The 68,543-nt window shown below is 31.5% G+C and overlaps 1 protein-coding gene across 2 annotated transcripts; it reads left to right on the top strand.

Annotated features, from left to right (window-relative positions):
• The first annotated feature begins 6,385 nt into the window (after positions 1-6,385).
• LOC148279318 (UDP-glycosyltransferase UGT5-like) lies at positions 6,386-54,560 on the top strand. Of its 2 annotated transcripts, none has more exons than XM_088230147.1 (4): positions 6,386-7,405; positions 29,088-29,310; positions 53,540-53,756; positions 54,094-54,560. In XM_088230147.1, exons 1-4 carry the CDS (start codon positions 6,572-6,574, stop codon positions 54,410-54,412), a joined length of 1,593 nt encoding a protein of 530 aa, XP_088086273.1. In that variant the 5' UTR covers positions 6,386-6,571; the 3' UTR covers positions 54,413-54,560. The 2 variants fall into 2 exon arrangements, with proteins under 2 accessions (XP_088086273.1, XP_088086274.1); XM_088230148.1 differs by lacking the exon at positions 6,386-7,405 and adding an exon at positions 18,198-19,195.
• Positions 54,561-68,543: the final 13,983 nt, after the last annotated feature.

The following is a 68,543-nucleotide window of genomic DNA, read 5'->3' on the forward strand; positions in this document are numbered from 1 at the left end:
CATGAGTAAATTAGTTTATTTTTAGCGCTTATTGGTTTGTTGTTATTTATTTATTTATTAATTATCACGGCACGTAGTGCCTTTTACTATACAAAAAATACATATTGTGAAGAAATAAACACTTCAATATATAAAAGAGGAAAAAGCAAAAAAAAAGCATAAAAAGTTTACATGTACATATTTTATTACAATGGCTTCATTCAATGAACAAGAAACATATTTTGTAAAAAAATAAAAAGTCATAATAAGGAATAAAAAAAAAAATAAAAAAACATTACATGGAATATAAAAATTAAAATGTACGAAAAATGTTTTTTTTAAAAGTTATTTAAAAAAATAAAATGTTTCAACAGAAAGAAAGGTTTCAGCTCTTTTACTTCACAAAAGACAACAGATGGAAGAGTTGAGGAAATGTGGATGTTCAAACATGGGCAGAATGGTGAATGTTACACAGTGTGTAAAGTGGCCACTTCAACCAGCCAGTGATAGGTCATAAGCCCTGTAAATGCCTAGACTTCCATATTCCTTCTCAAAAACGTTTTCCCTTTCTGTTGAAATAGATTTAAATAAGTCAAATTACTTACGAGTTTAACTCTATGATTCATATTTCACACTTATTATAGATTATCTAGACAGAGTGTAATCTAAGCTTCAACATCAACCCCCTTTTTGCACCCATTGATGCATAGGGCACTGAAGTAATGCACAAACGCAGCTTAGCTCGATCATTTGATACATTAAGATAAAGGGATCAGTTTTACGCCTCAGGTTTAGTCCAGGACAATGAAATATCTCAGTGTAAAATGTAAAACCACCTTTAAAAACAAATATTTCATGCCGATCATCCCAGGAATCGAACCCGGAGCCCTAAGCGTAGGTGAATACGCTAACCATTGTACTACGAGGCGGGTTTTTTTTTCACTCGATTTCCATTTTCAGGATTTTTACCTGAAAGCAGCCATTGAGTCGAAAACACTCGTCTAGGATTCTGATTCTATTTTTCACAAGGAACTGTATTTTTTATCCGCCTTGACACATAACAAAACCAAGAAAATTTCCTACTTAAGAATAAAAAATATTCATACCCCTTGATGTCTTAAAATGACATACTATAAGGCCCGTTAATGTGTAGATACCATTTAAATAATGATTTTATTTGTATTTGATAACGTCTTTGTCTCACAAGAACAAATAATAATGCTCACTGTTTTTGCAACTAAACTTTAAATTCGCGTAATTAACTTTATAGAGAAAGGAAATTTTTCATGTAATTATTCGTCATTCGTAAATTTTTATTTACTATTGCAAAAGTAATTAAAATGAAAATGAAAAACAATTTTGGCAACAACCATTGCAGAATTTGTATTATTAATTAAATTTATGCACAAAATATAATTACGAAGTAATATTTTTTAATAATCTAAAGTTGAAATAATTAAGGGGACCATTAATATATCTCGAAGAGGCCTAAAATATAAATTACAATCTATTCAAATACGAAAAGTTATGTAAATTTTCTCGACCAAGAATGATTGATATAAAAAATAAAAATATTATGATTCATATACATTTTTCGAAGTAATTTAGATAACGTTTTTAAATTTTATAGTTTGATCAAAAATGTTTTTTAGATAAAGTGTTTTTTTAAAAAACATTTTTGAGTGTGTCAGTTGTATGAGGTACGAACGAACTCACAAAACGAAAGCACGACATGCTAAAGGGTACAGCCGCATTTAATGTTAACGATTATTAGTGAAAAGCGTATCTACGTAAATACGTATCTACCTAAAAAGCGTATCTACCTAAACAGTTTACTAAAATAACATGATAAAAATGTCGGCCTCGTGGTGTAGTGGTCAGCGCGTTTGCTTACCATACAAGAGGTCTCGGGTTCGAGTAGTTGACCCGATATAGTTGAGAAGAAATGTTTATTTCAAAAAAGGGTTTTTACACTAGAATATTTCATAGTCCCTGGACTGGCACCTGAACCGTAAGACTGATCATTTTACCTTCATGTAACAAAAATGATCGAGATTGCTGCGATTGGTGTACCAATGCAGTGCCCTATGCACCATTAGGTGCGCAAAGGGAATGATGAAGATGAAAATAGCATAATATTATAATAAACAGGTACATAATATTATATTTAATTCTTAATTTATTTAAACACTTTATATACATACATACAGTTAACTGACAAAATAAAATTAATACATATATTATAAGGGCTGGTATATTACAGGGGCAAATCATCCAAATAAGCGATTATGCACAGCTTACAATTATATTTGACTTTCTATAATAATGTTTTATATAGTTACTTTAAAACATTATTATGGAAATACGCCCAGCGCCCAGCCCGTTCTTAGTGAATGATGAAACTAGCCGATTGCCTCAGCTTATTCTCCATACAAAAAAGTAAACTATATTTAACATTTTTAACCTGGTCGTGTTTTTTTAGTACTAAAACAAACTTGCAGATTACAAATATTATTAGAAGATTCTTTATTTGGAAACTAGTATTTCGAACATTGTTTCCGAAAGACTATCTTTCTTTGATAGGATACTGTCGACATATGTATCACATAGAACATGTGGCGTTCGAAGTGGCCGTTTATGGCATTATTTATTTTAAAAGGAATCAGCCAGTGCTCGGTGTTGACATTTTAAACATAATGGAAATATTTTGTGGTCTTTTTTAATAAACTTTAGTACAAGTGTTGCATTAAAACAGTGTAGAATAAAACTGCGTATATCGGGAAGTAAATATAAATCGTTGTATGAGTGGATTTCCACAGAACCATAGAAAAAAATACCATTTATAATTGTATTACTTATGTATTATGTAATTATATGTAGGGACAAATATATGAACGTTTTTTGTAGATTACCTATAAAATAAATCACTACTCGCCACTTTCACCGTAAGGCAATTTCTTCTTACCTACCCAAACCTTTTTATTTGAGAAAATAAATGGTAAATATGAACATATTGAAGGTCTAAGAGGATCGTTTATTTTTTTTTGTTTTTATAAAACAACATAATATATTTAATATTTTCAAAACAATATAAGTGTCACGTAAAATGTATGTTACTCGTATAGTGTAAACGTACAACATACATTGTACGTTTGTACAGTAGGTAAGTATGGTAAGATAATATTTTTTCAAGGTTCGATGTAATGTCGCTTAAATGATGTTTAAATAAGTAGGTATTATCTAGCAGTTATATTAGCAAAGAACTCTAACCATAATTTTAAAAACTTACAAAAACTCGTTTCGGAAAAAAAATTCTTGATAATGATGTTTTAATGACACCGTAATAAACATATTAAGTATTTGAGTAGGTACCAAGTAACCAAAAAAACCGCAAGATGAGATATAATGATTATTGTTTATCTAATTCTCAGTAGCTTATTTGATAGAACCATAAGCAAAATATATACGACAAAATTGAAATCGCAGTAGAACATAACAAAATATAATATATTATAATAGAAATGAAAAAAAATAAAAAATTTCTATAAAATTATTTACCGATTTACTTCGTGATTCTGAAAATTAGAAACTGGTATTATTGACGGGTATATTATGTGTAAAAACGTTTTATTATAGTTTTATGGTAAAATAAATATACGTTTTTTTTACACGCGTCACGTCGCATCGTCGCGTCGCGCGTGGTATTATTTTTGGAAATTATGTACTTATGTGCAACAGAAAGCATCAATACTTTTGTGATTTACATTTTTTTTGCACCACAACAGGCCAGGAGGCCCAATTACAGTGGTGAACTACAGCACAAAACACCCAGGTTTAAGAAAAATCACATTAAATTTATGTGTTCTCACCGGGAATCGAGCCCGGAACCTTCAGTTTGTGAGTTAAGCGTCTTGACCACTACACCACGGAGGCCGCTTATTGCTTTTTTTTCTAATTGTCACGCTATTATCCAGGTATTTATATTTTTAAAACCGTACTCCCACAAGTGCACCCCTATTAGAAAAAACCACTTCGTTTTTGTACCGCTAGGCGTAATTTGACATTTAAAATAAATAATTTAAAATTTGGGTTTTAATTATTGAGAGCTTCGACAATCACTTACTAACTAAAACTTCCCAACGAAAAGTTCCACCATTTTTTTTAAATGTTTATCTGAACGGTTATTACATGTTTTCATGACACAACCAGGCATTTTGGTTTTGATTCTAAACGTCAAGCTCATGTCACACCCGGCTGGCGGTCAAAGAACGACTGAATACGGGTTGGGCATCACTGAGCGTTTGGGCATTAGTTAAGTGTCATCATTTTTAAAGGGTCACTATGTGTATTAACAGGCCTATGCCTGCATGCATTTAATTGAATTGCGTAGATAGTGAATATCTTATTGTTGCAACTTTCCCTCCATCTTGTGAATTCTAGTGTGTGATTCTAGGAACGACAGTAAATGATATTTACAATGCACCGGTGTGTGAAATAAATAACGAACATTGTGATGAGAGATAATGCTTTTCGGATCGCTCTAGTTTAACAGAAAGTTGTTGATATCGTGGAAATGAGTGATATGTGAAAGTGGTAAAACACATTAAAAAACAATAAAGCCTGTATGTCCTACAAAAGGGATAATTATAATGATAATAAACTACGAAAAAAAAAACCAATTAACGTTTTTAAATGGAAAAAGTAAAACTTGATTTATTTTGTGACGTTACATGATGTTTGTTTTCTGTAGGGCGCCGATGCGCGATGGAGCGGGGACACGCGGTAATTACAGTTTCTCATTTCTAGTGACCGACCGAAACAAGATTTTCAGCCGAAATCAAAACCGAAAGCAAATTTCGGCTTCTGTTCAAGTTTTAGCAGAAACCGGAACAAAAACGCATTTAAACATCCTAAAAGTCACTTTAAAACTCCCAAAATTAGGCGTTTTTATTGTTGAAACTTACTAGTTCATTAAAATAAGCGTTTAAAAAAGTACACAATGAAATAAAAAACATAAATTTAATGAGTAAATTTGTTTCTTTGTAGCATTTTTTGGTTCTCTGTTATGTTATACAAATAACGTTTATGTAACAGTTCCTCAATGTACACTATAGGAACTTAAACTACTATATAAAAGAATTACAAAAATATAAATTTGGAAAAAGGGTTTCAGCTGAAACTAAGTTTTGAGAAATTTTTGGCCAAAAACGCTGCCGAAACTAGTTTTATTGGCCGAAACTGCCTGGAACCGAAACTTTGGTAGGTCAATAATCATTTCTCTCTTCCTAAAGAAATCAAAAGATGGAATAAAAAATAAGCATGGGTGACTTAACAACTCATCACCGAAATAATGTAAATTGAAATATTTTCGGCACCAAAAATATTCTAAATGAGATGATAATCTCAAGTTAGTGAAACAACCGTTATTATGGATCTTGCAAAAGAAATGTGAGAGGTTATGACTCAGCTACAGGAATTGCACGATATTATCAACAACAAGCAACGATGTTATTTTGCTAGATCAGTTTAACGGCGAGTGTCCTATGGGAGTCGCATATTTAATCGATGCACCCACTAATTATTATATCTGTTGATGCACGTGGAGTGTTGGACACAGAGAATCAGAAAAAAAAATTGAAGATTTCGAAATGTAGTGTTGGCGGACGTACGAATGTATCCATACTCCTGGAACTTGACATAGGAGAAAAACTTACATCCATGTGCGAGAAAAGAATTCCGCAGTTCTTTGGACATATTTATAGGGAGAACTCTGATGGTTTGGAGAAAACTATTCTCCTAGGAAGTGTTGAAGGGACAAGATCGCGTGGACGTCAATCGACAAAATGAAAAGGCCTAGTCGCTGAATTATCAGAATCTTCACTGACGAATGCCTGCAGAAGAGCACAAGACCGCCCAGATTGAGGGAGACTATCCGCAGACGAGCCATACCTGGAGTCAGGCGTAATTACCATCCTCAGACATGAGGCACGGATTGAAGAGAGAGGGATGCACCTATAATCGGATTACAATCGTATGCTTTTACGCCTTGGACCTACCATTATTACGGTAAGCCAAATTTCTCTTCGTGTATGCCAAATACATTATATTATTTAGTTTATTGTGTGTCATACATGCGTAAATTGCATTTCTCAATATTTTAACATTTATATGATAATTGTATTGAGATTGTATGTTATTTAAGTAATTTTCTGAATATGCATTGTATTATGTAAAACATGATATTATTGTAGTTTTGTTTCCTGATGAGACGATAATATTATACTTTTAAACTTCAAATGATTTCATATTAAAGTTATCAAAATGATGCATTTATTTGTGCTTTGTATGTCATTATTAACAACATAATATGTACCTATAATATGAAGACATCTTGGCACATGAGATCAGTACGCGCTTAGATATTGGAGACGTATAACTGCTCCCGCCAGGTTTCACAATGTGCTCATTTTAATTTAGAAAATTTACGAGGGGGTTTAATACAAACGGTTACTAAATGCAACAAAGAAACGAGATTTATCTAAATAATAATAAGTTAAATTAAAAGTTTTGTATTGTCTAGAAGTGAGTTAAAATGATCAAGTTAATTTTATTTTTCGGTTGTGTGACGTTGAGTGTAGATGCCGTTAAAATATTGGGTCTCTTTCCTCACCCTGGGAAGAGTCATCACGACGTTTTCCAGCCACTTTTAGAGGAGCTTATAGGTCGGGGGCACGAGCTGACTATTATATCTCATTTCGCCCCCTCGAACGAAATTAAGGGATGGAAACAGATAACCATGGGTGGTTTTTCAAGTCTCCACAGGGAATCAATAAATCTACAAATGTTTGTCGGAACGAATTTTATAATGGATAAGATTTCACACGCTTTTGAAAGTACGGTGATCATGAATATAGCGAAAACCATGTGTGAGGTTTTGACGACCATACCAGAACTGCAGGATATGATCAATAATAAGGAACATTTTGATGTAGTTTTACTGGAGCACTTTAACAGCGAATGTTCCATGGGAGTTGCACACTTCATTGATGCGCCTATTATTGGAATACAATCGCACGCTTCCATGCCTTGGACTTATGCTTACTATGGTCAACCAGATTTTCCATCGTACATACCGTGCATATTTTCTAAATTCGGACCACGAATGACATTCTTGGAGCGTTTTGAAAATTTTTTGATGGAAAATTTTTACAGATTGTTTTTCAAGTACAGTGTGTTCATTCACGAGAGAGAAACGGTTCAGCGGAATCTTAACAGGACTCTACCACCGTTAGGAGAAATTGCTCAGAGGACTAGTGCGCTATTATCCAACACCCACTTTACCCTCCACGGAGTGAAGCCACTATTACCAGGATATCAAGAAGTCAGCGGGATGCATATTAAGAAGAATCTTCTTCAACTCGAATTGGTATTTATGAAGTTATTTTTAAATAATGCGATTCATCAGATGGGTACATGTCGATCAAATATTGTCTATTCATTTAATTTATTTATAATTAATATTTTTTTACTTTTTTATCTTTTTTTTTCCTATATTTTTTTTCCGTTTATTTGATTTGTTGTGTTCATTTTATTTGTCTAATTTATTTTATTATTTTTTAAAAATTATATTTACTTTATTTATCTTTTTTTAAATATTTATTTTATTCATTTGGTGTATTTTATTTATTCTAGTTATTTTATTTGTTTTATTTATTTTATTAATTTAACTTATTTTATTTATGATAATCTATCTAGGAAACCAACAGGTCTACATACATATTTAAAGTGAACAACAGTTATCTTTTCATATATAATTCTTCTGTACTCAACCGGTTTTAGAGAAATGTAGATCTTTGCGCTGCGCGTGTTTGTAGATATTAAAATCTTAAATCCAATATTAATCCAATTAGAGTCCTCAGCCTGACGTTTTTTCATTTAAACATATTTCCGTATTTTCTCCCTGGATTATGGCACTATAGCATTGATTTTTGCACGATTTTGATTTGAGCACGTCGAAGACTCTTAGCCGAGGAGATAAAACTAAAAACCAATTCTTGTTACGAATATGTAAATAGCTCAAAAAAGGCGAAAATTAATATAGTGTGTTCTTATTTCTTTATTAATTCGGTTATATACTCGTATATAATTCTTCTGTTCGCGTGTATGTCACGGAAATCCTTAACGACTGGACCGATTCGGACGAATTTTTTTTTGTGTTCGAGTACGGTCCCTGGATGGTTTAGATCAGAGGTTCTCAAACTTTTTTGTGTCGTAGACCCCTTGCCATATTTTTCGGTTTTTGGTAGACCCCCTACTTACCTGATATTGATTTTTCATAAATTTCTAACTGTAGTGATGTTTAGTGTTAAAAACTTAAAGTTAAAACAAATGTTAAGTTTTATACATTTATTAATTGAATTTAAATTAGAACTATACAAAATAAAATTTTGTATCTGTTATATAAAATAAACGTAACATAAAATAAACTAAGCAATAAGTAAATGTTTTTAGTGTGAAGGATGAACCTGATGCTTTAATAATAAATTATCAACATTTGGTGTCAATTTTGTCAGGTTTAATCTTAAATCTCCTCGGCCAATGATGTCCAGTCTATTTCTTTTTTTCGTTAGGAAATTGGTAACAGCGCTGAACCCCCTTTCCACTAGGTATGACGATGGAAAGGAAATTAAATTTTTTCTCGCTATATTCCATAATACAGGATAAGTAGCGGGTATGTTTTTTGCAGCCAGAAGTACAGAAGTACTATCAGTGTATGTTGAGATCCACTATCGTTGACCCCCATTTTTATTTCATGGACCCCAATTTTTTTTTTCGTTTACGTAGACCCCTTGCAGGTTGTCATAGACCCCTGGGGGTCGATATAGACCACTTTGGGAATCACTGGTTTAGATTCACAATTGGACCTGATTCTTGGCGCTTAGATCGCAGTGTCAATGTCACATAGTTAGTTTATCGAAAATTCAAATTTTTCGAGATTTTGCGTTGGCTGAACCAGCTAATAGCAGGCAAGCGAACGTCAGGTCCGCTAGTATTAAATTACTGTCCAAAAGGCCATTTTTCAAAATTATTTTTGTAGTAAAATAATAAATGTGAAATATATATTTTTAAATAAACCGTTTTTAATTAGCATAGTGTTGTAAAATAATAAATTAGGCAATGTTCATTCACATCATACTAAAATTCAGGTTTAAAGTTAAGACACTAGTTATGAACTATTTACAAATAAGATTTATATTTATTCAATATTATTATTATTAGAGCACACATATAACTACGCTTGTTATTTATTATACTTCAAGATTCAAAACTAAATAATAAATATGCCACTAATACATATTGATAATATAATGTCAAAAATGATCATATTACGTTATTTAACCTCTCCTACACTATTTTTCGAAAATAAATTTCGATCGACACGGTATAAAATGTACAAATAAAACTTTTTTGCCCCCCGTAAATAAAAACATGCATACATGTAAACTTTGACGAAGAAGCTTGATTGCTTTAAAACCGGTAGGTGGAAAAAAAAGAGTGGTTAAAAACAATGTTGTTTTATTTATTTTCTTTTAATAAATAGCCACAAAGTTAGTGCTTCAAGTATAAACTTTATATTATATTTTAAAAAAAACATGCATATTTTTTTTAACCTTTGTCTAAAATTTATCCGACGTAAAAAAATATTAATACCGTTAACATCGTATTTTTACAACTAACAAACAACAAACTATCACGCCGTTTCTCCGTAAGGGTAGGCAGATTGGATATATCGCCACATCACTCTATCTTTGCATAAATATCTCGCTTTCTTTACATTTATACACACTCCTATGCACTCGCGCCGATTATTCCGACTTATAACATGTCCATCTTCAAACATTTGTTGGATTCGGTCATGCCATATATTTCTCGGTTTTCCTCTATTTCTGCATCCACTAATATTCGCATTGTAAATATTTCTAGCCGTTCTTTCGCTGTCCATTCGCTCTACATGTCCGAACCATCGCAGAGCTCCTTTTTTGATTTTGTCGATAATGCTTATCTCAGCCTTACATAATGTACGGATCTCAACATTTGTGCATGAGAGATTGTATTTCAACAGTATTCAGCCTACTTTCATTCCTTTTTTTCCAAGTCCATACTTCGCCCCCATACATCAGGGCCGAGACCAGGACTCTATTGTGAACCGCTTATTTTGCCAATTGCAATGCAGTAACCTATGCACCACTGGGTGCCGATAGGAAAGTGATGATTATTAATTCAGTATTTATAATAATAGCTGTATTAAAAGAAAAAAATTGTATCGTCAGGCTAAGAAATCGAAGAAAAAAATGCATTTTAATCTCCACTTGAAGACACGACGATATCAAAATTAGTATGAAAAATGCAGCCTATTAAAATTTCATTAAAGTATATCGAAATTGTTAATTACTAAAGTCATATTAATTAATTAAACAATAATAATTGTATTAAACCTTGGTCCGTACCATAAAATACATTTTTTCTTAAAACAGCGCCATCTTTCGGAATTAGGCGGCAATATTTTTGTTTGCGAGTCTGGAGATCATGAATGGTTTGAATGTTGACTAAGTTGTATAGAATTATAGGGTACGATCACTCGAATCGTTGGTAATAATTTTTTCGATAGATAAACGTTAAAAAACACAATCACTTTGGGAATCATTATGTACCTAATACTCTTATAAAATATTTGTAGTAATTTTGAATTTTATATTTATTCTTTGTGGGTATGCAGTTGGCACACGATAAAAATTACAAGTATTTAAATGTAAAACGGAAAAAAAACTAATTATTCAAGGAAACTAAAATTAGAATTTGCTAAAAAAATAATATGTATTACGTGTTTTAGCCGTTAATATATAAATTGTGTCGATTTTTTCCCAAATTTTGAAATAAGCACCAAAAGTTTAATAAAATGGAAAAGATTACACGTCATTCGAAAGAAAATTTTCTGTCGGAGATATTGTGTTTGCTTTTATGTGACATGTTTTAATTGATTTTATTACAAACCTTCAAAATAGAATGTCAAGAAGACGAAAATAAGCAATTTTTGACACCTCTTTCTTTTCGTGTTCAATCGAGGGAATAAAGTTGCTTAAGCTGCTCCCGACATTTGCGCAGTGTACGGTGAAGGTATATTTATTTATTCATTCAAAATTACACTCATTCCCACATACATTTGTTAAGGCTGTTTAGGCTGTGCCCATGTTAAGCCGTAATAATTAACAAAAAAATAAATAGTAAAATTAATTAAATAAAAATAACAGGTGATGCAATAGAATAACAACAAAAATAAAAAACAAACTATAAATAATAAAATTCCAAAGACGACGTATATAAATAATCGGATATGAATGTATTTCAATATAAATTACTTATACAAATTTAGTTACATACATAATCAAATATACAAAAAAATAGTATCATTGAAATCAATAGGAAATAATACAAAAAACATAATTGAAATTATAATTGAGACATAGTTTCTATAAACTCATTCTATACGTATCTATAGTAAAAATTGAGAGTAATAAATAATATGCCAATTAAAAGTGAGTACTAAATTAAATAATACAAAAACATATAATGAAAATGCATAAAAATATCAAGACAAACAAAAAACAAATAAAAGTATGGAAGAAAAACAGATTAGTAAATTTTTGTTAATCTCAAACTTTAAAAAATTGACAACCTCGTACATGATCTGAATTATTTGTTGAAAAATAACGAAGGAGAATACATCATTGACAATTTTTTTTGTATTTTTTTGTTTTGTCTTTTTGTTTTCTTAATTTGGAAACGGACACATATAATGTCATACATACACAAATAATAACAAAGGTATACATAGTTAAATGGCAGAATTATTGTCACCAGCAATTTCTTACCGTCTAACCAAAACTAAATAAAAAATATGAACAATAATAAAAATTTTCAAAAGTTTAGAAAACACAAACAGTAAATATTATACAAGATTATGGTGTCTTTTACTTACATTATTTATATTTAATACATTTAAAATTATTCTATTGCATCTTCCAAATATTTATTTATAGCATTTCTTAATTCTATAATTTTTAGTATAGAAACATTTATTTATTATAAACACTTTTAACACTCCTGCAATTTTTTTAATACAGTTTATTTCCTTATTTTTATGGGAAACTTATAATATATACTGATACAATTAAACATTATTTAACTCAATAATCACCTTACCTATATGAAACAGATAATAAATTACGCTGCATTTGGCATAAAAATGCAGTACCATATGCACCACTGAGTGCGAAAATAGCAATGATGATGATGATAAAACTAATTTTTATCGGCTACAAATTTAAAAACGTAATTAACTTTTCAAATTTCCAACGTCTTCGATGAAACAAAACAGGGATAAATTTCATATACAATTGATGAAGTCATCGTGATTTTATTATCAGTACTAGTGAGAACTGAAAACTATTATTGTGTTTAAAAGTTTACGAAGAATAATTTACATACAACTCACTAAGCGTTCATTAGTAAAGCAAACCATTGGAATGTAAATATATTACGTACATGTAAATTTTGCGTTGCACGTGTGAAACATAATTACATTTGTGTTTTAACTTAAAGATTCACACATCATCAGTACATGCTTATTATTGTTACCATCGCACCATTTTTACGCTGAAGGCCACACTCACTGTTGATGGAAATTGGAATTGACATAAATGAAAATAAATTACTCATGAGTTGACGACGTCGTCCGTGAAAAAGTGGTTAATAGAAATTTATAAACGTAAATACTCATATTTTATTTACCTTACTTTCGTTTTTTTTGTTTGATACCCATATAAAAAAATGCCTATCACTCAAGTCTCATGTATAATCCTTTACGTTATTTTTGTATTATTATTACTGTTTTTAAAAAATATAAAAAGCCACATGGGAATTTAAATAAATAATTCTGAAAATATGTACAATTCAATTATTGTTTGTAGGTATAAGTATTCAACCGATTACCAACTTTTCATGTCTACCGGTTTCGAGACGTATTCGTCTAAATATGTAAAGTGTATAAAATATGTCTATAAAATTTAGTTTAATTTATATATAAATAATTAAAATACGTAGAGTGTCACTTCACAAAGTGAAAATATTTTTGGTATTTAAATAAAGTTTATTGCAGATTAAAGCTGATATGCTTTACGACGCATTCTCTCAGGAAAATGTGAGGTAAAAATATTTACACACAAATGGCGAGAGTCGAGATCTTAAACTTTCTAGTCTATCTCGGTTAATTAAGAACCGATTCATACATGTTATACACCAATTTGTAGTTGAAATAGTCAGAAATCATATCGTTAGAGTTTTTTTTAATATTTTGTTTCAACACTTATGCCAGAATATGTTTTCATGCTTTAAAGTGAAATATGGGGTTGAAAGTTCCGCTGTTACGGGGCTGGTTGTTCTCCGGGTAAACCAGCTCTGGTTGATGTTTATTTGTGTCTAAGCTTGAGTGTGTTCAATCATTTTCTTGTTGTAGGATGCTTAACTACAATAGCAAAACAGAAAGAGGAGAAAACAGATCATTTAAAATGTAATTTTGCAATGCCCAAGATCCTTGGCTATGTTACAATCCAGGAAAAACAATGTCAACATACTTGAAATCGTTAAAGGAGCAGCTTGGCACGTAGAGAAAATCCCTACAACTGTGGATCTGATAAGTATTTAGTGATGCATTACGTTATTATGCCGTTGTTTTTGAAAGATTTTAGTAGGAAATTAGTTAAAAACTATCGAGTTTAGTTAATTAATCTTAATGACAATAATCACAGCTAGTACAAAATTGTAAAACTGTGATTGTTACCAATGATAAAAATAAATACCATCTTTAAAATCGTATTTTGTTTGATAATTATTTAGTTTAAGTTTGGCAATGCTGATTATTTTTATTAATTACCTTTTTTCTGAAGTTTTCATGTTGTCGATTTTTTATATCAAGTGTGATTGCAAAAAATACCTTTATTTGATTTAATATTAGATATTTTTAGATAATTATAGATTTTAAAAAAGCTTTTGGTACGGTACACATTGAGACCATGTTAAAAAATTAGATGATATAGTAGTAAAATCTCAAAAATTCAAACTATTAAAATCATACTTAAAAAATCGGAAGTAGTATACCTTTGTAAATGAAAAAAAAAGTAAAACACAAACAGATTTTGGAGTCCCACAAGGATCTATTTTGGGTCCACTATTATATATTAATTTTAAAGGAAAAATTATTATGTATGCCGACGACATTGGACTATTCTATAAAAATCAAACAAACGTATTAACAAACATTGACATAAACGAAGACCTTACTATGCTGACTAAATGGACAAACACAAACTTACTTACACCTAATGAAAAAATGCAATATTATCCATTTTTAATCTAGAAAAAAATGACACAAAGTAGATGCTTACATAAATAATGAACGACTAACTGAAATTGAACATGTTAAATACTTAGGACTAACAATAGACAGACAATTGACATGGACAATTCATATCAACAATTTAATTAGCAAAGTGGTGACTTTATCGAGTCTTTTTTTTTAAATCAAAAACTTTGTTCCAATAAAGGAAAAAAGAATGTATGAAGCCTTAAAATCTAAAATATGTTAAATGCAACTACTATGGGGAACAGGAAATCAAAATGACATAAACAGACTACAAAGACAGCAAAATAAAATATTAAAGTTAGTATATGACCTTTCCTATCTAACAGCAACTAAATAACTTGTTAAACAAACTAAATAATTAAATATAACTGAACTCTTTAAAATTAGCCACTGATGTAATTGTAGACGAATAATTAAAACTTGAAAAAAACTGTAGTAAACATGAACACAATACGAGAATATCATATACAATCTTTTAAAACAAGAAAAGGACAATCGAAACTAATAAACCATGGACTGAAATTATACAATAAACTACCAGACAAAACTAAACAAAAGACTCAGACAACCTTTACAAAAGATGTTAAAAATATTATTATTAACAGTAGAATGTGAATTTAAATAGTAAAAATATTTTGTTAAATGTATGTAACCCGTAGGGGTTTATCAATGAAATTTAAATGTAAAAAAAAAAAACTTTCCTCATTTTAATGTATTGTGGTAAAAAATGTAGGCGCAACAACTTACCCCAACTACGGGACCACCAGGCCGACTGCGAGGTCAATTGTCGCTCGAGAATACAGAACCTTGGCCATCGCATCATCTTCATTGTCAAATATATAATTCTTTTCGTTCATGCAATAATGTATAAACATATGCAAATAGCTAAGTGGGTTATGTTCTATCAATCAAAATTGTGCCTTGGGCTATGTGTCACCGTATAAAGATTAATGTTATGCACGTTCGACGTACCTCCGTACTTTCATTGTAAATTGATGAGACGCGATTATGAGCTGTAAACATTGTTATTAGTAATAAAACCGTTTTACAAACATACAACAAACATTACTTATGCGAATAATTGTTTACGAGAAATAGTATTTTATTAAAAGGTACGAAGTTCTCTGATTTTTCCTGGAAATAAATTATGGGAAATAAATTGCCTCAGAAGAAATATACCTGTAATTTAAACTGCTTATTTTTATAATAGTCACATTTCGTTATGTGGGTCGCAAAGATCTTTTTTTTTTGCCTTGAGAAAATTATGTAAATACATTTTTTTATTAATAAAAAAAATCGTACAAAAAACAAGTTTCTGATGAATTGAAGTTAATGGAATACATTTATAACATTCAATATAACTATAAGTATAGAAAAAAATATTTCAGTGACATGTGAACAGTGTAAATTTTTATTTGAACAGTGTACCTACAGTCCTTCTTTGAACAGATTTCCCAGCTTCTCTAGTGAAAAGGACTCTTTAATATCTTTTTTTGTATATAGTATAATAATAATTGCTTTTATAAAAAAATGGTACACAAAAATGATATGTCTTAGATGTAACTATTGTAAATTTGTATTTTAATATTATGCAGTAAAATTTGATGAATTAAATCATTTATATAAGTAAATAAACAAAAACATTTTATTTTGGATTTTTTAAAATCTAAGAGTTTTGTTCAAAAAATAAAGATATTTTTGACTTTAAAAAAATCGCGTGTTTAAATTGGATGAACATTTCCTAAATTTAATGTTTATTTACATAGAAATAATACATTTAACTACTGAAAAGTTATAAAAAATAACAAAGAAAATAAAAAAACATTAAAATATATTTATGATAGTTCAGATATTGTAATTAAAAAAATGGAAAAATAATGAATTAGTTATTAGATTCTTAATTTTGTAAAAGGATTATGCAAAACAGTCTATAAAGTAATTATTTTTAAAACAAAGGAAAAAAATCTCAATAGAATATTTTATTTAATACAATATTTTGTTATGATCGTAGAACAATAACGCGTAATATTTTCTTCAACTTTACATGAGAGCGGTTTAATTTTTTTGACACATCACAAATTGATCAGTACAAAAGTATGTCCTTTGATAGTTGGGTTAGGTACATATATATAATTTTTTCTAACCTGAAATATAAAGCCTTTATTAAACCTTTTCATCAGATCAAATATAAGAAAAAGTCAATGTCGTATTTTTCGCACATCCGCCGTTGTTGATAGTAGATCACGACAATTTGCAAATTTTATTTTCTGAAATAGAGACAGTCAACTAGAAAATGACCTTTACCAATAATGGATATAGTTATTATCTGTGTATGTTAAAATATCTGCTTGAGGTAAGCATTTATTTCTGTTGACGTTTTCACAAATGCTTTTAATATGCATGAATATTTTAAATAATGCTAATGCTTCGGCAAACACTAAACAATTTAACGATTTGATTACAAATTTCCTGCCAACTAATGTTTTTGAGTATTTGAGAACACCTAAATATGTGTGTTTCGTAAATTGTGGCGAACAGATGTAAAATGAATAAAAACGATCTTTTACATAAAAATAATAAACTAGAGGTTAAATTCAATACTTAATTACTGAATGTGGTGATAAAAAAAAACTATTTCTATTTGTTGGAAAAAGGGTAATCAAATTTGATAAACGTTTTTTTGGGTACTTTTGATATGACTGCACGATCAAAAAATTTATTTATTAATTCACAAATATTTGATTTGCTTACATTTATTGAGACACTAGTCCCAACTCTATGAGACTACAGTCCTGTGTTGAGTTGGGGGAATAATACTCAACAATAATAATAAAGTACCTACAACAATATTATTTTTATGGTACAATAATTTTTCAATTTATGCAGCGTTATTTTACAATTTTTTTTATTTTCGTGTCCAGGTTGTCCATAGGCGAAAAAACTTATTTCTTATCAAAGGATCAAATGTTCAAAAAACCTTTATTAAGAGTGTTGTAATTTAGTTTATGGATTACCTTCTTTCAGCACAAGATGCCAAGGCTATCAGATAACAGAGAATTACCTCGGGCGGCTTTTTTCGTTCGGCAACGAGCAATTTTTACGTGTATGTGGGCACCGCCAAGGAGACTTAAGTTCTCAGAAGCGACGTGCGGTATGCAGCGTGCAAGATGAATTATTTTGCGTAAACAAAATATTTCTAACCCGGGCATCTGATGCATTTATTAAAATCTGATTGCTAATTATTGTTTTTGATACTATTTACCACTATAAGTTTGCTTTATACAATTAAATACCTGTATGCCTGCACAAATTTTTATTTGATTTATAAATGAATATTCCCTGCTATGAGTGCTTTCAAAACTGTTTAAATTTGTTCTGGGCGTATAAATAAATTGTTTGTGCCTTAATAAATATAATATCAGTAGGTACCTAGTCATTAACATCAATTGAATTATTGCTAGGCTCCTGTTGAATTGTCAGATTGTCAAGTGTTGTTGCCACTGAATCATGCTGCTCGTATTGCTACAGTATAAGTAATGAATCCACGCATATAATATAGGCCACCTAGGACTATCCACCAGTAGGAACTGGGAGCATCGCATGCAAAGTAGTTGACCAGCGCCAGCGGTCAGTGCCGATTAATTCGTTCCTCGCGTCTCGTTCCTCGGTCCGACCGGCGAACGGCAACGCGGCGGTGAACGATAACAACAACTCGCGAATCGAACGACTGATAGTTGATAGTGTCATAACTCGCCTCGAGAGAAAATGTACTGCGGGTGAGTGACAAATCTCGGTCTCGCGACATTTGCTAAGGTTTTATCGTCCGGAAAAGTATCGCAGCGCGTTGTTACCGGCCGCGGCCGCGTGAAAGTTTTCGAAGTACGCGAGTTATTTCTGTTATTTGAAATGAAGTGGTTTATTGTGCTGAGTTCTTTGTTATTCGGAGTAGATAGTTTAAATATATTAGGCCTCTTTCCGCACCCGGGAAGAAGCCACCACGACGTTTTCAACCCCCTCCTCGTTGAGCTAGCGGAGAGGGGACATCAGTTAACAATCATCTCGCATTTCGATCCACCGAACGAGATTGACGGATGGAAACAAATAAACATGGGAGTTTTCTCAAATCTCCACCGAGAAACTTTGGATTTTAAGGTGTTCGATACGGACAGCTTCGTGTCGGGGCGATTTCCCCATTTGATAGAATCATTCGTGATTATTGATTTAGCGAAGAAAATGTGCGATGTATTGACTAATCTACCAGAAGTGCACAATATTATAAATAACAATGTGAAATTCGATATTATTCTGTTGGAACAATTTAACAGCGAGTGCGCCATGGGCGTCGCGCACTTCATAGACGCGCCAGTAATCGGGTTACAATCTCATCCCCTGACTCCGTGGACGTATTCGTACTACGCGCAGCCGGATTTTTCTTCATACATGCCGTGTATTGTGCTTTCTTTCGGACCTCACATGAGCTTTTTTGAGCGCGTTGAAAATGTGTTTTTCGGATATGTATATAGGGCTCTGTTTAAATACGGCGTGTTTGTGCACGAGAAGAAAATAGTAGAAAAAAATCTTAATCGGACTATTCCTCCATTGAACGAGATCGCCCAAAAGACGAGTGCCCTGCTGTCCAACACCCACTTCACCCTTCACGGAGTCAAGCCGCTGGTTCCGGCGATCGTGGAGGTTAACGGAATGCACGTGAAAAAAACATTGAAGCCCCTGGAACCGGTAATAAAAAAATCAAAATCAATTCGTCAAAAATTAACGAGAATTTCGTTAGCAAAAATAAATTGAATTAACCCCATGTACGCAGTTAAACCATTAAATTATTCAATACAAGTAGCAAAAGTATTTTTTAACTATTCTAACAAAAATACATATAAGAATCATATTTTTAAAACATATATTATTTTATAAATTTTACCACAAATACGCATAGTTTCAGCACAGGTGTCTTTCCAAGTATTGAAAAAAAAAAACTTAAAATAACGTAGCCGAATGGGATAATATATAACGACACACATTATCTCAGCTTAATGAAAATTTTCTATCACACCTTATAAAATATAGGTGCGATAAAAAGGTATTTGGGGTATTCGACATTTTCTTAATGTACTAATATCGTTACCATATTATACTAGTACATTTTAAACATTTGTTTCGATTATTTTGTTTTACAAATAAGAGTATCTCATTTAAGAACTATTTCTCGATGTATTTTCCATAATCATTTAAAATTATATTTAATTAAGATGAGTTTGTGATTTCTAATCATACAAACTCTACTAAAACTTTAACGATGTGTATAATACGTCTTATCTCTTGTCCTCTATAAATTATATTTGACATGTGTTTTGTTTTTATTGGCGTATCTTAAAGGTATTCTAATAATATTTTGTTTGCAGACATCCTCGTTTTATATGAAGTAATAACTTCGTTAAATGTATTTGACCTTGTTAAATCTCCGTAAAATGGACGATTTACACACAAATTCGAACTACACGCTTATTTGGAAGACCACTTTTACATCAGAAACTTGTAAAAGAGTCAGCGGTACAAAACTCACGAGATTACAGGTGTACGCAATTTTATAAGGTCCGCGGGAGATTCTCGTTTAATTTCTTCAAGCCAATTATTGCGCTGAATGGTTACGAATGCGAATATTTTGACCTTTTTAGGACGCCGCAGTTTTCTGCAACTGGTGAATTCGGGTTATAGCACCTGCGAAATCGTCACGCACAATATCGTCCAAGATTTGTTTTATCTTCGTGGCTTTTAAAACATGAAAAGTCACCTAACAGCCCAATCCTTTAATATTGTCTTCATCTCACGGGCTTTAATCGTGTGTTAAATATTTGAATTGCTTAATATTTTCTTTATCATCTGACCTTAAAAAGAACTTATTACGTATCAACACAAGTTTCATACAAATTCGAAGTAGAACTCCAATAAAGTTAAGGTTCTTGCTAAATATTGAATTTTATAACTAAATTTAGTCGTAGAGAGTAAATTTACATACACATTTTCGCCATGAAATGTATATGTCTTTAACCAATTAATTCAAATATAATATTATGAATTTTAATAGGTACAATAAACTATAGAGAAAAAGATAATAAACATTAAAGACACCAAAAAAGAAAGACATAACATTACAGTGGGCATATTCGATATTATACAATTGAGCGATTGCAATACTCTAATAATTCGATTGTGGAATTAGTCTATAATGATTATTGAATATTTAAATGACGAGTTTTTATTATCGTTGAGTAAACACACATCAATAATCAAAGGCGATTTATGAGTTTATATAAAATAAAAATTAAATGTTAAAAAAAAATCGTAGTCAATTATTATAATCAAGTTATGGAAATGCCATTTTGCAAATAATTATTATAAATAATTATAATTATTTTTTTACGACGTGTACTTATTTCTAGGACAATACTTGCACGATAACTAGATAATGTGACATGTGACAGGGAAATGGAAGTAAAACACAGCAATTCTATGAAATTATACTCTCGTATTAAGAACAATTGACAGTCACAATAATAATAATAAAAAAGGATGAATAATAATGACTTGTTATCAGTAACGCATTTTTCTCGATGTTGTTTGAGGTTTTATATTGTTTTTGAAAATACGTATTGTGGTGAAGTACATAAGCAGGAATAACTATTGCGACGTGCACAAATGAACGATTGAAGAAAAATACTGATTACTTTGATAATACTTGTCTATGGAGGCAACATTAGCCGTTCGCAATGGAGTCCTAGTGGTGGTCTTTATGTAAGGATGCGCAATATAAAACGGGAAAAATGTATGTGAAAGTAGGCTAAATGCTGTCGAAATGCGTGAGGTGCGCAAATGTCAAGATCCGTACATTATGTAAGGCTGAGACAAGCATTATCGACAAAATCAAGAAAGGAGTTTTGCGTTGGTTCGGTCATGTAGAGCGAAAGAACGGCTAAATAATATTTACGACGCTAAGGTTGATGGATACAAAAAACGAGGAAGACCGAAAAAGACTCAGAATGATTTAATTCAACAATAATTAAAGATGGACATGATCGCATGAGAAGATGAATAAATGTATTAATTTAAATGGGGAAATCGTGGTCTGTTTGCCAAAGCAGAGTAGAGTGGATTTCTATTCTCTCTGCCTACTCCTACGGGGAAAAGTCGTAGTGGTTTGTTTGTTTTTTTTACTTAAATAAAAAACGACGTCCATGTTTGATCGTGTATACAATAAAATAATATAAAAGAGGATTTATAGGAGTATCCTTAAGTACCTAGGCATCAGGAGTGTACGGTGAGGTTTTCGATTAGAGAAGCTGTCACTTGGTACTAGATACATACATAGTTAAATGTTGTGCCTGCTACTAACATAGAAATTCAAATGTAGTGTTTTAAAATACAAATAAATTTCATGCGATTATTTAGCATAAAATAATTATATTTCGTCGTTTAAAATTATATGTGGATTGTGGTCTCACTGCTATGCAGATGACACGCAGATTTATTTTTATTGCAAACCAGGCGAGAGAAGTGTGCTGTCAATTTAATTAATGGATGCATCAAGAAAATAGGAAACGGGATGGCTGAAAACAGACTAACATTAAATCCATCAAAAACTGAATAACTGTGGGTGGCTTCAGGCAGACGACAGAATTTGATCAAGGATACGGCTCTACCTAATGTAGGGAGTACCGCTTTACCCACCGTTAAACTACTGGGAGTTTTACTCAATTCTGACCTTTCTCTTGACGCTCAAATTAGTAGAACGATAAGTTCATGCTTCTACCAGCTGAGACAAATTAAATGCATAGGCAAAAATTTGCCGGTTGATGCCACCCGTCAATTAATAAATGCGTTTGTAGTGTCTAGAGTCGATTATTGTAATGGTATCTATGCAGGTCTACCAATGAACAAAATGACTCACCTACAATCTGTATTAAATGCCGCAGCGAAACTTATTTTCGGAATCTCTAAGTTCAGTGATATCACTCCACTACTTTGGGAACTACACTGGCTACGTTTTCCACAGAGGGTCGAATACAAACTCTGTTGGCTTATGTATAAGTCACTGCACAACTCTGCTCCGGAATATCTAAGGGAACTATGCATTCCAGGTGAACTAGCTGACAGGTGTCTCACGCTTAGATCAGCTACGTCTACGGTGAGAGGAAAAGTTATTATACCTCTACGCAAACAGCGCACTAAATTTAGTGAACGCGTATTTGGCGTGGAATGGCATGGAATGCTCTCCCAGCAGAGGTGCGAGGCTGTGAAAGTGAAGTGATGCTTCGGAAAAAACTTAAAACCCACTTGTTCTCTAAATCATTTGAATAAATCCGTAGCATGTGACAACAAAACAATTTGTTTTAATTAAATTACAAATTTAAAAGCTTCAATTGAATGAATTTAACAATAGAATCACTATGTAAAGCGCCCTTGAGGTATTTTATTACGAAAATGGCGCTGTATAAGTTATCAATAAAAATAATCCATATAATGCCATCGTGTCAACCGATTTAAGTGCTAAATTTGTCATAAAACCTGGATGTGTTTATTAGAATTGGTTCCACAGATACTCAAAATCTGTATTCGTGCATGCGCGGACTTGTGAAATTCTGTATTGGGGGACCGCTTTAAAGGAACTAAAACACTAACCTAGTTCCATATTCCAGAATCACCCAGAGTGCAGTGTATTCTATACTTATACTAGTCCGCGCATAACTGCGCAGTTGGAAGGTTGTGTGTGGAGTTGTCCAAATTTTTTAGAAGATTTTAATCAATTAATTAAGTTTATTTATTTAGTATAGGTAGTTTATTACACATTATTTGAGACATAAGTCCCAACTCCTTGTGACTGAAAGTCCTGTGTTTAGTTCGGACGAGCAATTAGTTGACACATGAGTATATCATCACAAATATTATATAAATGATCAGGAACATAACAATAATATAATAAAAAAACAAATATATGGCACATTAATATTATTGAACATCGAACCCACCTCAGATCACTATGATTAAAATAACAAACCAACAACAAAATATTTATTATAGTTATTTAAAAGATTATTTAAATTTAAAAAATAGATACTGATTGATTAGAGGTAAAACTTTTAGGGAAGCATTGGTTTCATCCAATATATGAGCGGACCATGCATTGTAGGCATGTAGATAAACGTTTAGTAATAAATAACACAATAAGGTTTGAACTAAATGCACGTTGATAAATCAAAATCAATTGACCTATGTTTATTATTCATAATTGGAAAATTCATTTTAAAATGCTTCACACCTTTTAAAAATTAAAACAAGTAAAAACTACAAAAAAACCTAATATTATACCGCACACATCTTTATTTTAAAATGCACAAGTTTAACTAAGTATTTATTCTGTCATGATTAATTTAAATAAAATAATAATAACATTTATTCATCAAATTATACCAATTTAATATTCAAATGAGCATCTTTCAATAATAGCTTTTAATAAATGTATGATGTTTTTGTGTACTTTGACATGGTTTTTTTCTAAAATGAGTATTATTATATTAACATAATTACATCGTACGTTTGATAATCCATAAATTTAAAGTTTATTAAAAGTAATAAAAATATATTCATAAGTACATAATTATTATGACGTACATTGTTTGGAAGATTTACATACTTTATAGCTTTTAAAACGTCCTGTTTTGGTAAATATCACGACTTCAACATTCCTTCAGAACTTGCCATAATATGCGTCTACATTGATACAAAATCACAAAGTTAAAATTTAAATGCTGACCCATTCTTCAGAATAAAATCCAACCACAATTGACATTATTGAAACCTGCCTATGTTTATTTATACTATTCAGTTCTGACTGGAGAATTCGTAATCCATGAAATATTTTATTTCTTAAAATATTAGAAGATAGTGTTTGAAATAATTATGGATTAAAGTTAGTAGGTTTTCACTGCGTTCCAGATACTTGTGATGCTTTTTCTGGGTTATTGTTCCGTGCATTGATTATTTTTCTTGCCGACGTTTCGGACAGAGTAAGAGTCTTATTTTGCCGATGTAGTTTTAATGACGTACATAGTGTAGTGGAATTTGTTATCATTCAATTGTATTAGGAATTTGAGCCATACCGCAGTTGCAAGTTTGTGTTACATCAGTTATGTTCAATGCCAAATACCCTGATGTTTTAAGGCGCATCCTATAACTTTTATTTATATTATCAGGGTGATCCGTACCTTATAAAAATAGCCAAAGAAATTTACCAGCATCCTTAGAAAATTAATAAAAGTGATGAGTTGCGCCATAAGGCATAATTGTATCCGGCATTTAATACAAATAAACCAATGCAACCTACTGACAGCGGTACGGTATCTCAAAATACTCCAACACACTACGACATTAACCCCTAAAAAGTCGTGCTACAAAATTCTTTCACACGCGGTGATGTTAAAATGTGTTACCACAAGCAAAATACAGAATATTCTGAAGTTTAGATATTTGAAAAAAAACGTAGATACATACTGTTAATTAATTCCTTTTCCATAATTTATAAAAATTGTAATATAATTTAGGCCTGTTATGGCAAAATAATTTAAACATCTGAAATACGCCAGTCGTGTAACTAGCGTGCACTCTCGCTTACTGCCAAAAACCGACTGATTGTAGGAATTCCTAATTTGTGTTTGTCTCTTTCACACAAACATCGGCCACAGAAAGCGTAAATTCTTTTCAGGTGCTCTTTTTAATACATGAAAAAAAATGTGGTATTGGCATCACTACTTTCATTCGTGAAATTGTTCTTTGGATAGTAAAGATAAATATTTTTTTGTATTAAAAACAATTTCCACTTTCCAAATCCGATGCGAAAATGTCAATTTGAAGATTAGAAAAAAAAAATTCAGCATTTAAAATCTTGTATCCTATGTGAACTCGTGTTACATCATAGCCACATTAAAGTTAAAACTGCATCAGCCCAGATTATGGACACAAGAAAAAAATCACTACACGGTACGCGAACCCAGAAAAAATATCATTGGTTATATGAATTTAAACTATAACATTTTTTTCGTTCATAAAAATTTATTTATCCAATAAAATCCATAATGCGAAAAAATGCGATATTCTTATTGATGTGAATTTTGGTTGGTAAAGACGTATTTTGCTTTTAACAAAGCACATTAAATTAAATTGCATTGTTTATTAATGGCCGCTAAATCAATGATATTTAATCATCGAGACATGAACAAATAAAAAAAAATACAAGGCCTAGTGACTAAATATTTATATATTATAATAGAAAAATATTTGAAACGCATATTTACATTTAAATAACACCTATAGTTAAATATAGTACTTACATATAAATAAATTAAAGTACAGGTCTTTACTTTATTATAATTAAACTAAATTATAAATATTTTTATTAAGGCACATGTTTTCATATTGGTTAGTTGAAAAAAGACTCGCATGGTAGTAACCCGACCCCACCAATGCAATAAACAGGAATAACGTACATATTTTTATGTGCCTACAATATTAAAAAAAAAATTATTACTATTAAGTTCTTAAAAGTTGTACGTCGTAAGTGTCTTCATATTTTCGGATTTTAATCTTTAACTATTTCTTTTATCCCCTTTGTAGCCGCATTTTGTTATATTCTACCCAATATTTATAAGATTTAGCCAAACATTACTTTAAAACATTATTTTTAAATGAGATGGTAAAACAAATGGGTCATTAAGATGTATTTAAATCATTCGAATTTACATTAACGTATCTTACCAGTAAAATTTATTCATTAAAAAAAAAATGGATTTGACTCACGGATAGTATCAAATATATATTTTTAACAGTGACAAGATTTTTTTTATCAACATAGGTAGTGAGCGTAATTTTAAAAACAAGCTTGCAGATGTTTTGATAAAAGAATATACGTATGGTGCAAAAATCTAAAGAAATAGAGAGCTTCAAATATGAGAAAAATGTTGCAGTTTTAGCGGTAAGTATTGTAACAACACAAACCAAACGGCAGATCATTAAACTCTGCCAATTATAAAAATGGCTTGTGAAATGAAGATGGAACAATTAACAAAATACGGATGTCTAAATAAAGGCAGAATGGTGAATGTTGCAGTATAGTGATTACTGAAACAACCCAATGACAGATCACCGAGCACTGTAACCCAGACTTTCATATGCTTTGGGTCCCGAGAACTGTCTTGAGATGGTCATCCCACCAAAACAGTAGACTTTGATTATAAAATAATTTTTGCATTTCAGTCTGCACAGCTGTTTAGCATGTGAGCTGTATTAATAATATAATTTTGTTTTCTTTTTTTTCTTCTTCTTTTCTTTTTCGTCTCTTTTCTCTTGCTATTATTTACTTATATATATATCTGTGTGGATTTATGTATGAATATGTATATTTTTTAGACACCATAAGTAATAATATAAAATCATGTAAATGAATGCCTCGACACGGGTTGTGCCCAGTGAGGTATTATTCACAAAAAAAAAGTGTTATATAAAACGTAAAATAAAAAAATAAATATAACTTCTGAAAGAGGTTCCCCATAGCTGTTGAAATAGTATGTCAATATTTGTAAATTCTTAGATTTTTTTCCTTTTTCTTTAAAGAAAAGTAAACATTTGCGTTCTTATGACTGATTTATCCATACATTTTGAATTTGGGGGCATTTTTAAGGAGTTGTAAATAACTCACTACTAGAAAATGAGAATTCAATTGTGGTAGAGCGGGGTGCGAACCTTAAACCTTTTGATCTGTGAGCCCACGACTCTATCCACGCAACCGTATTCTGATTAAATCCGGTTTCTTTCTACAAAGATTTAGATATACTCAAAATATAATTTCTCATGTCAGCTTGATTGCCATAGTTATTCTCTTCCCCAAATGTTTTTTAAAAAAACTTTTGAAAAATTATCAAACTGGACCAAAAACTTATTAAAAAAAAAATTGTATCATATTATCATCGCTACGATTTTTTAAGATTTGTTATTTTGAAGTTACAACGCCCTTGACGTTACGACTTCAAGTCGGTGAGTTATTTTGAAATTTAAAAAGAGAACTCCATACTCTTAAAAACACACCAAACATGGATAATTAGAAACCAAAATCACATAGTAAATTAGTTATTTTAAGAACTTGTTCACCTAAACAAGTTTCAAAGTAATTCATTTTTGCCAGGACATATTTTTACTAATGAAATAATAACACTTATTTAAAAATAAGTTATAAATTTATAATACTTCATACATTTTGATATACTTATGCACATCGATAGGGACGAGGTTGTCAATTTTAAAAAAAAATCGAGATTAGCATTTAGCAAAAATTTACAAATCTGCTTTCCTTCCATATTTTTACTTTTATTTGCTTTTTATATATCTGGATATTTTTTTTTTTTTTCATAATATATTTTTGTATTACTTAATTTAGTAGCAGGCATATGATTTATTGCTCCTATTTCTTATATTTATTACTATAGTATTGACTGAGTTTCTAGAAAACATATCTCAATTATCATTTCAATTATGTTTATATATATATATATATTATTTTTCTGTTGATTTCAATAATACTCTTTTTTTGTTTTTTTTTAATACTACTATATTTTATTATTATTTTGTTGGTTTTAATGATACAATCAATTTATATATTTGATTATGTGAATGATTCTTAATTTGTAAAATTTATATTTTAAAAAATATTTTTGATTTATCTTTATTGCATTGTATTCTTTGGAGTTTTATTATTTATTACTTATACCTTTTTTTCTAGATTGTTGGTCTATTGCATCACATGTTTATATAATTTAATCTAATTAATTTTACCACGTAATTTTATTGTTATTTATTGTGGCTTGACACGGGCATAGCCTAAGAAGCCTTAATAAGTTCATTAATAATTAAACTTGTGAAATTTCGAATAAATAAATAAATACGAAAGAATGAATAAATAAATAAATACTTAACCAATTAGCGCTTTCACCCTCTATTGGGCATCTTCATACTGATAAATATTATGCAGTGTAAGGATTTTTTTTTTTCTTCACATTTTCAAGAAACTTAACAGTACATTAAAAGCTTTAATTTTTACAGGCTGTATTTTAAATAAACAATTGGGAATAGCACTGAATTTCCTCAATGGTATTTTTTAAAAGTATTTTAAACATTTACTTTGTGGTGAAAGATTTCAATAAATATGACTGAATATTTGTACATAATCACTGACTGACTTTTCTTTCTTTACCGGTTTTGAGACATACCCATCTTTTCACCAGGATACTAATTACATTAACATGAAAATCCCACTATGTACCTTTAACGTGCACTTAAGTATAGGCTTCTAGTAGCGTGTGTCATAACATCACGTCGGAGTTGTATTTTTGTGCAATTAGAAACTACCACGGTGAACGCGTGTAGTGGGATTTGTAAGTTAATGTAATTAGTGTCCCGACGAAGAGACGGGAACACCTCGAAACCTGTAGAAACATAAAAGTTGATAAGTGATTATACGGAAGTATTGACAAATTTTTTTCATTTTGTAATTATATATTTTTTTTGTTTCTAACAGGAGCTGGAGACCTTTATGAATTCTTCGAAAAATGGTGTTATCATCTTCAGTATGGGATCCATGTTGAAAACGTCCACATTGCCGGATGATAAAAGAGATGCGTTCGTGGACACGTTTTCGAAAATTGATTATGACGTCATTTGGAAATGGGAAGGAGAGCCAATCCCTAATTTGCCGAAAAATGTACTTTTGAAGAAATGGCTTCCACAATTTGAACTAATTAGTAAGTAGCATGAATATTTTGGTAATAAAAAAATTATTGGTTTTTGAAAATATTTTATTTTTTTACGTAAAATAATTGTTTCGATTTCGTTAAAACGGAAAAAACTGCATGAAATAAAGTAATACAAACCAAAAACTATAATCTATTTAAGCAGTTATTTTAATTTAACTTAGCTGAATCTTGACTAAAATTAACTCAAATTTAACTTAAACTTATCAAACTCAACGCAAACGAAATCAAACTTAATTCAAATTTAACTTAAACTCATGTCAAATATAACCCAACCTTAACTCAAACTCAACCCAAACATCTCAAACATAACCTTAACTTCAACCAAACTTACTACTATTATTTTATTATTCCTTTTCACACATGGTAGTGCATAGGACACTACATTGATATTCCAACCGCAGCGTATCTTGATCATTTAGTTACACGATGGTAGTAAGACTTAACCCATACTTAAAGCAAGCATTAATAAATTTAATTTAATAAACTAAAACTTAAGTTAAACACAACTTAGTCTAAGAGGAATTATTATTTATCGAGTCAAAAACACTCATCTTGGGTTCTGGTTGCATTACACACCCAGAACTGAATTTTTAATTTCACCCAGGTAATGGTAATTGTTCCTGAAATATTTACAGTATCAATATCAATACTTATTTTCAAATCATTGAAATCGATGTCATAATAAAACTGTATGTGGATCAAACTACCCATATCCAATAATTAATTTAGGTTAAAGATAAGAAGGAATGATTTAAAAATTATATAAGTTTACTGTTATTCGTAATAATCATTGAGATAAGCAATTGACAGACATAAACATTTCGAATTATGTAAAGTTATTCTGAATAAGTTAAATATTAGACTACTTTTTTAATTTGTATCCTCCGTCAGGATCACACTAATGAAATTAGTTACATGTCCATTCAACTTTTTTATTTTAATGTTATATTGAATATGTTTTGTAACTTGAATTTTATAAATAAAACTTTTATTTTATTGGTTGGTTGGGAGAATGACATTTGGCAATAAGCCCGCGAATGTAGAATTTACATTATGTAATAAAAAAAAAACGTTTTTTTTTAACTGTCCATTCGCTTTACATGTCGAAACCAACACAGCGCTCCTTTCTTGTTATTGTCGATAATGCTATCTCAGCCTTACAGAATACACGGAACTCGATATTTGTGCATCTATCGTTCATAGCTTTACCACACCTAGATCGCGTTTCGTCAGCATTCAGTCTACTTTTATCTACATTTTTCCATTCACATCCATCCATACGGGTCGGTACCAGGACTCCATTGTGATCGGCTAACTTTGCCTCCCGCGACAAGCACTAATTAGTATTTTTCTTCAAACGCTTGTTTTTGCAAGTTGCAATCAATAATGATTAGTATGTATAAACTACGTTTATACATAGTTTTTCTCGATCTTCCTTGTTTACTGTATCCGCCAACATTAACACAGTTATTTTTTTTTACCTTTCTTTCCCTGTCCATTTATTTATTTTACATTTTATATACATATACAATAAATATAGGTACATATAAGGGCGGGTATATTGCCTTAAGGCAATTTCTTCCTACCTACCCATATTATAAATACATGGACATATTAAATCTTACAATTTTATACAAAAAATAAAAACAAAGATTAACAAAATTGAAATATATTTTAAAAAAATTGAACACTATACTATGAAGAGAGGAAAGGGGATGAGAAGGAAAAAAGAAAGATAAAGGAACAATTTTAATATTTAGATAGTGACATTTCAATCTTGACTTAAATGTTAATAAAGAAGGCGTCTCTTACATTAGTGGGTAGATTATTCGCTCTCGTACATGAGTATTTATTATAATATCGTAAAAATAAATGGTTTATACGGGAGTTTTAAAGTTCATTGTAAATATTTAACATCATCATTCCTTTTCGCACCCAATGGTGCATAGGGCACTGCATTGATACATCAATTGTAGCGTATCTTGATCATTTTTGTTATATTTATTTATTTTTTAGTTCACGTTTAACAAAACACTTTTGTTTTTAACTATGAATACCTCACTGGGTACAACCCGTGTCGAGACATTCATTTACATGATTTAATATACCTATACTTATGGTGTCTAAAAAATAAACGTAAAATAATACATATTCATACTTCAATCCACACCGATATATATGCAAATATAATATTTGGAGGCCATATAAACTGAAGTACACTCTTATGATAGAGAAAATCCAAAATAAGTTTCTGAGATATCTCTACATGAGAGAGTGCGGGTATTATTTTCGGTTTTACTCGACCGCGTTTCTCCAGGGTATGCTTGGCTACAACAGTTTAGAGACTAGAAGGAATGTGTATCTGACAACACATTTTTATCGATTGCTGCACGGTATGGTCGATAATCCTGAAATTATGAGAAGCATTGGTTTGTATGTTTCTGATAATTACTTAAGACAGCGTCAGCATAGATTGTTTCATATTCCGATACACAGAATCAACCTGCCTATGGTTATGCCTGTTGGAAGGGCTATTGCTATGCTGTACAACATCGCTCCGGATTTTGATCTGTTTCAGGCATGCGAAGTGGTTTTCCGGAGCAAGATTCTCCTACTACCTTGAAAAAAGCCTCATTAATCTATTTTTTTCTTGTACTTAAGACTTAAATTTAAGTTTGGTATGTACATGTAATTTTTTGAAATAAATGAACTTAATTGAATAAAATTTAATTGAATGAATTGAATAATAGTAAGAAAAAAAACAAAATAATATTATTAGTACAGTTCATAAAGATAAGATGATCAGTCTAACGCTTCAGATACCAGTCCGAGGACTATGAAATATTCAAGGGTAAAAACACCCGTTCAAATAAATATTTCATTTCAACCATGTCGAGAATCGAACACGAGACCTCTTGCATGGCAGGCAAACGCGCTGACCATAACACCACGAGGCCGACAAGTTAATATTACCTATACGAAATGTATACGTATTGAAGACAGCATAAAAAGAGGTCACATTAATGCTTAAGTATAGGCTTCTAGTAGCGTTTAAGAATTTTGTGGGTTTTGTTTTTAAATAGTGTTGTTGAAATTCTACAGGTGTTTTTAATAAACAGTATTTGATTAAGTCTAAGATACATAAAAATATCAAAGAAAATGTCAATGAGATGTTGAGACTATTTTTACTCTCTGACACACATACCATTACGTATGTAAATATAAAAATGTTGATACTAAACAAACGACAAACGTCCATTAAAAAAATTAAATACAATTTGATATTTCAAAAATGTTTTCTTCATGAAAAATCAGAGAGTGATTTCGATGGAATGCATCCTTATGATAATTCTATGTCAATAGTATGACAACTTTTCTAATTATTGCATAAAATAAAGTATTGGGCACTTAAATTAGGACAGTACTAGATCACTATATTTGGAGATTGAAGATGAAAACATAATATTTTTTTGAATACTTATAACATCAGTAAGAAAGGAATATACATTACGAAGATACATTCAATGCGTACATATAAAAAAATAGAAAAAAATACACGAAAGAGACTTATGTCAAAGAAGTAGGAGGACCTTGCTCCGGAAAACCGCTTCGGATACATGGAACAGATCAATATCCAGAGCGATGTTGTTCAGCATAGCGGTAGCCCTTCCAACAGGCATAATTCCATCGGCAGGTTGGTCCTGTAAGCAATCTATGCTGATGCTGTCTTAGGTAATTATCAGGAACATACAAACGAATGCTCATCATAATCTCAGGATTATCGACAATACTGCGCAGCAATCGATAACAATGTGTAGTCAAATACACATTCCTTCTAGTCTCTTAACTGTTGTAGCCAAGCCTACCCTGGAGAAACTCGGTCGGGTAGAGCCAAGAATAATACCCGCACTCTCTCGTGTAGAGATATCTCGGAAACTTCTTTTGGATTTTCTCTATCATAAGAGAGTACTTCAGTTCATGTGGCCCCCAAATCATCGAGCCACTCTTGAGTCTTACTCGCAACAAGGCGTTGTAAAGAGTTCTCAGTGTGCGGGTATTTTCAAAAACCCTGGCAGTACGCAGAACGAATCCTAACATCTTCAATACATTATCACTGATTGTATCTATGTGTTCATGAAATGTCAGGGTGCTCACAAATCTAACTGAATCTCTATCTAGATAAATCTCACCCGCATAAATAAAGGTTTAAGCTCTTTAATTTCACCAAACATCAACAGATGAAAGAATTGAAGAAATATTGATGTTAAAATTTGGGCAGAATGGTAAATGTTATACAGTGTATAAAATGGTCACTTAAACCAGCCAATGACAGGTCATAAGCCATGTAGATGCCTAGACTTCTATATTGCCTTTCTCTAAAATGTTATTTTTCTCTGTTGTAGTATATTAATATTGACAGTTCCCCAGGGAGTTGAATCCAGTCCTTGTCTGCAAAAATTTGGGCAAACTCAAAATATTGTCTATAAATCCACCTGGTCCATAAAGAAGTATAGAAATTTAAAAAAAAGTTTTTCAGGCGTTGCCTATTATGTAGGTGAAATAATTCAATGATATGAATCTCAACCGAAGAAATAAAAGTTTCAGCTCTTTATCTTCACAAACAACAACAGATGAAATAATTGAAGGAATATAGATATTCAAATATGGGCATAATGGTGAATGTTACACAGTGTGTAAAATGGCCACTTAAACTAGATAATGACTGGTCATGAGCCCTGTAGATGTCTGGACTTCTATATTGCATTCTTTAAAATGTTATTCATTTCTGTTGTAATACGTAAATCAGTAAGAAATTTAACAATACAATAATTTTTATTTCGTTTTGCAGAGATAATCTAAATACGTCAACAGAGTGCTTTCAGCTTTTAAAAGGATTGTTTGTACATTTTTTGTGTCTTTAAATATTCTGCCCATTTCCGCCGATAGTTCTTTTGTATTTCAAAATAAGTACGTCACCAATCGCAGAACAACAACGCATTTGATTTTTTCCAATTTTAAATGAGAGTAATTGATTTTTTTTTGAGATTTTGTCACTCGTCAACTCGATAAGTAAAGTATTTTTTGGGTAAAGTGATCTATATTTATTTTTTTATACCTGGAATATAAAATCTTTTTAAGATTACATATGAAAGAAAGCCAATCTAGCATTTTTCGCACATCCGTCATTTTATTTTATTTTATTTGGGAAATCAACAGTTCTACATACATATTATAGTAAACAAACAGATATAGTGTATAAACTCAGAATTAATAATGAATTTCCACAAAGTATACAAAGATAGTAAAGGAAATATATTACATGTCAAATAAATACATATAAGTTTATACATATAAAAATGTTATTTTCATGTATTCGTAAATATTTTTCAATAATCAAAGATTTTTTTAAATTTTTTTTTTTAAGAACATTAAGTTATTGTAAATTGGGCGGGATTAGGACAAGAATGCTTGAAGAGAGGATGAGTCATTGTTCTACAATCACTACGAGTAGAATGAGGCTCGCAGTCGTAAGTTATTAATTGTTTAGTGTGGCCTTTTGTCAGAAGCCATTGTTTACTGCTACACTAGTATTCAAATGACACCACTCTTGTATCATATTGACCTGAACGTTAAAATGACTGTAATTTTAAGTTCCTATTTTTCCAAGAAAAAATATTGAAATAAATAATGAAATAAATATTTTGAACAAAGACACTAAAAAGCAAGAAAACGTAATTCTTGTATGATGATTTGAACGTGAAAAATATTTTTGCGGTTCATTTCACCAAATAATATTATGAAGTATTACGCATATGTTGTACGTATATTAAATTTTATAAAAAAAAAAGTGTTCTTCATATAAGGCTCCTGTTTGATTTATTTGTTATATCTTAATTACACAAATTATTTATTTTTTAGTTACCTGCTTTACTAGATAACCATATAGAGGTAGGAACTTACATTTTTTATATTTGCTGATTTCTGTCTGTATAAATACGATGTAAGAATTTAAGGAATGTGGATGTTCAAATATAGGCAGAATGGTTAATGTTACAGAGTGAGCAGAATGGCCACCTTAACCGGCCAATGACAGGTCATAAGCCCTGTAAATGCCTAGACTTTCATATTCCTTTCTCTAAATGTTCTACATCTCTGTTGCAATATTTTGAGTGTAATATTATGTTTATTTATCAAAACAAAGTTAACATATATATTTCATCTAATTTGAAAGTTAAATCAGCGTTTGTTGATTTCATTTTGACATAATAATTTTACGAAAGTCTACGAATTAATTTGCAGAAAATATTATTTGTTGACAATACGTATTAGTGTTTTGTTTACTTCAGTTATGTTTTTGCCTATAAAATAGAACTCATTGAAATCGATTGCAGATAACATGTTTATTTTTGACGATATTGTTAATGTGGGACTTTTATGCGAAATAAACAAGTAAAAAGGCCAGACAGTTCCAAACAACTGATAATGGAAATACTGATTTCAAATGTCATTGAATTGAAACATTTTGATAAGATATTATTATTCAGTTGTAACGTTATTTTAGAAAAATAAACCGCATTAAAGTTATCAATTGATTTATGTAGGCTGTCCAGTTTTCGATTCCAAGATATTTTATTTAATTCGTATTTGATTACAAGGCAGGTTTAGAAAGTAAGCGTATTAGATTTTTATATATTTTTAAGAAAAGTGTATTTGAAAAAAAAAACAGGATATTGTTGATACGCTTTCTGACTACTTTTTTTACATAATCGTCATCCCGTTCAATGCATATGGTGAGGCGTGGCACAAGCTATTTTATACTCTCCTTGAAAAAATCTCCCGCCAGCTCGTTCCCCCACTTCAGAACCTCTTTCTGCACCTGCTCGTCGGTTGAGAATTCAATTCCACCCATGTGTGGCTTCAGAGAGGTGAAATGATGATAGTATGAAGGCGTCAGGTCAGGGGGTTACTGGGGGTAGTTCAAAACATCCCAACAAAATGAGTCCAAGAGCGCCTTGGTAGCTAAGGCTGGGTGAGGACGGGCGTTGTCATGCAACAAGCACACTTCTCTCGTCAGCATTCCCCTCTTTTTTGCTTCGAATGCTCCTTTCGAGTTTTTGAGGGTCTCAGAATATCGTTGTGCGTTGATGGACTCCCACTGAGGTAGAAATTTAATCAAAATTACGCCTTTTTGGTCCCAAAACACCCAGGCTATTAATTTTATGCCTGAAATTTTGGTTTCGAATTTATTTTAAACAGCCTACACCATTTAAACCGTTTTGACTCGTTAAAAAAAATGGTAGGTGTTATTCTTTCTGCCAGTAGAAAGCGGATCACAGCACGTGGCTCACACTTGGCGGAATTTCTTACCGACATCTTTCACGCGATTGTGCAGTACCACGTGAGTTTACGTACTACCGTATTCCTTCGATGCTCGCTCTGTCGGGAGATCCTCCTCTATACCACTCACTATGGAAGTACCAACACTAAAATAACAAAAAACCGCAGCCCGTTATGGTTTCAGTACACTTACTTTCAGAACATGCCCTGTATGTTCATTTATTTTATTATTGTTGCCAAGTACGTGTGAAATAAGTATGGATGTATTCAGAACATTAATTTAATTTTGTTAATTGGAACTATGTTAATAAAAAAACATTGACAATCTTATCATTTGTATGATAACCAGCTGAAGTGTCGATATAATTACTTATCATTACTAATGTACCGTTATTTTTAGATTTATTGTCAACGATACCAACTTAATAAAACAGACTCAAAAAACGTAAAAGCAATCTGAAATTAATGTTAATCGGTTCTAAATTAAATTAAAACATAAAGATCTAAAATTTGAAATACGAGTAAATAATCGATAAGCGACGTTTCTATGTGTACCGGTTTCGAGACGTACCCATCTTTTCATCAGGTCTCTAATTACACTATCATGCAAATCCAACTTCACATGTTTACCATTGTTGTTGCGCAAAAATATAAAACCAACGGGCTAATTAAACGCATGCTACTAGAAGCTAACACCAACGTGCACTGATTGTAATAAAAAATGTTTAATCTTGTAAAAGCAATAGTTTGAAAAAAAAGAAGAGGGTTGAGATTAGGCATCAAATAATCGGTAGGTGGTTACATACAAATATTTACTAACATTTATTGAAATGTTTGACTATAAAGTTAATATTTAAAAAAAAATTATAAAACCCAAAATTGTATTGTTGTTAAGAAAAGTTAAGACCGTTTTTTTTCAAACAAAAATAATAAGAGGACACAACGAAAAAAAATCAATATATAAGTAAATAAAGTATTTTCCTTCATTGTTTGACCAAAATAGTCAATAACTCATAGCATCATGCTTTTCCTCGGTCACTACAGGACCAATTATGGTGCACAGTCGCCTTTGCCCAGAATGATCAGGCGGGTGAACGATCATCAAGATCTTGATTATTATGGTGTAAGGATGTCTTTCTTTACAAATCAGCTAAAGAATCTGTATAGTTAGCCTATGCTTTTTACTTAATCTAAAAAATCTATCATCTGTCTTTGCTGCTTATTTCTGTTCCTTATATTTTTTTATTCCTTTGTAAAAATTTCTTTTAATTGTAATGTTTATAATGGACTTTGTCCGTAAATAAATAAATAAATAAATAAATAAATAAATCATTACTACATATACTGCACAAATATGTCTTAATTAAATGTGAACAGGTGTCGAAAAGGATCACTTTCGTCTACTTTACATTCCATTTTGAAGGCTTGAAATGTAATAAAATTATATACGTAACGCAAAAGCAAACGCAAAATCTTATGGAGTATACAATTTTATTTCGAATGATATGCCTTTACCATTTTATTAAACTTTTGGTGCTCATTATAAAATTTGAAAAAAATGGACACAACTGATTATACATAAAAATTGAAAATTAGTTAAACAATTGTTGAGTCAATTCAAATCTTCAATAAATCTCAAATTATTCTTGTGTGCCTACAAACACAAAACGAACTGGCGAAAACGAAGTCGTCGCCAGATAAGAACGCCGACGCTAACACATCTTTTACACTGCGGTCACTATGTGAGCGTAGGCCTTCTTACCTGGCGACCACTTTTTTAACACATTAACCGGCTCATCAAATATTCGAACGCACTGTAATGTTTTCGTAATAGGTATATAAATAAAAAAAGGATCAACCAAGAAGATGGTATTTTAAATAAAAAAGTACCAACCAAGAAATTTGATAGCGAGCAGAAATCAAATCAAAGTACAAATCAAAAAATAAAAATTTGAACAAATAACAGTATTATATGTTGTTTTAAAAAAAAAACTCTTATTTCACAACGGGTGAATGTAAAGTTACGGTTCGTACCGCAATTGGTTTTTAGAGATACCTTCTACGTTCTAATTTCTTTGACTGTCAAAGCGAACATAATTTATCCGACGGATTGACGGTCTAATTTGGTTTTTCTTTTATTTTTCTTTTATTTTTTTCTTTTCTTTTCTTTTCTTTTCATGGTCAAGTCATACCATATTTATATGTAACTTAACTTTAACTATAACTTTTTAATAATTAAAAGAAGAATGGCCCACGGTCAGACGCTGAAGTCTTTGTGGGCATTTTTTCCAATTTATGTTATGGCTTAATTTTAAGAGGTATTTTTCTTAAGTGTATTTAAAAAAATCTAAAATATCATTAAATCGTGGTGATTTTAATCCTTACTGTAGATATTTGATGAAAGTTTTTTTTTATTTTTTTTTTTTATTTGAATAGGTAAACATGAAGTCACTAAAAAACCACGACACGTTTGGCATTGATAGTTGTTCGTGACAACGTTCCATGAAAATTTGAATGGATTGGAACAAAGTTAAAAATGAACATGAATCGTGGTATGAGGGGCGTGGCCAATGCAATGACTGTTTTCGGGAATTTAAAAGTATTTTTTTACTGGACTGTATTTCAGAGACCCTTGTTGTTACTTTACAAATGTAAAAAAAACCTGATATTTCCCTATTTAGTGCTCTTATTTTTTACCGCGAATAAGAAAACATTTGTTTCAATCAATTTCCCGTAGCACTGAATTTACCTATTACATGAAATAATTTTGACTTATTTGGGTTCCATTAAAATGTTAAGATTAAAAAAGTTTTTTTTTAATTACGGAGTAGAACGTTTCCTTCAAAAAGTAAGTACGTAAATATATCAAATTAATAAGTAATATTTTTTTTGTATCTTGGTTTAAAACCATTGGTCGATTTTATGTGATATAGGTTAGATGCGCTGTAGGTTATTCGGGTAGGTGTCTGTAATCTAACAGTAGACAGTAGAATAACTTAAATTATCGAGCATGACCGCCGGCTGCATCGTGCGCGCGGGACTTACTCCAATTACAATAATTACCATTATCATTATACGCTGAACAGAGACCTAGATCACGTTCAGCGCAATAATTCGCCGTACAAAAGTGTGCCGTTTAATGACTAGATTGCGCAAAAATCTGTGAAATTAGATTGTGACGATTGATGAGTCAAACGTCAATCTGCAACAATCCACTTAGATAAATATGAGCTATTTACGTCTCCTTTGCAATATTTACATAGTACGTATATTTTAGTTTGTTTATATTGTATATTTCGTACACTGAGTAGAAGACCGTTGTAACTAATATTACTGTTGTATTAGTGAACTAGTTAATATTTTAAAAATAGCTCATTACTCAATTGTACAATCTTTGTTACAACATGATATTGTGTTCTCTAAATCATTTGAATAAATCCGTAGCACGTGACAACAAAATAAATTATTTTAATTAAATTACAAATTTAAAAGCTTCAATTAAATTAACTTAACAATAGAATCACCATGTAAAGCGCCCTTGAGGTATTTTATTACGAAAATGGCGCTATATAAGTTATCCACAATAAATAAATAAAATAAATAGGATGGGGTCTTGCATATGCCAATATATTAAACCCTCTTAAAATAGCGCAAAGATAAAATATTAAAGTAATTTTAAAGAAAACCTCAACATTCAATACGGAAAGTCTATTTAACAAATTCAAATTTCATACAGTAGACATTTTTTATTAAAAAAATTCCAGTATACAAATTTATAAAGAAGAAAAAATAAAAGAATTTTAGATGAATAAGTCACTCAGATACCAAAATAATATTAAAATTCCTAAATTCCACACAAGACATTTTCAAAATAGTTTTGTCTTCAAAGGTGTAAAAAACTATAATTAGCTCCCCAATTAACTAAAAATAATATATCAATGAATAAATTTAAAGTAAATCTAAAGAAATTTTTGAACACGTGTAAAAACTGCATTAAATGTTGATTAGTATGGATGTATTATTATTTTATGTTTTTTTCATTTTACATAACATGTTTTTTTTTTCTCATATAATCGTATATTCAAAATTATATAAATTCTTATAAATAAACAACTACAAAAGTGTAAGTCACTCTCCAAGCACAAGAGTTAGTCTCTTTTTTGGAGAGTTACAGTGATAACATTTACTAGATGTATAAAAGTAGATTTGTATGGAATTTAAAAAAAAACATGTACCTTTTATGGAATTTATTAATAAAAAAAATTTTAAAAAACTTAAAATTTTTCGATTTTGTCGATGAAGGCAAAACTAGCAGTTCTAAACTAGCCAACTCTAATGTACGGAAGAGAAGTATGGAACTGAAAAAATAATTATGAAAGTAGGTTAAATGCTGTCGAAATGCGATCCCTCGGGTGAATGTATGGTAAAACGATGTATGATATGTGCACAAATGTCGAGATCCGTGAACTACGTAAGGCTGAGACTTGCATGATTGACAGAATCAAGAGAGGGGTGCTGCGTTGGTTTGGACATGTAGAGTGAATGGACGGGGACAGAACGGCTAAAAAGATCTACCATGCGAATGTTGATAGATGCAGAAAATGAGGAAGACCGAGAAAGACATAGCACGATCGAGTCCTACAAATACTTGAAGATAGACATGTCAAGAGAAGGAATAATCGGCGTGCGTGCATGAGAAGATGTATGAATGTAGAGGAAGCAAGGTCTGTTTGCAAAGGCAAAGTGATATGCGTTCTATCCTCTCTGTCTACTCCTACGGAGAAACGGCGTAATGGTTTGTTGTTGTTGAGTTATGGACATGGTCAAAACAATTCTATTACATATACCTGAAAATTTATACGAATTATCTCACTTTTCTAGATTGATTTTTTTCATTAGGTATATATTTTTATGTATTTTATATTTAATCAAAAATAATAACTGATGTACCTAATCCTACATTAAAAAATAATTACTGAAAAACCTTTCACTTTTTCTTAGAAGTATAACTTTATGTATAGTAAAACTGAATTTTTGCTCTCCTGTAAAATCAGTAATTTTGAGCTACAGCAGTCTTCTACTCAGTGTGCGATTTATTTTATGCTTAATCCTTGATTCATTTTGTTTGGGATTCAAGAGTTCCAAAAACACATTATTTATAGATCACATCATATATATTGCAGGGACACAGAACAATAATAGGTTTACACAAATTTTACTAAGAGAGTAAAGAAATCGCATGCATGTACATTTAATGCATACTCGTATATTATGAGAAAGTCAAGTGTTTTTTTGATTTTTTTTACTTGTTGCCAGACTGTAAACCAAGCAAAAAATTTTTTAGCGCTATGATTTTTTAAAGATTCGCATGTGACGTCTCAAATTCTCTTCCCCTTCTTCTCGATCAATCTGCTGATTCGTCAGTTAAATTACGACAAACCGGAAATCTATTACAACTCTCCTATCATCGGTTGATTCAGAAAAATTATCAACGTCATGTTCGTTTTTATTAAAATCTTTTTTTTTCCATGCATTTTCAAAAAACTTCGCCGTATAATTGAATGCTCTTCTTTTTACCGCGCGTAAGAATACATTGTTTATATCCAATTTCCCGTAGTGGTGAACTTCCTTATTATAACTAGAAATATGCTTGCAGTAAATGAAGGGAAGGTTAAAAATGTACCTGTTTATTTTTATAGTACCTATTACGCTACATAATACATTTTGGTGTTGATTTTAGTGTGACAGTGTGATATTTGTATATATCTTTATCTCTTGTGTGGCTGTGGTGTATCACAAGTTAACATAGGGCGCAAGACTAAATATTTTTTTTTTTTTTTTTTTAAAAACCTTTATTAGCATAAATAAACAATACATTCAGTAGAAAAATGGAACACTTAAGGTTGAACTTGCCAAAAAATAGTCTAGCTCTTGTGTTTGGCAAGTTTACAAAATAACATAAAAATAAAACATGAAATGCATAATAAAATAAATAAAAAATTAAACAATTTAAAAAATTGAGAAAATATAACACTAAAAAAAATATATATAAAAAAACACAAAATTTGTAAACACGGGCACATATTAAACATACATCCATACATTAAATACATCTTATTTATTTTAATAATGAAGTTGCATGTTTTTTATCTTCAAATTGACATTTTCACATCGGCTTTCGATAAATATTCTAGATTTTAATACAGGAAATATTCATCCTTACTTTGCGAAGAAATACCCATAAAAGTGATGCCAAATATCACAATAAATATATTTTACTGTACATAATCGTATAAGAAAGAGCACAAGAAAATAACTCATAAAAAGAAAGACAGAGACGTTGTTCTGCGGCTGGTGTTTGTATGAAAGAGACTAAAACAAATGAAGAAATTCATTCAATCAGTCGGTTATTGGCAGTTAGCGGAACTGCGCGCATTTACAGGACTTATGACTTGTCATTGGCTGGTTTAAGTGGCCACTTTACACACTGTGTAACATTCACCGTTCTGCCCATGTTTAAACATCCTGTAAATACCTAGACTTCCATATTCCCTTCTCAATAATGTTTTCCCTCTCTGTTGCAATTAATTTAAATATGAATAACTCCCTAGGGAGAAGATCCAGCCATTTTGCAAGCATTTGGACATACTCAAACATTGTTGAATTAACTACCCGGTAAAAAAAGAAATATAAAAATTGGGAAATTGTTTTCAGGCGTTGCCTAGTAGGCGATTTGGTTCAGCCGGATGAATCTCAACCACATTATAAAGGTTTCAGCTCCTTTGCTTCACAAAAGTCAACAGATGGAAGAGTTGAGGAAATATGGATGTTTAAACATGGGCAGAATGGTAGATCTTACACAGTGTGTAAATTGGCCACTTAAACCAGTCAATGACAGGTCATAGGCCCTGTAAATGCCTAGACTTCCATATTTCTTTCTTGAAAATGAATTATTTAACACCATGTCTCTGTGTTCTGTTTTTTTTTCTAATGTCTGAACTTCAAAATATTTAGTCTTTTGTTTGAGGTAACACGATGTTACATCACCGCGTGTAAAGGAATTTTGTAACACAACCTTTTAAGAGTTAATTTTGGTATTGTACCTATACTGAACACGAAATACGGAAAAAAATAATTGATTGATTTATTGATCATAATATATTAAATATACGCTAATATATTGATAGTAATTATTCGGTTTCAGGGAGATGAAAAATCCAGTTCTGCGTCTGAAATCGAACCAGAATCCTGGATGAGCGTATAAAGCTTTCAGGTCAAAATGGCGGGATGAATCGGTCTCGTAGTGTAGTGGCCGGCGCATTCACCTCCCGTTCTGGAGGTCCCGATTTCGATTCTTGGGAAGATCTAAATTTTATTTGTTTACGTGATGGTTTAACACTGCAATCACACTGTCCCTGAACTGGTATCTGACGCGTAAGACTGATCACGTGAAATTATATGTAACAAAAATGATTTAGATACTCTGCGACACTGAGAACGCATAGAGAAATAATGATGATAACAGATTTTTGTTTATTTTTTGTAGTGGAATTATTATTTTTCGTTATGAAATATTGATTGTCATCAAATAAACAATTTTTACAAAATCGGGGAGTATCTTAATTACATTATTTTTTATAAGTGTAAATTTAATTTATTTTAAATAGTTTGATATCAAACAGTAAAAAAGTAAACATGGCGTGTGTGGACGTAGAGAAAAAACTGGTTTCAAGTAAAACGAAATATTTTGATGTCAAGGTTATTTTTAACCAGCGTTAGACCGATTTTTAATATCTCCTAAAAGTGTAATGGAGATGTTATTTATCTTTTAATTCTTAAAGTTAGCGTTTCTCCACTCGGAACCAGCAAAACTTTTACTTTTGAGAACCCTGACATACATCATTTTGACAGATTCGGTTTCTACTGCGCGAAATTTTCGCAATACATTTTAAAGGAAATGAACTGTTTTTATAACCAATCGAGATAAAAAGTGCATTTTATCATTGTAATCTATTGAAATACCACTAGCTTTATTTCAGAAAAATTAAAGAAATCACACTTCATTGAGAAAAGCAAACAAATTGATACTTTTGCCATTGTTAGTGAATAATACTACCACTTTTGTCACTTTCTAATATTTAACTAAGACATATTTTTGACTCAAGCCTCGAGTATAGAAGTGCATTGATCTTGCTTTTGAAATACTTCCAAATAAAAAGACGTAAAATTACTTTTTAAATATTGCGATAGATATTGTTACTTTCCTGAAACTAAATATTACTATTTTATTCAAATACAAAATAAATTTTTAAAAATCAATTTTTTTCTGTTTTCTACATTTAAATTTACATTTAAATACACTTTGGTAGGGAAACAACATGATGGAAAGTGGAAGTATGCATTTTATTTAACAATACTAAAAATACAATTTATTACTAATTATCATCATTCCCTTTTCGCACCTATGGTGCATAGGGCACTGAATTGGTACCCCAATCGCCGGGTATCTTGATATTTTTTTTGTTACATGAAAGTAAATTAATCAGTCTCACGCTTCAGATACCAGTCCAGAGACTATGAAATATTTCAGCGTAAAAACACCCTTTTTAATAAATATTTAATTTCAAACATGTCGGGAATCGGACCCAAGACCTCTCACCGACCACTACGCCACGATGCCAATTGATGAAAATTATTACACGATCATACATTTTAATAAACACGAACATTAATTATTTAGTCATCCGCAAAAGCCATTCTAAAAAATGGCATATTATTGACATAGTCTTATATTTTATGCATCTTACTTACATTAGTTATGGAACGGAAAATTTAAAACGAAAAATACATTCTGATGTTATTCTTGGAAAAGCACGTCGAAAACAGATTTTGTAAAATTTATGAATACAAATAACCTTCAAACATTTTATGGCACGTTGCAAAATAAATTGTATGCTGATTATACTGAAAAATCGTTACCTATTGGAAAACAAACAATATCCATACGGAAAAGTTCAAGCGCAGTGACATTGTGTGAACAAATCTTATGTATTTTATAACAACCTAGTGTGTAAATATCCAAAAGAGTACAAAGATCAGTCACGACCATTGACAAAAGAAAATATAGCTCTTTGTATGAGTAAGAAAAGCAATTATTCATCTACATAATACGTGTACATTTCAGTATTTTTTCCCAGCTAAATTATTTAAAGAATCGCTCAAGGTCCATTTTTTTAGTTTCTATATTATGTGTTCAATATGATATGTTGACAGATGGTGCTTTAAACCCGGGTTCTAGGAATTTACATTTCATCGCTTTGTCTTACAGAATTTGAAGACGCGTTGATCAGATCAGATCTAGAGCAGTTATTTTGAAACTAGCTTATTAACGTTTATTAGAGTAATGGATCGTTTAAAACTAGACAGCGCGTTACAATAATTTTTACTAATCACTTTGATTATGTTTACATGAAGTTAAATATTGATTAGTACCAACTTATAAGAATAGTCGTTTATTGTTCAATTTTACTCAAATTAAGTTGGAAAAAGAGATGCACGATGACGTTCTTTCAACGGTATTTTCGAATATGCTGAAATATTTTAAGACAAATACTGGAATTCATCCTATTGGGTTTTGAACAAGACTTACATAATAAATATCGAAAGAGCTGGATAACATTTTTAAAAGAGAACATTTCTTTTTATTTAAAAAAAGAGAAATACTTGAATTCTTAATATTTACTAAAGTATTCAAATTTTCAGACCATTTCCTAAAAGTCGTAAATACCTTGTGCTGAAAAATGGAAATCGAGTTGTGGTAGATTGGGATTTGAACCTCGGACATTTGGCCTGCGAGTCAAATTAAAGAATAGGTATATATGAAATAAAGTTTAACAAATTACAACAGGGATAGAGAATACCTTAAATAAGGGAATATGGAAGTCTAGGCATTTACAGAGCTTACGACCTGTCATTGGCTGGTTTAAGTGGCCACTTTACACGCTGTTTAACATTCACCATTTTGCCTATGTTTGAACATCCATATTTCTTCAATTCTTCCATTTGTTGATTTAAGTGAAGTTAAAGTCAATTTTTCAATTTTTAAACTTCTTCTTGGACCAGTTGGTTTCATTAAGGCTTATGATCTGTCATTGGCTGGTTTAAGTGGCCACATTACACACTGTGTAACATTCACCATTTTGCCTATGTTTGCCTATGGCAAACTCAAATATTGTTATGACTCAACTGGTCCAAGAAGAAATTTAAAAATTGTTTTCAGGCGTTGCCTAGTATGTGAAATTATTATGTCAGATAAATCTCTTCACAACAATAAAGGTTTCAGCTCTTTAACTTCACTTGAATCAACGAATGGAAGAATTGAAGAAATATGGATGTTCAAACATGGGCAAAATAGTGAATGTAACACATAGTGTAAATCTACAAAGTAAAATTAAGTTTTTTGTATGAAAAATAGAATATGATCATTTTTTTTCTGAACATCTTCAATTACCAGTTACCGGCGAAGATGCTTTAAGTTTTCATACATAAATACCAAAATTAGTTTGTACCGTCTCAGTATATACCGATGAAAAAAGTTGTTCATAATCGCGGCACCGATTAATTTAACTGAGGCCCAGAGGTCTGATTAAATAAGACCCGGAGGGTTAAATGTTCCAACATGTAACAGTCGGCTGTGGCCAGCTAGTAAATTATATTAAAGTACATGAAATTCTTCCGCATCGAAGCACCTGCAAATACTTCGCAAACTAATTATCTATAGTAAGCATTGTTTTAAATTGCATTCAGCGTACAATGTCACGGTTGATGTACAAATCAGACCACATTTATTTCGCTGCATATGTCGTCAAATTGCTTCGTGCATACCGATAAGCGCTTTGCACATGGATCTCAAGTACTAAGTGTTTACTCATAAATGGCCGGAAATCGTTAGGGGTTAATATCAAGTGTGTTATTTCGATAAAAAATCTTAGGTGGCTTTTATAGCACTCTGTTTTGATTATCGTAAAAATACGCAAATATTTTATGAACTTGGGTAGAATAATATTTGTTTTTATTATTATATTCCCGTTTAAGACCCAATAAATTGGTTAAATCTAATATGTACTAAAAAAATGTTTGAAATATTACTGTATATTTTTTAATTCACATGGTTTGCTCAAAGTAACTAGTCAAAGAGAGTTAATCGGCGGGTTGGGTCATCTTATTTTTTTTTACCATAACAGGCCAAGCCAAGAGAACCCACTACTTACATGGGTGAATAGAATCCTAGTGGTGGAGAATATCTCACAGATAATAGAACATCTCACCAAGACGCTAAGCTTACTGACGGTGGTTTTTGATTCGATTGATTGTGATAATATGCTAACAAATACTCTAATTATTGAGCGTCTTTCCTGCTATAGCACAAAAGAAGTGATAATATTTTATTAGTTAAAGATCTTTATTATTTTTACTAATTTTTATAATCACATTAAATTGAGCGTGTGCCCTAATGCCCTTAAGACTAAATCATTATCTACTCACACGATTCTAATATGGTTTCATTGAATTGATTGCATACGAGTATTGAATTTCGTGTATCTTGTAAGTATTCACAATTTACCAAGTTTTACAAAATACTCGTTAAGTACTTAATTAAAATTTCCCTAAAACTTGAAAATACTTAAAAGAAGATAAGTAAACTTACCTTTGTTAAGTTTAAAGGTACTTTGAACTTATAAATGGTTTTCATACCAAGATTATGTAAAAAATAATATCTCCACAGACGATTTTTAATGCCTTAGACCTTAATATGCTCTATATTATAGTTTAACATAAAATCATTTTCATTATCATCATTCTCACAACGAAGGCAAGATGATTAGTCTTAGTTGGAAGGGCTACCGTTATGCTAAACAATATCGCTCTGGATTTTGATCTGTTCCATGTATCCGAAGGGGTTTTCCGGAGCAGGATTCTCCTGCTACTTTGACATGAGTCTCTTTCATGTATTTTTTTCTTGTTTATAATATGTACGTATTAAATGTATGTTTGTAATGCAAATGCAATATTTAAATATACTAATTGAATTAAATTTAATTGAATAATTACTAAAATAAAATGTTTTTTAAAATTGAAAAAAAAGGTTTTTTACTGTACAATATCCGGTAAACAATATTAATTAGATGGTTTGGATTCGAAACCAAACTATTTTGTCGTTAATTTTGCCCGACAATATAAACAGAGGTAATGGGATGCGATTAAATCATTTTGGTAATCATTTATAAAGAAATCACATAAAAGCATACCTAGTCTGTGAAGCGACACAGATTTCAAATAAACGAGTTGTAGCCAGCAAACGATTGCAACACGGTACAAAACGCTGATGATGGACTCTGAATTGCGATCCAAAATGTCGGTAAAGAGTACAAGCCCGGAAAGAGTATAACCCAGCAAAACTTATTGTTCTTCAGCATTTAATTTAACACATATGTGTCATGCTCTTACGCATGAGACCTAGGTTCCGAGTCACAGACAAGGCCACCTTCCAAATATATTTTGGCTGTTATCCAGAGTAAAATACAATTTGCATTTTCACAATACTGTGCTTACTTAATAATACTGTTCACGCATTCTTTGGTTGAGGATAAGAAGCAGAAAAAACACGATGTGTCCAAATAACTAAAGTGCAATATTTTTGAGAACTGTGATCCGACTTTGGGATGTGCGGAATTATTTGAATACAAGAAACGTCGAGTTTAATCGCGTAAATCGATTGTTTCGTAAATAACAGTATACAAAACATTATGTGTATGCAATTTAAATAAATATTTAATTATATTACCAAAGATTTGATAGAAACACATCTTTATTTATTCATATATACGCCCAATGGGCATTTTTATGGACACATGTATACAAGAAAATTATTTTTTTAAAAAATTAGAAAGACTCATTGATTTATGGTAGACTTTGTGGGAGTGGAAGCGGGAGAGAGGTGTTTATAATTGAATTTGATTCAGTGATCGTTTGAAAGAAGACAACTTGTTATCAAAGAAATCTAAGAATTCTGAGCATCGGGGAATGAAAACCATAGTTAGTTCTATAGTTACCGGTATGAAAGAGTAAGTTTTGTCTGAGGTTTCTAGTTGGGATATTTAATTTTATTAAGCTCAGTAGTTCAGGCGCATCAAAAAGTGAGTTGAGAATTTTAAATAAGACTATAAGGTCGGATTTATTTCGACGGTCTTGAAGAGAAGATATATTCAAGATAGTTTCTTACTCATTATACGTACGTTTATAGGTCTCTGGATAAGCCCAACCTCCAGCCTATTTTTCCCAAAAATCGACGTTGAACTGATTCAATATTCTTGATGTGAACATCATAAGATGGAGACCAGATAACAGAGGAATACTCTAGGTGCGGGCGAACTAGGGAACAGAAGAGAGTTTTTAGGGTATTGATATTTTTGAAGTCAGCTGTGCTTGTGTTAATAAATCCAAGAAGTTTTAAGGATTTATTGATAACACGTTCAATATGAATTGTAAAAGAAAGTAAAAATAATGTAAAACAAAATACAGGTATTTTTTATTTTTGTTGTTGAAAATAATATTTCCTCACTGTTTCTCGCTGAGGGAAATATTTTACATTATTTTGAAACATTTCCTAAATACTAACATTTTTTTACCTATCATGAGAGGCATGCATAATTTGTTAATGCAAATAGTAGTAGAACCTTTGTTTCAATTTATTTAATAGATATTACATTTATTTTTTAAAACATATGTCGAGGGAGCTTGCTGTGAATAATCTTTGTTGGGTATTTTTAGGCAATAGTTATGTGCTTGAGCAATGTGTCATTAGCGCATCCCAATCCAATTGTACCATATTTTAAATCTGATTGACATAAATCGTAATATTTTTATAGTAGTTATTTTTAATTAATTATATTACATTCAGTTTTAAAGAAGTACCTAAATCAGCTTTTGGTTTGTTTTCAATATGCTTAATTTGATTAGTGTAATAATAAATATTTACTCACCATAATATATACCATGTGAAAAAAAGCAAAGTTAAAAAAGATTAAATAGCGGACTTATGGCAACTAAATTTTTTCAGTTATACCAAAAACAAATAAAAAATATAATCATAATCATAATTAAAATGAAATTTTCATAGAATGAAAAGTTAAAAGTTTGGTGTCTAGTAAATACTTAAATTATCAATACCGAATACTTTAAATTTAATTTACTCCGTTGCATCTTCCAAATATTCATAAATACTAGTGTTAAAACTCTGGCGAAAAAATTGGTATAAGTGAATTCATTAATTTTTTAAAATAATTATTAAATATTTTTTAAGACTGATCATTTTATTCTCATGTAACAAAAATGATCAAGATACACTGCAATTGGTGTACCAATGCAGTGCCATAGACACCATTAGGTGCGGAAAGGAAACGATGGTGATGATGAATTCGTTTTTTTTTAAGGTTATTGAATATTTTTACAAAGATCTTCCTTGAATAAACGAATATTTTGCCAACGGAAATTTTAATTTACTTTTGTTTCTTGAGCTGAGATCGTGACTTTTTACCTGTTTGTAAAAATAGTCAGATCTGGATTTTACAATAAAATACACTTTTAAATTTAAAATCTTATAAACGTAAGTTAATCACCAGGTATCTTTTTTTCTATTTACATTCCGTGTTGATTCCGTTAATGATTACATTGACCACACCTTATTATTTACAATTGACTATGTTTGCATTTTCAGATAAAACTACTATCGTTAAAAATATTTGAATATTGACAACACAGATATGAGTGTAAATTACCTAACAGATCATTGATCTTATTTAGTCACCTAGGCATTGAGCCATACAATCTGATTCCTTTGACACGAATAGTTTTGGCATTTCTGTCCCTGAGTGCAGAGTAAAAATGGTGCCAACACATGTATTTATTTACGTCGAGATTGTAAAACAATAACGTTTAAAGTAGTTTCACCTCTGCAATGTTGTATTTCATTAGTCTTTGTATATAATTTATTTTGTATATATTATAGTAAAATTACGTAATTTGACCAAAAGGCGCGTTAAAATACCGTAATTTGCGGTATTTTACGGTAATTTTCGGTAAGAAACGAATTCGACGTACTGATTTTTGTTTTTCAAAGATATTTCAAATACGAGTAGCTTTGTTTTAGGACACTTTACATGACTGCGAACCACGTTTAGATCCATCGGGTGGTTGTCGAGATTTAAGTATGGAACGTTGAAGGTCGTTCGGTATGTACTATTTAAACTTTTTTTTATTAAAAAGGTTATAATGTTTTGAAACTTAACAGGATCGGTGGACATAGGGTCCTTAGTAAAACCTTAAGTTTGTGACCTTGAACGACCACCGCTCATGCCGCGATATTGAAAAAATGGTGCTTAAAATCAGTTTTTTGTGTATAATTACGTCCCTGAAGGTTTTATAGAAATAAAATCTACAAAAATCTCTGAAATAATAATTTACCCGAAAATCGTAATAATTTTTTTTTTCTTTGGACTAATATTTTTCAAGATAAACGTTTGAACATCAAATACATTTTATCAAAATAGCGGAAAAGCGGTACTTATTTTTTTATTGAATTTTTTAGTCCCTAGAATATCAATATTACAAACAAACAAACCATCACGCCTTATCCCTGTAAAGAGTATAGAACACCATATCACTCTGTCTTTGCATACAGATCTCGCTTCCTCTACATTCATACATCTTCTCGTGCAACCGCGCCTATTATTCCGACATTTGACAAGTCCGTCTTCAAGTATTTGTCGGATTTGGTCATGCCATGTCTTTCTCGGTCTTCTTCGATTTCTGCAACAATCGAAATTCGCAAAGTGAATCTTTCTGGCCATTCTTTGCTGTCTATTCGCTATACATGTCCATACCGACTCAGAACTCCTTTCTACATTTTGTCGATAGTACTTATCTCAGCCTAACATAATGTACTGATCTTGACGTACTTGATTTACTACACATTCGCCTGAGAGATCTCGAGCATTTCGACTGTATTCAGGATATTTTCATCTTTGTTTTTCCAATTCCACACACATTCCGTTCATACGGGTCGGCACCAGGACTTTATTGTGAACTGCAAATTTTGCCACCTGCGACATACATTTACTTGTCAAGGTTGATTTAAGTGGATCGATCACTCAGTTCCCGGCACTCTCGTTACTTTCAATATTTTTCTCAGTCATTTCATCCCCAGTAAACATGCTTTTCAGAAACAGATTATTTATTATATTATATCGTCGCCGTTCACCCGAAAAATTACAGTTTTGAGTTAAATATGCCATTCGAATCGTAATAATATGTTATTTAAAAAGAAACCGTCACCAAGATCCGAATTATTTGTTTTTTACTAAAAAAAAATATTGAAAAAATATTTATTTCTTTAAATAAAAAATCATTTTTAACCACAACATTAAAATGATTGTTTTAAAATATTTCCTTCGAAGTTAACTTAATTAATATTTATATTAAAAAAAAAAAAATAGTCCTTTAAAATTTTACTAATCATGTATTTTATTGAAGAATAAACTTTGCGAACTTGAAATGGATTTTTTTTCTTGTAAGTCACTTATAGTGCTTGGCCATAGTGGCGAGTGTTTCGCAGCGCGCCGTGGACGCGGTGAACTCAAACATATATATGGTAATAAGGGTAGTGTCTATAGTGACCGCACGGGCGTGGCAAAAGCACCAGTGTACCGCGCCCGAGTTGATCCGCAAAACACTCGCCACTTTGGCTAAGCATTAGACTTCTTATTATCTTTTCAAGTAATGTGAAAAATCTGCAACAAAACTTTTATGTCGTTTATTCCAGGTCACCCGAAAACTGTTGCCTTTATATCCCACGGAGGATTGTTAGGAACAACTGAAGCTATTCATGTTGGAGTTCCCATGCTCTTCATCCCAGTATTCGCTGACCAGGGAACTAATTCTGCTGCAGCAGTGGAGGCGGGGTTAGGAGACAGAGTCCTGTATCGAGATGTGACCAAGGATACTTTTTATAAAGCCTTGACCAGAGTTTTGTCCCCAGAGTAAGCATATATATTTACTTCATTTTAACAATTACGTTTTAACACAAACATTTTGCATAGGCGGGTCATCATTAGTGGGAAGACACTTATGTTATTTCAAGCGAACTAGCAGGGTTTCCGGGTCATCATCGTTGATTTCTTATTGGACAATAAATCAACAGACGAATTGCAGTGTATCTTAGGTTCTACTATATTTGTGAAGAAGTGAAGATGATCAATATCTTATTACGGATCCTAGTCACAATGTTCTATGAATTAAAAAAATAAATATGTCAACCTTGACTGAAATCAAGTCTCCAACCTCAATCACTATCATTTTCGTTTGTTGTTTTTTCAGGATACGGCAGTCAGCAAAAAGCCTTTCAGCCCAGTGGCATGATCGCGCACCACCCCTAAAGGTGGCCGCTGATACGGTAGAGTACGTGGCTCGCTACAAAGGGAGGAGGCTCCGTTCTCCTGCTCTGGACCTCAACACCTACCAACTGTACAACCTGGATGTCCTGGCTTTCTTCGCATTTATTCTTCTTTCCGTTTTTGGATTCATCTTCCTCGTGGTGCGATTCGCTTTCAGACTCTGTTTTGCAAAGAAAACCTCCCAGAAAGAATATTTATCCTACTTGGATAAGAAAAATAATAATAAATATAAGGTCAATTGATCTCACGAGTATTTTTGGAAGGTCACTTTGTGTTGTAAGTAGTAGTCAAAATATTAACAAGTTATTGTTTAAAACATTCCTAATTTTATTTATTGGACGTGAATTGGTTTGAAATGTCGTTTAACGAAATAAATACAAGTATTTTTTATTGCGTTTATTTTTCCTTTAGAATAATAATTTTCTCCGGAGGGTGGCCCCAAACCGCAAATTTGTCATCAACATACCTTGGGCGTGAAGGGAGCGGTCTCTAAAGCGGTGACTTCAAAGCTTTCAACAGAAAATAGAAAAAAGTTTTCTATTGCAGATTAAAGGTAGTGGTCTAAAGGCACTATACAGTTTATAATAGAAATATAAAAGATGTGGAAGATTTGAAAAAGTAGAACTGTAGCCAGGGACACAAAGTTGACAGGAAACCAACTGATACTTATTGTTATCTTTATGTTATACACCACTATCCGTCACACAATCTAGGTATCATAAATACGCTTGCAATACTTAATTTTTTGAGCCTATTTAATTGAGCCAAATTCTCCAACATACTTTTTTTTCTACAGAATTTATAAATGGCGGTGTAAAGTAATAAAAAACATGATCCTTGGATCAATAATATAGTTCTATCAATTAACATCAATTGATATCAAACTTAATGCGCAAATCAATGGTTTTCTCATATCTTGCATTTGATTTGCATCGTGTTTCAAATTAGACTACATTTCTAGTTTGCATATTATACTCGTACAATTCGAGAAATAGGCTGCAGCTTGTAACTTTGCAACAATGATATACCATTCACATCATCATGTGGTGAGTGCAACCGACTACCATGCTTTAGGTCCCTAAGTTCAATCTCTCGTAAGGTGAACATGAAATATTGTACAAATTTATGTAAAAATCAATATATAACCACTTCACTATCATCATTATCATACCCTTGTCCGCACCCGTGGTGCTTAGACCACTGCGTTGGTAAAACAAATGCTGCCTAGTTCCATCGTCCGTTATATGAACGGTAAGGTCTTACGTTTACTGTTTACTGGGGACGGAAAGGCCGATAAAGATATTGAAAGGAGGGTGAGCGCCGGGAACAGGGTGAACGGTGCACTAAAATCTACTTTGGCAAACAAATGTTTATCGCAGGAGGCTAAACTAGCAGTTCACAACGGAGTTCTAGTTCCAACTCTAATCTATGGGAGCGAAGTATGGAATTGGAAAAATAATGATGAAAGTAGGTTGAATGCTGTCGAGATGCGATCCCTCAGGCGAATGTGTGGTAAAACGATGTATGATAGGTGCACGAATGTCGAGATCCGTGAAGTGTGTAAGGCTGAGACATGCATTATTGACAGAATTAAGAAAGGGGTGCTGCGTTGGTTTGGACATGTAGAGCGAATGGACAGCGAAAGAACGACTAAAAGGATCTACGATGCAAATGTTGATGGATGCAGAAAACGAGGAAGACCGAGAAAGACATGGCACGATCAAGTCCATCAAATACTTGAAGATGGACATGTCAAAAGTAGGAATAATCGGCGTGCGTGCATAAGAAGATGTATGAATGTAGAGGAAGCGAGGTCTGTATGCCAAGATAGAGTGTTATGGCGTTCTATCCTCTCTGCCTACCCCTACGGGGAAACGGCGTGATGGTTTGTTGTTGTTGTTGTTGTTGTTGTTGTCTTACGCTTCAGGTCCAGGAACAACGAAATATTGCAGTTTAAATTATCTTTCAAGTAAATGTTGTATCTTTTCCGTCCACCGTTCGAGTCGAACCCAGCACCTTAAAAATGGTAGGCGAACGCGTTAACCACTATTCAACGAGGTAGACTTATTCATACTGGATTTTCTCAATCGGTATGTTTACTTGACATCAGCTATCAAGTCTAAAAGTAACGTCGCAGGTTTTTGGTTATGCAGTACTCCCTTTGTTAAGGAGTGGGCCATATATATTATATTTATACAATAAAATATAGCTCCTGCCATTAAATGCGTTATTCTTAGTGATTTCCAGTAATCTGACTGTGCCCTGGTTCACTATCTGCCGGATTACCGAGAAACCACCGTCTTTCACACACAGAAATGTATTCATCATCTCCACCTGATTAGAAATCTGATGAAGTTTGCTGATCACAGAATGACATATTGTTAGTTGTCAGAAGTTGCGTCGTCATAAGATACCTCGTTTTGTCAGCTATGAAACTGCCCGATATCTGTCATGACGCTGAAAATATATTCGTACTGCACACGCTTACGCGCTATTTTCAATCCTGAAAAGTGCCCCCTGAACAGCAAAAAGGGTTTACTATAATTGAGTAAAATTTAATTATTTATATTTTAGTTTAAATAAGTAATGACAGAATATATTTATAAAGTTAAATTTGTCCCGTTTAAAATACAAATATTTTTACTTTTTTTTTAATGAACAAAAAATTTTTTTTTGATAAAACTTTATTAAACATTAAAACAATACATAATGAAATAAAAGTAGAATAATTCAGGTTGAATTTGCTAAAAAAGAGTCAGGCTCTCGTGTTTGGGAAATGTACAGAATAAACAATTCAAAATTTTAAAAATATAACACTTCTTAAAATAAAATTGATTCATATTCTCAGGTACATGTATACATATATATGTATATATATGTACATGGAATGCATATTATCACATGTTTTTATTTTTAAAAGTTGTTATAAAGTACCTTAAGGTGCATAGCATTTTAAAATTAATTATAATCGTATCATATTCACAACATACGCTGTATTCTACAATAAATGAACAAAATAAAGTGTTTTAATAAATCAGTTAAATTAATCAGATGTTTCTAATTTTCCCGAATAGATTTTCACGCAAGAAATGATAAAGAAGTCATGCTTCACGAATCAATTTTAGGTCAGATGAACTGTAGGATCTGGTGAAAAGTGAGTAAATTAAATAAGGAAAAAAAAAAATAGTACGGCAGTGTATACATAGTTATTGCTTGGAAAATTGTTACGCAAGGGATTTTATTTTCCGGTTCACTTTGCGTTTCTAGAAAAAATATAAAAGGTTTAAAAGCATTTATTCCCTCGAGTATGACATATTTAAGGTTTCGTTTTCATAAAATTCAGGGGGTTATCCGCTAAGAAGAATTTGAAATTTTCAGCTGAAAGGTCTGGGAGCAAACTAAGGAGAAATGTACTCATGAACTGCGGATCAAGGGCAGGGCAGTGAATTGGTAAACAATATGAAACGTAGCTAAATCAACTGATAAGTGGAAGTAAGATGATTGGTTTTAAGTTTCAGGTACCAGTCCGTGAACAATTAAATGTTGCAGTTCTGAAAACCTTTAAGACCAATATTTTACGTCCACTCTGCCAGGGTTCGAGCCCAGGACCTCAAGAATGGTAGGCGAAGGCGTCAACCACTGCATAATAAGGCGAATTTATTTCAACTCGATTTCCTTATTTGAGACTTTTACCCGAGAGCAGCCATCATGGTATTCTTCATCCGCCTGGACACAGGGAAAATTATTCATATGAATTATTTATCCATTACAAATAAAAGGAATCTGGTGACATTTTATTTTCGTACTGCGGAGATTTATAAATTTGAATTAATATGGGAGTTAATTTATATCTTGGAGTAAATGACGTGACATTCATAATTGATAGATATCTCAACAGAGATGATGAATGCCTCTGAGAAAATAATAGGCAAGAATTTACAGGGTTTATAACCTGTCGTTAGCTCGTATAAATGATAACTTTAAACTATGTGTAACATTACGAGGAACGGTCTGACTTTTCATTTCATTACGGTCTGACTTTTCTTTATACGAATGCATTCCCTTATTTTCTCTCTGGATTATGGCACTAGAGTGATTTTTATACACACTATAGATATTTACCATTGGCGCATCTCCATAGTTTTAGTTTTTTGATTGATTGTTTCTTATTTAAGATAGGATTATCCAGAAAAAAACATGATCATTTATCTTTGAACGTACGGTATACAAATATGATCAATATTTTTGAAAAACGGAAAAGATTCTGACTTTTTCTTTCTAAAAAGAGGAAAATCAATTCTGTTTTGGGATGTGGAAAACGGGACGACGAAACCTCGATTTTAGCTAGAAATTATCAGTCCGACGTGTAGTCGTCTTTTTCGCTAACTATCGGGGAGACATCTGCAAGATGGTGGCAGAAAAACTATATACAAATACCTATTCATCAAATTTCTTTGTGACCAGGTTTCCACTTAGCTGCCTAGAAACCCGGGGGTTGAATCCAAAGCATTAGTATATACTATAAATTGCCTATTCGTATAATTTAACATATTAAATTAAAATAACTACGTTAATTAGTATATCTTCTTCAGAACAAGAGCATCTAAAAATAAATTTGTAAATAATTATTATCATCCTACTTTCTAAACCAAATGTTGCATAGGCCACTTAATAAATCCAAATACAGCATAGTTAAACAAATATTAGAACTATAAATGTACAATCACTTAACAACGTTTTGTGTCTATCGGTTTTGAGGTCAACCCGTCTCTTCGTCAGGACACTTACTACACCAAAATACAAATATTAAAATTCACTTTCGCCTTTACTGTCACCGTAGTATACATATAATATTTACGAAAAAGGCTTAAATTATATGCAAAGTTAAAGTAAATGCAAAAACCACCATGTACGAATATGCACTAAAAAATGGGTTGATTATATTTAATTATGTGTTAGAGAATGGTTGATGGTTTAATCCCTGACTCTGCGTGCAATTTATGTGTTTTTTCGTAAAGGCGACAGTGTACTATTTGCATGTAGGTGCAGTGAGTGTCCTGACGAAGAGGCGCGTACGTCTCGAAAATGGTAGACATTAAAACTCGGTAAGTGGTTATATACAAATATTTACTAATATTAGTTAAAATGTTTGACCACAAAGTTAATGCTTTAAATATAAAAAATACAGCATAGTTCAATAATTTGTTACACGAACGTAAGGTGATCAGTCTTAAATATCTATCCAGTCCAGGAACAATGACATATTTATTTTTTAAATATAAAAACCTGCGAAGTCTTAAAGAAAAATAAAATCGTAGCTTTGAGTGTATGGAAAAATAATATTAGGTCGATGGGTGATTTTGACAATATGTGAAAAGAAAACTATCAATAAAACTATCAGAAAAATCAAGACAAATTATTGCATTGGAATTGCGGAGTTTATTATATTTATCTTTGATGCAGATATTATCTGCCATTGTTTTTCTATTTAAGTGGTTTTAATGACGTAAGATGATTATTTTAGGCAATTCATGCTCTAAATATTTTGTAATTAACTTTTATCAAACAAATCAAAGTTAATTTGAGTTTTTGTTTGCAGGTTGTATTATTTTTCTGAATAACCTATTTGTCAATTTTTCATTAGTTTGTTTTTATATTTTAATTAATCATTTTAAAATAAGTTAGTTTATATACATATTTATCTATTATTTATTGAATCGGCGTTAATTTTGTGGAATGCCACGATTAAATGTATTTAATTGAACTTATTGCTTTAAGACCATTTCAGTTTATTTTGAAGCACTACTAGTTTTGGAAAGCACAAACCCTTCCATATACATATGTTATTATACAATATACATAAATATTCTGAAATAAAATATCTATGCAGTGACAAGAGTGGGCAGAGCTAATAAAGGAGGGGTAAGTTTATATAAAGGGAATATAGTAATTAATGGTGAGGGATTTTTAAATATTATCCTCATCAACGTTTCTAAACAATTCTTTTATTATATATATTTAGTTTTTTAAAGATATTCAAATGAAATCAAACTACTTTATCTATAACAAGTAAAGGCCAATAATGCAAAGCTTAGAAAATCTAAAAATACATTTAAAAAATCTAAAAAAATTATTAATCAATAATATGATATCGAAAACTCGCTAACCATTACTTACAATATTTCCGTTATACATATAAAATTTCCCCTCCTTTATAAGCTCCTCTCACCCCTGTCAGTGCCTAGATTTTTAATTCCTGTAAATTTATGTTAATTTTATAGCAACACCTGTAGATGGAAGGATCTGTGCTTTCCGAAACTAGTAGTGCTTCAAAATAAACTCAAGTAGTCATCTAACAAAGTGTTTAATTTAATACATTTACATGTTTATATTTGCTAAAGCATCCTGGTTTATTATCTTGTGTGAAATTCTGATACTGTTTTTTTGCAAAAAAAATATTAAGTAGATAAGAACTAAAATAATATTTATGTATACTGAGGATTTTTTTCTGTTTTATTGTTTTCGGAATTTAAGACCCTGTGGCTAGAATTGATACTCTATTTTAAGTATGTTTTATCCAATGAAAACAAATTCAAAGCATAAAAGTAGCATGAACATGTTTATGCCTTTTAGAGAAATATGTTAAACTATAGTTTTTCAAAAATGAATCAGTTTTTTGTAGAAAAAATACTCATATGTGACTATTTAAAAATGACATTTTAATATTATTATTCTAAAAAAAATACGCTTGAAAACATTCAAAACAATGAAGATTCCTTTTTTAAATGTATAAATTAACAAAAAAATTGTAGTCCGTTTGGCGAAAATTTACTAATTGGGTTTCTAAATTTTAATTGCAAATTATAAGAATGGGCTTCGAAGAATTTCAGCAATCAAGTTTTGTAAGAAAATAATAATTGCAAATTGACGAAATATGCGAAATGTCGGTAGAACAGACGTTTTAAAATACATCAAAAAAATTACATTATTATACCTTTAAATTGATAGATTTGTAATAAAGTTATCAACACCGGCGTGTAGTGTTGAAACTTTAACTTTCACCATTTTGTAATTTAATTTGTGCGAGGATAAAAGTATCTAGTATATTTTGTGCCAATTTTATATCAAGTAAAATCTGGACGCCAAAACATGCTCGATGACAAAACTGATAGTTCAACAAACTCTCAAGAGTATTAAGTCAATTGAATTTTTAGGCTGAGTTAATAATTGCGAACGTAATAAAAAAAACCGTAATTCGTGAACATGGACATCAATAAAAAATTACAAATGTATTTTTTTTTCTGTGGTCAGCTTAAAATTTTGTCTATATTTTAAAGTTATTTAATAATTTATTTATTTATTTTATTATTTATTTTATTAGGTAAACAAACAGTATATTCACATAAATTGACAATTTCTTTGTATATTAGTTTAAGAAACTCATGCACACACCAAAAAAAAATGTTTACACTTAATACAATAATTTAAATTATGTTCAATATAATAAATGTAAAAGAAACGAAATGAAAAAATATGTATTTAATAATGACAATAAAGGTAAATATCTGCTTCTCTCAAAATTTCTATAATTTTTGACCCAAATTTATATACATTGTCACAAAAAATATCAGCCTCGGTAAATATATTGTTATATTGTTATATTGGTCGCATATTCTAGGTATTCTAGATTGTATAAAATAGTTTGTTGCCACGTTTCCAGTGTAAAACAGAAGATTTTGTCTTGTCGGTCTAGATGGCACACGGAATAGAAGTCTTTCAAGTAGGTTTGGAGAATTAACTTTATTATTTATTAATTCGAATAAAAATAACTGGTCTAACATAATTCTTAGATTTTTAAGAGAGTTTATTCCATGGTACTGCATACTTTTAGCATGATTAGAAAAGTTAATGTCGACCTGCTTAAAAAAAAATTGTTAGACCCTTTCAATTTTATTGTTACTTACATTAAAGTAAGGTGACCAAATAGAAGTTCAGTTTTCTAGCTGAGGACGAACAAATGTTTTGTAGAGTTTTTCATATGTCTCTGCATGTTTAAATGATTTTGATACTCGCATAACAAGTCCGACCATTTTATATGTTTTTTTCAGGACTGATTCAATATAAATATTAAACATTAGTTCCGTATCAATTATAACACTCGTCGCAAATTCGACTATAATATTAAAGTATTATTTTTTTTAGTGGGCACAACAATCACATTGATATTATTTTCACATGATTGAATTAAAAAAGGAGTAACCTACTAAGCTTTTATTATAGAGGCCTGTCAGCAGGTGAGAGAAAGCTATTGTATAGAAAAATAATAAAAAATACTCTATTACATCCAGGCCACTTGACGGAGGAACCATTTTGGGTTTATTTTTTGCGGAAATAGAAGCGTCGTGTCGTGACGTCAGTTTCATAGTTAGCCGTCTCACCAACTGCAACACGGCGCCTGTCATTAACATGAAAACCGTTTTTGAGGAAATATTTCTTAATTAGATGAAATAACTCAATTTTTTCTTTGCTTTCTTGTGAAATGTTGGATTGAATATACTTTGAATTTAAAAAACATATATTAATCAAATCTATTAATTTTACGAGCATTAAAAGTAAAATCAGCCAACGGCGATCGTAAAAAGGCTCTTAAAACATGATCCCATTTACTTACTGAACTAATGTTTACTGTTTACTGTTTAGTGTTGACTATTCGTTAACCCCTTGAGCAGTAAAGCAGTTCACGTCATAAAAATAAAACAAGTAATTCAATTAACAACATGCGAGTGTTTTTCTCGACTTTCCTTTTCTTGCGTTAGAGCAAACAATTCCAATTTCTCAACTATGGTCGGGGGTAAGCCTAAAGGACGTTTCGTGCAACAAGCGGGGGTAGAAATCACGTAAATTTATTTGGTTTAGCAAAGCCATGACGCCCGGAGGACATAAAGGCTAAGGGATGGACTTCAAATAAGGGAGTAAGCCCGCCGTAATGCTCTCTGGACTCTGGGGAGGGGAGGCGCGGGTACTTTTTCTTTGCGTCTTATGGGAATCCTTATCGATCTCTATTCCACTGAGGTGACTGTGGACTGGAAATGGAACACTATTTGAATAGACGGAATTTTTCATTACTAAACTTTTTATGTTTTGTACATACACTTGAAGAGATTCGACATAACTGCCAACTGCCAGTAAAAGGAAGATTCAACCTTTTCACAATATTGGATGAGTCGCGAATTCTCATCAAAGACCAAGATATAATATAAAACGAGTATATACATATTTCCTTGATGACTTTAATTTTTCAAATAAGATTTTCAATTTAAAGTTAAGTTTCTTTAAATGTTAGTATTGTCGGCCTCGTGGTGTACCATTCCGTTTGCCTACCATTCAAGAGATGTCGGGTTCGATTCCTGACATAAAAGGGTGTTTTCACTTTAGAATATTTCATAGTCCCTGGACTGGTACCTGAAGCGTAAGAATGATCATCTTACCTTCATGTAACAAAAATGATCAAGATACGCTGCAATAGTTGTACCAATGCAGTGCCCTATGCACCATTAGGTGCGGAAAGGGAATGATGATGATGATGTTAGTATGGTATTGTATAATTTTACCGCTTACCATCAATATTTTTTAAATTAATTTAATAGGGACATTAATAGAGATACATGCGTGAAAATCTCTTATGCCTTCAAATAAAAAAAAGATTTACATAAATAATAGGGAAATATTTTACATTAGAAAGGCTTTGAAAAATAATTTTCCTTTAATCAACACTTATTTTTTATTCCATGTCCGCTCCCTAGTTGAAGCATATTATAAAATCCGGAAAGAGCCTTCAAGCATCTCTATCGGCTGCCAGCTTATGTGCGTCCTTTCAAGTCTGATTGCGTCCCATGCAGACATAATCTGCAAATTAACAGTCAGCAGCGGACGTACATGACGTCGAGAAACTGATGCCTTGTTAAGTAGGCAAACGTGGTTAGGGCTGTCAGGAGGCATCCGCAGTATATGGACTAGCCAACCGTATCGCCTCCGCCTGATGACAGCTGTCACCAGAGTTTGCTGCGTCCGTTATTTTTTTACTTCTTTCCTTACAAAGTCAAACCACCGCACACCCAAGATTCTTCTAAGACACTTGTCCTACGATTCGCATCCGTAGATGAGAATGTTATGCAGGCGGTATAGCCAATGACAGGCCATAAGCCCCGTAAATTACTAGACTTCCATATTCCCTCACATAAAATGTTCTGTATCTCTTTTGAAATATAAATTTATATTCTTTACTGTACAAGGTGAGAAGCAACTTGGAATATGCATCACAAATATGGAATCCTATGTACAGTGTGCAGATATCACGCATTGAAAATATTCTAAAGAAATTCGCTAAGTACACGTGTTTCCGGTTGAAATTTGAGTTTGAATCCGATCCATATATTCAAATATGTTAAAAACGTCGTGAAATAGCAAAGTTTATCATGCAAACTTTCCATTAATGTTCCTTCCAAAATTCTAAAAAATAACCTTCTTCTTCACAAACCTCTTGTTACATCAAATTATAGGCAAAATTCATATTTATAGCTAACTTTTAATGATTTTTATGTAATAACAAAATAATTAAACCGAGATTTATTTGCAAATAATCATAATGACGTGCGGCGTTTGCTTTTGAAATAATAAAAAAAAATGTATAATTTATTCTTTATTTATTTTATTTATTTTTTTATTTAAAAAAAATAAATATATATTTTTTTTATTTTTTTTTTTTTTACATATTTATTACAGCAATATACAAGTAATTATTAATACAACAAATTAATTCAGTAGTAAAAGTAAACATACATATTTTTTATTTTTGCTGTTTGTTCATTTAAACTGTCTAACTAGGGATAGCTTCCCCGTTCTAAGGCAGTAAATTATGTATTTTATAATGATATTTAAAAGTATTTACAGTTTTATCATAATGTGTGCTTTTTTAGTCTTAAAGGTAAACAATGAATATCCAGAGAAAACATAAATAATACCAAAATCTCTTTATCCTAAGTCCTAAGTCATTACTAGTAAAACAAGCAAACAACCATCAGCTATATTTATCTTAAATATAAAACAAAACAAATTACAAATAAGCCAATTACAGGTTTTCACAAGTAGCATCACAGTAAGTTAAAAAAGATTCTCGAAAATAAAATGAACAGTAATTTAATGTAAATCCAAAAGAAAAGAAAAAATACTACGAATTATTTCGAAAGCAAACGCCGTATTTCGTAGTATTTTTTTCTTTTCTTTCGGATTTATATTAGATTACTGTTCATTTTACGTTCGAGAACCTTTTTTAACTTACTGTGATGCTACTTGTGAAAACCTGTAATTGGCTTATTTGTAATTCGTTTTGTTTTGTACATTAGTTAAATAAAGCTGTTCTGTTCTCTAAATAAAGCACAAGAAAATATAAAAACATATAATAAAAATTGTTTTGCTCATTACGTGGTCTATACATGATTTTGTATTATTTGAAATTCTTGTGGGAACATCGATTAGACTTGTTGATTGTGTTGGTTTTTTTCTCTTCGTTTCTCTTAAATATGTAAATTTTTAATAAGAGCAAATATATATTATAGGTCTGGTTCTCTCTTTAAAAGGTATTCCGTATTATTTATGTGGTGTGGGGTAATCTAGTCCTACGGGATGTTGGCTGGAACATCATTAGTTTCGGATTAAAAGTTTCGCTCGGACACGCTCGCCCCGTGCGTGGGGCACCTCTGCCTCCGGGAAGGGTAGGTAGACTTGAGAGTGGGGTTAGGGGCCAGGAGGTTTGGAGCAAGATGCGGGCGTTAGAGACGCCCCGTAGCAGCCCCGAGCGAGTAGCCCCAACACGAAGCCAACCCGGAGTTAATCGGATCAACATATTACAAATCCTCATCACATACTGAAGGGAAAATGGCTCGGACAAACCAAATAGGAACCGATAAACCATTAAAAAATCAGGAGTCTAAAAACGTTAAATCAAAAAATATTTGACATTATTGTTATATTAACATTAGCAGGAAATACAACTAACCTAACATTTAGTCAGTGTCCAGGCGGATGAAGAATACAAATATAACCAGAATCCCGGAGGGCTGTTTTTGACTCGGTGACTGCTCCCAATTAAAAATACTGAAGAGAGGAAATCGAGTAGAGAAAAATCCGCCGTGTAGTGGTTGGTGCGTTTGCCTACCATTTTTGAAGTCCTGGATTCGATTCCTAGTAGGGTGGAGGTAAAATATTGGTTTTAAAGGTGGTTCTGCACCGAAATATTTATGTTCCTCGAGTATCACTTAAAGCCATAGACTGATTACCTTATTTTCCATGTAACAAAACCGATCTAGATACGTTGCAATTTGAGTGTCAATGCAGTAACCTATGCACCACTAGGCGTGCATAGGGGATTGATGATTAGGATAACCTTATAAGTTATAAATAACCGAATAAACGTATTTTCTTTTTTAAAAAGCATACAATATTATTATTAATATTTAAAGCATTAATTTTGTGGTCAAACATTCTACTAAATGTTATTGAATATTTTTATGTAATCACTTACTGCATTTTATATGTCTACCGGTTGCGAGACGTACACGTCTCTTCATCAGGGGTTTAAGTGGTGTTCTGATGAAAAGACGGGTATGTCTCGAAACCGGTAAACACAGGAAAGTCAGAAAGTAGATATATACAAATATTTAATAACATTTCATGAAATATTATTGTATCGGTTATAAAAACTCTCACTATACGATCTAGAATCTTTTCCAATTTACAAAGCGGCTGAACGTGGCTAGTAAAATTGTAAAATGCTAAGTGTTGATAATATGGTTACACGATTAGTTTTTTTTTTACAATGCGGCGCCGTTTTGTAAATTGCTTAGCAAATATGTATTTGGGCTAAAATGACAATCCGGCCGCGACACGTACACGTGGTTATGCTTTATTCACAAAAGATTATATCAATACTTTGAGCGTCGAATGTATCAAAAAGATACACATTAACTACCCTTAAAGTTGTGTAAAGAAGTGATTAGTGTGGCGCGAAGAATGAAGTACTGTATTCCATACGAGTAAAATATTAAGAAGCCCCTTGCAGAGAGCAGCGGAGGGGGTTTGTGATTCCCCCTAACTTCCGCCATTTCGTGTTCCAAAGTCAGGATACCATGTGTGAGAAGTTTGCGGGGATTATGGAAGCGACGAACTAAAGGAATGAGAACTTTCTTGATGGATTGAAATGAAACAGTTCCCTCGAAGAGAATGGATTTAGCCTTTATTTAATTACGTTTGTGGAGAAACTTCCGTTTTATTTGGAGGCCTCTCCGTTACTTTAATTAACAAAGCATGAGCAGATTACAATTTTGAATTATCAGAATGATTAATTGCTGCCGAAAATAATATTTAAATAATGATTATATTTGATGATTCTTTCCATAAATGAAATTGTGCTTAAAAAGTTGAAAACATATTTGAACTCAGAAATTTCGATAATGCCAAAAGTAGTCATAACCGAAGGGCTTGTATGACAAGATGTATGAATGTGGAAGAAGCTAGGAATATATGCCAGGAAAGACGAGTGTGGCGGTCCGTTTTCTCTGCCTATGCCTACGGGGAAATGTCGTGATGGTAGTAGTAGTAGTGGAGAAATATCACGTTCTACGGATACTGATAAAAATATAAGAAATGAATTTATATTAATTAATTGTACTTTCAAAATCAATATGGATATTGTGGAGAAATGTTTTCGTGTATAACTTTGAAAAAGGAAATATAAAAAAATATGTCACTAGAAAAACGTAACATGTTTGGCATTGATAGTTGTGACGTCAAGATTTGTGACGATGTTCTATAAAAGTTTGAATGCTTTGAAACAAGGTTAAAAATGAACATGAGTCGTGACGTATAAGGAGCAGTGATGTTTCCCTACTGTAGTCATTATTACATTATGGGTTGTTTAACCCATTAAGTAATGTAGTACCTATGTTTGTCAGCCTCGTGGTGCAGAAGTCAGCGCGTTTGCCTACCATGCAAGAGGTCTCGTGTTCGATTCCCGACATGGTAGACTTTTTCATAGTCCTTGGATTGTTACCTGAAGCGTAAGACTGATCATCCTTTATGTAACAAAAATGATCAAGATACACTGTGATTGGTGTACCAATGCAGTGCCCCATGCACCATTAGGTGCGAAAAGGGAATGATGATGATGATGAGTATGTAAATATCAGGAATAATAAAATTACGAATGAAAAGGGTATAAATAGAAAGCAGGTAGCTGCCACAATGCTGATTTAATAATTTAAATTTTTTAATTCATTTATTTAATTTTACAACACGCCCGGGGGCCATTTACAAAAA

This window comes from Micrasema longulum, unplaced genomic scaffold (assembly GCF_059751315.1).
Source record: "Micrasema longulum isolate JH-2025_06_02 unplaced genomic scaffold, ASM5975131v1 h1tg000732l, whole genome shotgun sequence".
Lineage (NCBI taxonomy): Eukaryota > Metazoa > Arthropoda > Insecta > Trichoptera > Brachycentridae > Micrasema > Micrasema longulum.

Excerpts from the sequence above, each read along its gene's own strand:
- LOC148279318 (XM_088230147.1), top strand. The coding sequence starts at position 6,572 with ATGATCAAGTTAATTTTATTTTTCGGTTGTGTGACGTTGAGTGTAGAT. Across the intron at positions 29,311-53,539 it reads TCCACAATTTGAACTAATTA|GTCACCCGAAAACTGTTGCC; the intron begins GTAAGTAGCATG and ends CGTTTATTCCAG. Across the intron at positions 53,757-54,093 it reads ACCAGAGTTTTGTCCCCAGA|GATACGGCAGTCAGCAAAAA; the intron begins GTAAGCATATAT and ends TTGTTTTTTCAG.